We start from the raw sequence: 72,089 nt of genomic DNA, 5'->3' as shown, positions 1-72,089 counted from the left end.
AGACAAAGTAGGTCTGGGAACCAAGACCTGGCCTCTTATTGTGTCTCTAAAGACTGGTTCTCTCCAGATGAGCTGGAGACTTGATTGGTAGCACCAGAAAGTCATTGTTTAGGAGTGGTCAGAAACTTGGGTGCTGCATAGGAAAAGAAAATCTGTGTGCAAATTTCAGGTGAATACCTTTGCTTTTGAAATTTACTAAAATAAATTATTTTAAAAATAGTTTAGGGTAACAGTGAGCTTCTTCAGTTGGTAAAGACCCTGGTGCCAAGCCCGATGACTTGAGTTTTAACCTAGAGACATACAGGGTGGAAGGAGAGAGCCAACTCCAAAAAGTTGTTCTCTGACCTCTGTGAGTACACCAAGACATATAGCATGTGTGTATGCAGGGGTGAGCACACGCGCGTGCGCGCGCACACACACACACACACACACACACACACTAAATAAAAATATAATTTAATTTTTTAATGAAAAACTGTGAAACTGACCAGCAGGATTTGAGGAGCCCTTATCAGCTAGTTCAGAGAATCTGGGAGTTATTACAGTATCCATGAATTCATGAGTATTATAAATATATTGAACTCTAAAGGTGGCACGTGCTCTTAACCCCAGAATACAGGAGGCAGAAGCAGGTAAATCTCTGAGCTTGAGGCCAGCATGGGCCACAGCCATACAGAGAAATCCTGTCTCAAATATATATACATATATACGTATATATATGTACACACACATATGTGTGTGTTATATGTATATGATGTATATGTATACATAGACATATAGTATATATAATTATGAAAAGAATATTGTATATTTAAGTAAATGAGAACAATTAACAACAGTATAGCCAAAGGCTGCCATGTAGATAGGAGGGAAGAGTTTATACAAACAAACATGGATAAATAACCATGAGGAAGTTTCAGAAATTAATTACAAGAGTTTTGTAAGTGGGTAAAGAGTAGCACACATAGTTGATTTCCATAATTGCAAATGGCTAATCGATACAGGCATACCATTGGGAACAGTTAGAATATGAGCCATAAAACACATCCTTTACAGAAGTAACCAAGAAGGGCTCTTGCTTGTTCTGTTCACTGTAATATTCCCTGTTCAGAGCAGTGAGTGGGAACATACCAGGCATTTGATGCATATCATTCATCCATGTGTGCATGTGGGTATATATGGTAAATGTATGTGTGTGGGGAGAGAGTAAGCATGAGTCAGAGGTTGATAGCAGGTGAGCAGATTTTGAGGGAGTCTCACACTAAATCTCAGAGCTTAGAATTTTGGCTAGACTAGCTGAGCAGTGAGACCTTCTGGGGTTCCAAGTGTGCAGTGCCATCCATGCCTTGCTTTGTATATGTGAGCTGGGGATCTGATTTCAGATTCTCATAAAAGCACTTTACACACTACGCTATCTCCAGAGACCCCCAGAAGAATTTATATATTCTTAAATAAATGAGAGAACATAAAGAAGATTTTCTTTCTCTGAGTAACTTGAACAGTAAATACTCAAATAATAAGCTCACACCTAATAGATTAGTATAAGACCCATTGCTAGATACAATGTTTGAGAAATAAATCACATATAGTGCTTACCAAATGCAGATTGTTGAAGTCAATTTAGAAAAAAAGAAATTGCTTTATCATTTAGCAGCCCAGCGCTTGAGACTTCATATGCATGTAAATATGTACCATCCATCCATTTATTTTTAAAGATAGATGTGTGTGAATATGGATATGCATACCCTTTAGCAGTTGCAGAAGTAAATTATTATTCATCGAAATTGTGAACTATTATATAGCCATTGGGGAAATACACTGAAACTGTAATCATGGGCTGGTAGCTATCTCACAAAGTGTTGTTAGATGAAGCCATCGAGGTAGAGAGAAGACTGAATAATTCCATTTATTTTGTAAAAAAAAAAAAAAGTTCTATCTTGGTTACCTTTTCTTTTTCTGTGGCAAAACATCATGACCAAAGAAACTTATAAAACATTCAGTTTGGGTCTCATGGTTACAGAGGGTTAGAGTGTGGTCATCATGGTAGGGATCATGACATCAGGCAGGCAGGCATGGTGCTGGCTCAGTAGCTGAGAGCTTACATCTCATCTACAAGCACAAGGCAGAAAGAGAAAGCTAACTGACAAAGGCATGGGCTTTTGAAACCTCAAAGCTCTCCCCCAGTGACATACCTCCTTCAACAAGGCCACACTTCCCAATTCTTTCCAAAGAGTTCTACCTCCTGGGAACCAAGTATTTAAATGCGTGAGTCTGTGGGGGGCCATTTTCCTTCAACCACCCCAATGTGGTCAATTCTCCAGGCTCAGATTTAGATAATATTGAATCTTTGGTGTCACTGTGGCTGCAAGCTTGGGAAGCACTAGGCAGGGGACATCATGATAAGATTCCTGACCCCCAGGAATGTTAGGTAAGTGATTTGTGGTGTATTATGCCTCCAGATGTGTGGTAACATCATTAGGTAGAAGACTGTGGCTTCTGATAAGGAGCTGGTGTTTGCAGTAAGCAAGTTATACAGCCATGAGTGGAGAGGGAAAGAGAAATAAGTAAAAATGTTAAGAAAAGGAGTGTTTAAAACGAAACAAAACAACCCCTCTATACAGCCCTGTTTGTGTTAAATTATGTGAACATGCACCACTAGTTGGAAGATTAATGTTAAGAGGAAATTAGACTGTGTGGTATGAATGCATACATTAACTTAGGTCAAACAAGCCATCAGACTGAAATTCAAGCACAGAACAGTCTTACATATAAATAAAAGAACATAGAGATCACAGTGAGCCCTTGGACCCCATGGTCTTCAGTTCTTTGTAGCACAAAAGCTCTGCTTTGACAAGTAGATGCCAAGTTTGTGTATGATGACATCTGGAGGACTGGTCCCACATGTGACAGATTTGGTGACATCTCAGTTGAGGTGCCACACAACACTGTGGCTCCATTATAAGAAATTGTCTGTGATAATATCTGCTCCATTAAATAGCATTCTTCTGTGGGATGCTCGGCTTGGCCCTCAAACTCACCACCCTTATGCTTTCCCTGTTATTTTCCTGTCATTAAAGACACTTGCTATGCAGGACAGATGCCATTCAAATAGGCTGTCATTTGCTTTATTCTGCAAAGTCTAACGGTGATTGAACTGAGAATTTTTTGATTAGTTTGAATTCCTTGGATTTGGAAAAGCTAATGATTCATTTTGATTCATTGTTATTTCTTATTTATCACCCTTGAAAGCACTTCCTGAATAGGCTGTTCACTTAATTCTTACTTTACACAAGAATTAGCATTTTCTTATTCTTTTACAAAGGATCTTGAAATGACATTTTGTATCAAAGCAATTCTAGGAAAATCACAGGAAAAAAAACCGGGCTCAATAAAATGAACTATTTTTTTTATTAAATTTATTTATTCTTCTTACAATCCAATACCAGCCCTTCCTCTCCTCCCAGTACCTCATCATGCAAGTCTTTCCCCTAATCCCCCTCCCCCCCAACCCGGCTTTGTGTGTCAACTCCCTCTCCCTGGCACACCAAGTGCTTCTGGACTAGTCACATCCTCTCCTACTGAGGCCAGACAGGCTTTCCACTTGGGGGCACAGGATCCACAGGCAACAGACTCAAGGATCCCCCCAGTTATTTGGGGGACCCACGTGAAGACCAAGCTGCTCATCTGCTACATACAAGCAGGGGAGGGGGAGAGGTGCAGTCCATCCTGGATTTTTGGTTGTTGATTCAGTCTCTGGGAGCCTGCAAGGGTCCAGGTGAGTTGACTCTGTTGGTCTTCTACTACTCAGCCATGTAAAAGAAGAATTTTCATAGGCAAATGGATGGAACTAGAAATCATTGTTCTGAGTGAGGTAACCCATACCCCAAATGAAGAATTTTTTTAATAATGTAATTTTTTCTAACTTTGGCATTCACAGATCACTGAGTTTGCAATCATGGCTTCTCATTGCAAAAGGAAAAGACATTTTTACGTTATTTTTTAACAAGGAGGGAAAATAATTATATGTGTTTGCAATGGCTTTGAAATGATATTTGTGCATCAGAAAGTAGACTTATATCATACCCACTGGCATCATTTTATCTTTACAATAATATGTTTGTGAAATAATATAATCAAAGTCTGTATGTCATGGGACCAAAATATATATCAATTTAAGATGTTTCTGGTTGTAGATCTATGGGGATCACTCAATTATTCACTTAACAATAATAGATAGATAATGGTTAATTAGTTGACATTTCTGTGACAGTAAACACAAGCAGTCCAGAGGTAGAGAAAGACTTTTAAGAGTTGTAAGGAATGTAAGGCTGTAAGTGCATAAGAAATGTCATATATCCTATTATGAAGTCTCTGTTGTTCTAAGTCTCTATGCCATGTCAGAGATATTTAGGAAAATCAGGTTTCTTGATGCTCTGGTCAAGATTAGTACTGCTGTGATCAAACCCCATGACCAAAAGCAAGGTGGGAAAGAGAGGGTGTATTTGTTTTATGCTTTGATGTCTCAGTCCATCATTGAAGGAAGTCAGGACAGGAACTCAAGGCAAGAACCCCTAGATGATGATGCAGAGGCCATGGAGGAGTGCTGCTTACTGGTTTGTTTCACATAGTATGGTGGTTTGAATAGGTTTGACCCCCAGAGACTTGTGTTTGAATGTTTGGCCCATAGGGAGGGGCACTATTAGGAAATGGTCTTGTTGGACTAGATATGGCTTTGTTAGTGGAAGTGTGTCACTTTAGGGTCAGGCTTTGAAATCTATGCTCAAGCTCCATCTAGCGTGGAATCCAGTCTCTTCTAGGCTGCTTTTAGATCAAGATGTAGAACTCTCAGCTCCTTCAGCACTATATCTGCCCATGGGCTACCATGCTTCTGCCATGACAATAATGAGTTAAAACCTCTAAAATTGTAAGCCAGTCTCATTTAAATATTTGCCTTTATAAGAGCTTTTGTAGTCATGGTGTCTCTTCATAGCAATGAAACCCAAACTAAGACACTTGGTTTGCTCAGTCTTCTTTCTCACAGAACCCAGGACCATTTAGCCCAGGTATGGTGCCCCCCACAATGAGCTAGGCCATACCCTATCAATCACCAATTAAGAAAATGCCCTATAGATGGATCTTATGGAAGTATTTTCTCTCTTAAGATTCCCTTCTTTCAGATGACTCTAGCATGTGTCTAGCTGACATAAAACTAGCCTGCACCCTCGAATAAATGAGGCTTAAACCAGCTCTGAATCCAGAGCGGCAATGATATTGGTTAAAGTACATCGGAGCTATTCCAAGATGGAAGAAAAACTCACACAAAGCATAGAGTGGAGAAAGGTCCCCAGTGGTCAGGGCGTAGTGATTACTGGGCAGCAGTAATACTGTGACTAGGGAAAGAGTGTTGGGGTGGAACTCTGATGTCCACAGGAGCAGTGTCAATGTTTCTGAGCCAGGGGAATACCTTGGGATAGTCACCTGGATAGTATCACCTGGATAGTAGGCCACTTAAACCCCATTAAAGGAGACCCCTATGGGAGAATCCAGACATGTGTATAAAGCTTCCCCAGATATATGTCTGGGCTCTCTAGAAAATCAGAACCAATAGAATGTACATGAGATATAATCCACAAGAGATATTTGCTAGATTATCTTATATGATCATAGGTTGAAAAGTCCCACAGTGTTGAGTCTGTATTCTGGAGGTTAGAGAAAACCAACAGCTATTCAGTCTGAGATGTTAGAACCTGGCAGCATGAGTACCACGGGGACCAATGACACTGTCCATCTGAGCTAGAAATCATCCTGAAAAAAATTTGTTGAGGGAGTGAGTCTACCTTTCAAAAGCTGAAGTATAATGTCCTTGAATAACCAAATGATTGATGGTAGCATAAAAGAAGATGGAAGGTGAAGAATAAGACAAAAAGGAAGAGTAGGAAGAGGAAGAGAGGAATGGAGGAGGAGGAGAAGAGGAAGGGGAGGAGGGGAAGAAAGGAAGGAGGAAGAGATTGGGGTAGAAGGGGAAGAAAGGGAGGAGGAATAGATGGCAGACAGAAAGACAAACAATACACAGCCCAAAAATTCACCCTTGGTCTTACTCTTCTTTCTGCCTATTAGTCCATCCAGGACCCTGGCTATAAAAGCGTGTCTTGCCCATAGTCAAAGCAGGTGCCTCCTCAGGCCACAAACTCACTTGCTGTCTTGAGAAACCCCTTCAAAGACACACCTAGCAGTGTGCTTTATTAAGTTTATCAAGTGCTTAGGTGTTTCTCAATATAATCAAGTTGACAAATTAAGATCAGTCACAGGTTCTGAGGTCCAGCTAGTGTTCAGAGACACAGGTTAGGCCAGGTGACCTCAAGCTATGCTAGGATCCTGATCATTTTCCCTGAACTGATGTGTCCTGGGGAGACCAAACTCTGGCTTGGAGGTTGGTAATGACTTGTAAGCCCCTGTGTGTGAGATATGCTGTAGAGATAAGTCCTTAATCTCTACAGAAATGCTCACATTCTTCTCTTCTTCATGTTTTTTAATCACAACCTTTGAACTTGTGTGATGTCTTAAATTTTAATCTAGGTAACTTTTCCTCTGTCTGTCTTGTTTGGCATATTGTGTGTCTATGCACCAGAGTGTTCATGTAACTTTGTTTTTAATTCTAGGATGTTCTAGTTCATCATGCTCCAACCTTTTCTTATCTAAATGTATATTTCCCTTTCCAAAAGTCAAATAATATGAGCCTTTTAATTCTATCCCCTGTGAATCCACACTGAGCCTTTTAATTCTATCCCCTGTGAAACCACGTGTGTGTGTGTGTGTGTGTTTCTATTTAGCATTTTTCCTTCTGTTTCTCCTGTGTTGAAGCATTGTGGCAGTTCTTCATCTTAAGCATCTAGCTCACTAGCTCATAGTCCCTGTTTCATAATCTTCCATTTAAGCCATTCATTCCTGTTTAAATGAGGTTGTTTCATCCTAATATCTCCCATGGTCCACTTTCTGAAATGGTTTGGTGTTACATTACACTTGTTACCTCCCCTTCTAGCTCTGTGGGAATAATACTTTATTCTGAGTACCTGTTTTCTATATTAAATTTCTTGATTTCAGGATGTTACATTTTTCATCTGTAGTGGAATTTTTCTTTATGCTCTGTACCTTGGCTCCACACATGTGTTAAGTGGAAATAATGCCCTAGGAAGGAAATAAAAGAGGCCTAGGTCTTGCCTTGTGTCCCCAAATCACTTAGGTTGTGCACCGGAGGTCTATGTTTAATACCTACAATGCTGCATTCTGCATTTGCACACCCTGTCCCTCCACCCACCTCTCCTCTCCTCTTTTCTTCCTCAGCTGACTAAGGGAAAGACCTCAGCTGTCTGGATCCAAATAGCTAAGCAGACCTTCTTGTAGATGATTAAACCAAAGCTCAGTTGCTGTCTGATCTGTTGTGTCCTACTGCTCTCTGACATTGCTATTTCTTTTCCTGCCCAGAATCTTGGATCTCAAGGCCATGGTGCAGAATAGGTACAAAGCTCTTTCCTAACCCATCACCTGGAGCGACAAGGCCACAGTTCCCCACTGACTATCAATGTTCCTGTCCTACCAAGAACCCAGTGTCAGTCTGTGGCTTTCTCTTTGTTTACTTAGCAGGATTTTGAGACCCATCCGGGTTCTTCTCTCTGGGGTAAATTTTCCACTGTTGGACGAGGGTTGAGATTAGCTGTCGGTACTGCTCCTGGCTTTATTAAACCAACTCCAGTCACTAAAAATCTAATCTTAAAAAGCCATCTGTCAACATTCAAAGAAAAGTCATTTATGTATAATCTCCTTAAACAATTAATTTTAACCTCAAGGAAAAAAACTAAGCTTGGTTCATCTCTGCATTGCTTGTAAATACCCTCTCCTAGACTGTTTTACTCTTAAAAGAAGATGAAGTCTATGAGGTTTTCCAAGGAACACTAGGCACTAACTTTCATAGGAAACAACAGTGAGATAAGCTTTCCGTTATAGTTCTTGTTTTTCTTCATATGATTCATATGTTATGACATGACTTATACAAATGTGAGTTTGCTGAGTATTTAAAATATGCACAGATGCATATGTAAATCTATCCATGTGAACTTAATAGTATATATATGGTCTTTCATAAGTCAATTGCTACTTGCCCATATATATTTTGATTTGACTGAAAGCTCTATCTCAATATTTTGAGATTTTTAAACAAATGAGATAATCACTTGTTTTCATGTAGGAGTCTAAAGCATTAATATCCATTAAGGTTTGATATTTAGCCACATGCTTTATTTTTCTTTCTTTCTTTCTTTCCTTCCTTCCTTCCTTCCTTCCTTCCTTCCTTCCTTCCTTCCTTCCTTCCTTCCTTTCCTTGTCTTCTCCTTATATTGTCATTTTGTCTTTTGCCATACAGTCTTTTTGATTTGCTAGTGACTCTTTAAGTTTAAATTAATTTTTCAATAAGCATTTTCTATCATCCAAAGGTGAACGTGATAAGATGAGGCACCATGTCCTGTCACTTCTCAATCTTCCACTATTTAATGATTTGTTTATTTTGAGGCACTCAAAAGAGATTTCTAGCCTTGAGTGTACCCGGTGATCTGGCTGTCTCAGCCTCAGGCTCTCACACTCCTCTCTCTGACTCCAAAGAGGGAGATTATAGGCAGGGGCTACCATGCTCCCATTCCACTGGGGAATTTATTATGACATGAACTTTTCTTTTCATAAATTTTAATTGAATCTTTGTGAATTTTACATCATGCACCCCAACTCCACTCATTTTCCAGTTTTTCCATATTTGTACCTCTATCCTTGTAATCTATCCTCAAAGGAAAATATGAAACAAAAAATAAAAATTAAAAGTTAACCAACCAACCAAACAAAATCTCACAGTGGAAACTGGATTGAATCATGGTATATTACACAGCATACCCCTTTCAGCACACAGCTTTAATTGGAAATGGTCATTTCAATGAATCATTACTTTGGTTCAAGGCCCCAGGCCTCTGTTACACCATAAACACTGGACCCTCATGAGGACTTCCGTCAGATATCCTGAAGCTTTGGTTCTGCAGGACTGGCCTCTTCCCTGGCTGTAGCAGATCATAGGTTGGGTAGATATTGAGGTGGAGCCAGCACAGGGCTCTGGATCTGGGCCTGGGTGGGAACTAAGGTGGCCAGCCTGCCAGGTCTTCTGCCCTGTGCAGATGAAGGGTGGGTCCAATTCTCCTGCATGTCCCACCTGGTGGGGAGCCTCACAGAGCTCAGGCGTCACCATGACCTCAGGTGGTAGTGGCAGTACATAAGGCTGTTTGTCACCACCCTCTGATTTCCAGTTCCTTCACGCTTCACAGAGCACAAGCTTCTCTTTTTCTCCCATGTCTCCACCACATTTTTGCTCATTTTAGCAGCACCTACTTCCTGGTGTCAGCTTTGGACTGTAGCCTCTGGCTCATGATACGGACTTTTATACTAAGACTTCTTACTTGCTGCCTTTTGTTTAGAAGAAACCATTTGACAACATTCCACTAAGATCCAGAATTATAACAGTCGTGGGATTTTGCCCATTCTCAGTTCATGAAAATGCTGATCACCAATTGTTTGATGCATAAATTTTCTGTTCTTATTAAACTGAGAAAACAGCATAAATTTTCAGGGTATGTTAAAACAGAATTAAGGATTACTTATTTCAAGCATACACACACTGCTCGACAGACTCATCACTTAATAAAAATAATCATATTTGTTTCCACTCCGCATGCGAGAACGTGAATTTTAAGTTGGAAAAAAATAGTTTATAAAACTACTAGTGACATTTCTTATAATTCAACACATCAAAATGCACATTCACTCAAGTTTTATAAGAAATATGAAGTATAATTCCCATGTCTTGCATGCTCAAAATATTTTTGTCATTTTAATGAACAAACTCATTTATACACGCAACTCTTGCAATGCTTTAAAAACACTGCATACTTTTACCTTGGATTTGATTTTATGTTTATTTGGCAGTAGAGTCTGCTTTCTCATTTCCTCTTCCTCTTTCATCTGATTTTCTTTACGTCTCACGTAGCCCATGTTTTCACCTTGGTGTAAATGTATTTCTGCTCATTATGTCTGTGATATGGTTGGTCAACTTTGGTAAAGCTTTGACATATAATAATAATGACTCAATTTTGTTCAGGAAAGCCCAGGTCAGCAGGGGACTTGTGCTGTTCTGTCCTATGCCTGGCTGCTCCCTTCTAGAATTGCTTGTGTTGGGAATTTGCCTGTTGACAGTATTGCAGTTAGCTCCAAGTAAGATGATTCTTCTCTCATGCATGTCCCTCGGGTGTGCTACCACAAGCGTGTTTCCATGATCTCGGGGAGGTGAGAGGAGAGAAAGCACAGAGGCCTTATGAGACCTGGCACAGTGTCACTCACACCGAGTTCTATGGTCCAAAGTCAGTCACAAGAGCATCTCCGATCTCAGGATGTGAAAGTAGACTCTACCACACTAAAGGGGGTCTACAAAGTCACACTGAAAAGCACACAAAGATGAAGAAAAACGTCTTCAGAAAGGCTTTACAATGTACCAGGATACCCACAATTTTGATACTTTCTCAATTTTGTGTTTGAAACAAGCTTATTACCAGTGATTGTTTTTGTAATTATTCCAAAATTGGAAAACTTAACCACAACTCAACAAGAAGGTCTGACTTTCATCACATTTTGTAAATAGATACTGTTTTCTCTACTTTTATCCTTTCAGTTCTTTGTATCTGGTCACTGCTTAGCCTTACTGGTTTTTGTTTTTGTTTGTTTTGGTATATACCTTCATTTTTTCTTTGTTTATTTTTCTATCTGCCCACTATTTATTTTTTATTTATTGAATGACTGATTAATTAATTGATTGATTGATTTGCAAGGTATCCAAACCTACGCGTTTTATAGAAAGAAGAGGCTCATTTAGTTCATAGTTTGGGAGGATGAACGGCCAAGACTGGACAGCCCCATGTTTTCAGCCTCTGTTGAACACTTGATAGAGCATAAGGTCACAGTGTCACAAGCAGGTGAACAATAGATAACACAACAAAGAGGTAGCTAGAGAGGATCTAGGCTAGACATGTCTTCTTTTGACAACTCACTCTGACAAGAGCTAATTCACTTGAGGAGGCAAGCATTAATCTCCTCCTTGCCAATGTCCTAATGACCTAGTTACCTTGCATTGATCTCCATAACCTAAAGGTTTCACTGCTTCTCAGCATTGCCACTCTGGTAGCCAAAGTTCCAGCATATGAGGGAACATATACAATATACACATCCAAACCACAATAGGCAACAATGTCCTTCATACCACTGAAGTAATTATTTAATTTTTAGAGTTGCCTTTGGAATTCTTTCTTAACTATTTTATTTATATCTTTTTATTGCTTCTCACATTAATTCCCCCATTCCACTTTACATATCTTAAGTTTTAATTTATCTACTAATGTGAACACTCAAAGAGTTTATTAGAAATCATTTCTTCTATAAAATACCAGGTTTCTTAGTCTTTTACTTGGGAGCTATATGGGCCACAGTGGGCATAGAAATGCCCTGTATATCTGGGAGCAGAAGGAGATATAGCAACTCCCCAATAAATTAATTCAATATATATTTTTGTAATAAATATATTAAATACATTTCTACACATATATGTGTGTATATATACACAGCAAAGTGTAATATATATTATATATTTATATAATACATATTGTATAAGGCATATTATTTCATATAATGCACATGGTTGTATATAATGTATAATATATAAATATATATTTATATGTATTGCACTTTGATGCATATGCCATGGTATCTCTGTGGAAGTCAGAGGATAATTTGTAACAACCAGGTTCCTTCTTCAACCACTTGGGTTCCACTTAGAGAATTGGATCATCTGGCTTAGTAACAAGTGCCTGTCTCCACTGAGCTGTCTTATTGCTTGTATTAGTGGTTCTCTTAGTACTGACAATAAATGGAAGAAATAAAGTATTTGTGATGCCTACTGTAAATTTTTTAATCTAAAACCTAGGAGAGGGCATCCCAAGCAAGATGGGAAAGCATTCTAGTTTAAGCAAAGTTGTGTGGTTTTCCTATGGACAATGTTTTAGCTACTTTTCTTGTTTCTGTGATAAAAATGCTTGATAAAATCAACTGGAAGGAAGGAAAGAAGGAAGGAAAGAAGGAAGGAAGGAAAGAAGGAAGAGTTTAGTTTGGCTCAGAGTTTGAAGGTATAGTCTACTGTGGCAGCCAGAGCCCTTGACAAGGACTGTCACTCTCTAACCACAGTCCAGAAGCAGAAAGCAAAAATCCTGATGCTTAACTCACTTCTTCCTCTTTATACGGTCTTGGAGCCCAGCACATGGACTGGTGGTTTAAGTGTCTTTATTAATCTGATCTAGAAAGTCCCTCACTACCAGGCTGTAGAGGCTTGCCTCTCTAGAGCATTCTAGATCTTGTGGACAATTAGACATAACTTTTAAGCTACATACTCTGTCTCTTGTCTCTGTAGACTGATGCCAACCCATGATGCAAAATGCATCCAGTATAACTTCAAGAGTCCCTATAGTCTTTCAACATTATGTAAAAGTCCAGAGTCTAGTCTCTTCTGATACTCAAGGCAATCTTTCAATGCAGTGGCATAACTAAATATTTCTATTCTTAAGGAAAACAAAATGGAACCATGGCAAATAACAGTCAGAGCGAAGCAAGTTCTCCAGGGCAAATAGCACCTGGGGCTTGTGATAGCATCACCTGGGCTCCTAAAGGCCCCACCCCACCGCACCCCAGCTCTGGGGCCTGAAGCTCACCTGACCTCTTTCTATGCATTTGGTTTTCTGTAGTTGCTGTCTCCAGGCTCTGATACCAACATCTTGGGGTCTTGATTGTTAGTTAGGCTTTACCTTCCTTGATGCAGTGGCCTGCCAAGTTCACTGTAGGGACTCCAGTCCTTTCAGGCCCTGCCTCTGCAGCTCTCTGGAAAGGGCACCACATCAAGTGCCCCTTTCACGGTCTAACATTTTTTTAACGATTAAAGCTATTTCTCTCCACCTGTCTTGTCTACAATTTTAAAGTTTTCATATATTCCTTTTAAAAAGGGGTGCTAGCCAGCTGGAGCATGGCAAACATGTTTCTGACAGGCCTTGCCCATCTTTCTCACTCCCTCTGCCTTGCTAAAAACCATTAGATTACATTATGAAAGCTAACCATCAGGGTCTATTCTTTTAATTGGCCACTTACTTCTCCTGAGACTGACTATCAAAGTCCAGCTATCAAAGTGTTAGTCTCCTTTGGCTCATCAATTACAATTAAATACCTCATCATAACTTAACGTAGGTCATTGTAAATCTTCATAAAATGATGTATTAACCATGAGAGGTATGAAGAATCTTCTTTCCTATATCACATGAAAAACAAAGGTATCTATGTCTGAAGAATAAAGTTATCTCTATAAAATAAACTTTAAAGAGATAGGGAAGAAAATACTCATCATTTCAACCATGCAAGGGTTTAAGAGAAAGTAGTGTCCAAAAGGAAGGAGGCTCTCAAGAGATTTCCAACCAACTAGGAGCTTTATCATGGTCCTCTAGGCTGAGAGCGAGGAGGATATGCATGTATGGTGTTTATAAAGCCTCTCTGTCTGAAGTAATATTTGCATAGATGTCTGGACAGATTATTAACACCAGCCAGCTATATGACCACACCTGAAAGCCACCTGCTTGTTACAAGATGAAAGGTCTTTCAGACAAGCAAGTTAGTCACCAGCTACTGCAATTCCTCTTTCTCACCGAACAACAATGAGGAAGGGTTAGCATTTGTTTTACCATTAAGCAAACAAAAGAAAATAGGTCAGAGCCCTAAATCATACACTTTATATGAAGGCTCTCCAAACAGTGACTAAGTAAAAGCAAAATTAGTATAGATAATAAGAACCTGATATATGTTTTAAGGCCGATGTGCTTTCAAAAGTTACTGTTACCATAGCCTAGACCATAGATTCAAATGGCAAAATTTTGAGCCAAGAACTGGCTATTGAAAGTCAAAATGTGTCAGCATATAGTAATCACGATCACAGACAGTAATAGCTGCAGGTGAGTTCTTATTGGCAAGTCACTTCTACTACTCACCCATGGCCTCCAAGCTTGAGGAGGCTATGCAAGAAGTATGGTCAATAATAATTATAAAAATGGAAAATGCATATTTAAAATTATAATATGGCCATATACTCCCAGAATAAGACAAGAATTCTCCAAAGAAAAAGAATGATTAAGAACTCAAAAGAAAACAAAAACCTCACCATACTTAAACAAGATATAGGCAGTGCATAAGCTTCAAGAGCAAGTGGGAAAACACTGGGTGCTATTTCCTCTAGCGACTTCAGATCTGAGATTTTTTTTTTTTTTGTTTTAGTAAGGCCTTTGAGTTGTCTTGAGTTGTTTTGGGGTAGGTGGTTGGGAGGTGGGGCTCAGGGTGAGAACTGTAGATATAGCGTAACTCTCTCATATATGGGTACCTGGTTTTTCCAGGACCATTTGGTGATGAAGATACCTTTTCCCCGGTGTGCGTCTGTGATTGGGTGGCTGTAGTTATGCTCTGTAATTTCTGAGCCCTATTCTTTTCTATCCCACTCTATCCAATATTACTCCACCCCATTGTATTCTCAGTACAATACAGTTTTTGTTGCTATGGTTTAATATCACTTGCAATCAGGTATTATAACTCCAACAGTGTTCTTTATGCCTATCATTGATTTGGCTGTTTATGGGTCTTTTGTGCTTTTATGTAAATTTTCAAAAATCTTTTTCCAATAGTATGAAAAATGCTGTTAGAATTTTGGTGGGGATTGTGTGGAAACTCTAGGTTATACACTAGATAATAAAGATAATATAACCTCGCTAATACAGCCATTTGGAAAATAATAAATTCAATAGGGTAATACTCTGGGGAGATTATACCATGCTGCAAAATTATTTATTTTTATTTTGAGATAGGCCTCACTGTGTAGCTCTGTCTGGTCGTGAAATTTGAGGCAATTCTCCTGCTGTAGCTTCCTTCCCAGAAGCTATCATTACAAGTGTGCATCATAATGTTTGGCCATGGTGAGAGAAAAATATCCAAACCAGATCAAAGGGAACTTAGAAACAAGAAAATATGATCAAATAACATGAAGGTTTTTGAAACTGAAAATTATATAGCTATCAGGGCTATTTAAAACAATAAAAATAGAACAAATGTTATTGTAAATGTTCTGAATAGAAAAAGAATGATCTGGCAACCCTGCGCTCCCGCTACCCCGGTGCTGATCTGGCCATCAAAACAATCATCCATCCTGACCAAGTAGGTTTCATCCCAGGGATGCAGGGATGGTTCAATATACGGAAATCCATCAACGTAATCCAGTATATAAACAAACTCAAAGACAAAAACCACATGGTCATCTCCTTAGATGCGGAAAAAGCATTTGACAAGATCCAACACCCATTCATGATAAAAGTCTTGGAAAGATCAGGAATTCAAGGCCCATACCTAAACATGATAAAAGCAATCTACAGCAAACCAGTAGCCAACATCAAAGTAAATGGTCAGAAGCTTGAAGCAATCCCTCTAAAATCAGGGACTAGACAAGGCTGTCCACTTTCTCCATACCTATTCAACATTGTACTTGAAGTCCTAGCCAGAGCAATTCGACAACAAAAGGAGATCAAAGGGATACAAATTGGAAAAGATGAAGTCAAAATATCACTCTTTGCAGATGATATGATAGTATATATAAGTGACCCTAAAAATTCCACCAGAGAACTCCTAAGCCTGATAAACAGCTTCGGTGAAGTAGCTGGATATAAAATTAACTCAAACAAATCAATGGCCTTTCTCTACACAAAGAATAAACAGGCTGAGAAAGAAATTAGGGAAACAACACCCTTCTCAATAGTCACAAATAATATAAAATATCTTGGCGTGACTCTAACTAAGGAAGTGAAAGATCTGTATAATAAAAACTTCAAGTCTCTGAAGAAAGAAATTCTAGAAGATCTCAGAAGATGGAAAGATCTCCCATGCTCATGGATTGGCAGGATCAACATTGTAAAAATGGCTATCTTGCCAAAAGCAATCTACAGATTCAATGCAATCCCCATCAAAATTCCAAATCAATTCTTCAACGAATTAGAAAGTGCAATCTGCAAATTCATCTGGAATAACAAAAAACCTAGGATAGCAAAAACTCTTCTCAAGGATAAAAGAACCTCTGGTGAAATCACCATGCCGGACCTAAAGCTCTACTACAGAGCAATTGTGATAAAAACTGCATGGTACTGGTATAGTGACAGACAAATAGACCAATGGAATAGAATTGAAGACCCAGAAATGAACCCACACACCTATGGTCACTTGATCTTCGACAAGGGAGCTAAAAACATCCAGTGGAAGAAAGACAGCATTTTCAACAAATGGTGCTGGCATAACTGGTTGTTAACATGTAGAAGAATGCGAATCGATCCATTCCTATCTCCTTGTACTAAGGTCAAGTCTAAGTGGATCAAGGAACTTTACATAAAACCAGAGACACTGAAACTTATAGAGGAGAAAGTGGGGAAAAGCCTTGAAGATATGGGCACAGGGGAAAAATTCCTGAATAGAACAGTAATGGCTTGTGCTGTAAGATCGAGAATTGACAAGTGGGACCTCATGAAACTACAAAGCTTCTGCAAGGCTAAAGACACCATCAATAAGACAAAAAAAACCACCAACAGATTGGGAAAGGATCTTCACCTATCCTAAATCAGATAAGGGACTAATATCCAATATATATAAAGAACTCAAGAAGGTGGACTCCAGAAAGTCAAATAACCCCATTAAAAAATGGGGCTCAGAACTGAACAAAGAATTCTCACCTGAGGAATACCGAATGGCAGAGAAGCACCTGAAAAAATGTTCAACATCCTTAATCATCAGGGAAATGCAAATCAAAACAACCCTGAGATTCCACCTCACACCAGTCAGAATGGCTAAGATCAAAAATTCAGGTGACAGCAGATGCTGGCGAGGATGTGGAGAAAGAGGAACACTCCTCCATTGTTGGTGGGATTGCAAGCTTGTACAACCACTCTGGAAATCAGTCTGGCGGTTCCTCAGAAAATTGGACATAGTACTACCGGAGGATCCAGCAATACCTCTCCTGGGCATATATCCAGAAGATGTCCCAACCGGTAAAAAGGACACATGCTCCACTATGTTCATAGCAGCCCTATTTATAATAGCCAGAAGCTGGAAAGAACCCAGATGTCCCTCAACAGAGGAATGGATACAGAAATTATGGTACATTTACACAATGGAGTACTACTCAGCTATTAAAAAGAATGAATTTATGAAATTCCTAGCCAAATGGATGGACCTGGAGGGCATCATCTTGAGTGAAGTAACACAATCACAAAAGAACTCACACAATATGTATTCATTGATAAGTGGATATTAGCCCAAAACTTAGGATACCCAAGATATAAGATACAATTTGATAAACGCATGAAACTCAAGAAGAATGAAGACCAAAGTGTGGACACTGTGCACCTTCTTAGAATTGGGAACAAAACACCCAGGGAAGGAGTTACAGAGACAAAGTTCGTAGCTGTGATGAAAGGATGGACCATTTAGAGACTGCTGTATCCAGGGATCCGTCCCATAATCAGCTTCTAAACGCTGACACCATTGCATACACTAGCAAGATTTTGCTGAAAGGACCCAAATATAGCTGTCTCTTGTGAGACGATGCCGGGGCCTAGCAAACACAGGAGTGGATGTTCACAGTCAGCTATTGGATGTATCACAGGGCTCCCAATGGAGAAGCTAGAGAAAGTACCCAAGGAGCTAAAGGGATCTGCAACCCTATTGTTGGAACAACATGATGTACTAACCAGAACCCTGGAGCTCTTGTCTCTAGCTGCATATGTATCGAAAGATGGCCTAGTCGGCCATCAATGGAAAGAGAGGCCCATTGGACTTGCAAACTTTATATGCCCCAATATAGGGGAATGCCAGGGCCAAAAGAATGGGAATGGGTGGGTAGGGAAGTGGGGGGCGCTATGGGGGACTTTTGGGATAGTATTGGAAATGTAATTGAGGAAAATATGTAATAAAAATATATATAAAAAAAAAAGAAAAAGAATGATCAAATTCCAGACTTTGAATTTTAATTTTTTTCTTTTCATTATTTTTCAATTTGTATTGAGTACATTTTAAAATAAGAGTCATTTTTACTTTCAAAACAAGGCCCATAATTTTTTCAGAAGCCTTAATGTCAATTTCTGTTTTCAACTTGTAATTCAAACATAGAGGATATATCCATATATGTGTTACCGTAGCCTCAATCAGGACTCTGTCTAGGTCTACTTGGGCAAAGCTATCTTTTCCTGGTCAAATGAATAGTATTTACTTATGACTTTGGTGGGGGATATAACACACCATTATTTCTTCCCTTACAAATTAATCTAGCTGGAACTGTCAATCACCTGGCTTAGAGACTGACTCTCAAAAGGACAGATACATTTAAAGCCTTGCTAAAAAGATGAATTTTTCCCTTAGTGAAAAAGCACACGTTTTCCTTCCTAGTATCCCTGCTACCAGAAAGTTCTGTTAGGTCTTTTCACTGTTCAGAATTCCGACTTGGAAAGGACTAACTTTTCCTTTGTCTTCTCTTTCATATTTTGGCCAAAGTATAAGTGTGCCTCCTCTGGCACTTTGGGCGTCTTAATTCTTTCTCTGAAGCTACCTTCTTTTTGCCCTGTGGTTGGTCATCAAACCTCTGAGCCTAAATCAAGAGTGTAAGCCTTCATTTCTTTCTCCTGTCCTCCTCCTCCAGACAGCTACTGAGTTCTACAGCTTGCATGCTTGAGGTTGAGACGAGGGGTTCTTTTACATTCTATAAATTGTTCTCAAGCTTCCTTCTAAATCTGATCTTAGTTTTTTTTTTAATTAAGGGGACTAAGAATCCTGACAGGAAACCCCAGTTCCCTTAATAACAAGGAGATTCTCTAGGTGAGATTCCTCGGAACTTCTGGGAGCACATGTCTGTATGTCAGATCTATTACATACACATGTGTATGCCCACATGTATGGGTATCCACATTAGTGTTTTGCATGGAGGCCATTTCCTGGCACAGAAGGAATTTGGGAGCATCCAAATAAAACTAGTGGATACACTATGTTCTATTTCTTATATTTCATGGTTGCTGACATGGGCTTATATATGCATGCTTGTTCTTTGCATAGGTAGACACTAAAATTATTTATAAGACCATCACAATGTTCAGTGTTTTTAGGTGTTGGATTGTAGGATTTATTTCTATACATTTTAAGCTAATATGAATATTTTGAAATTGAAGTAGTTTAATAAGCAAATCAACTTACATTGCTGGACAAATGGAAATAAATATTGGTGGTTCTTAAGAAATGTTCTGTCTTGTTTTCTTTGCACATGAAAATTTGCTGAGGTGAATTAGGTAATTTACCTGGTTCCCTGGCGTCCGAAAAGAATGCTTTTACATAGGGTGAAGCAATGAATCACACAGCAAACAAGTCCATTAGAACTCTGCTCAGAAACCTTCCACTTTGCTCTAATTTTTGTTCTTAAAAAAAAAATGTAGCAAGAAATGCTTTAGCTGATGTGAATAGGCAAGGCAGTTTTTCCCACTGTGCAATGCCAAAATTTTTATGAAATCTCCTCAGGCCAATCAATTTGTTCTTTTCACTTACACTGTACCCTGGTTTGCAGTATTATTTACTAACTAGATTACAGTCTACTGCTCTTTCCAACAGTCCCCCAGCCCCTTTCCTTTGCTTGCTTGCTTGCTTGCTTGCTTGCTGACATGTGGATTTCTTTTCTTCCAGCAAGCTAGTAGCTCATTCATTCAGATTTCAGGGTGGAGAAGAATAGCTACATAGCAATCTGAAAGCCACAGGCCAGTGTCAAAGGTGTTTCTTAATCTCTTTCACAAATGATTATAACAACGGAGAAGTGAGTCAAGGGCAAGCAATTGCCTTTCCAGGAAGGAATTTATCGTCCACTCGGGTTGAAGAGAAATCCAGCCCAGTGGGAAAGATTATATATATATTTTATCTTAAATCTGAAAGACTAAAAGAAACACAAAAAGAAATGTTTAGCATTGTTCTGTGAATATTTCAGTGTAGCCTCATTAGGGAACTTGCATTTGCCATGAACTAGAGTCCCAAGAAGGCAGAAAAATGTTTATATGGAAAAAGACCTAGCTTGATTTAATTTATAATGTCTTCTCTGGAGTATTATCTTTCATTATGTTTTGTTTTGTTTTTGCTATTGTTTTATTTTAGATGATCTTGTACAGAGTTAGGCAGTCCTGTCTGATGAAACTTTACCTCCCTTGGGAATAGAAGAAATGATGCTGAAATTCCTCATACAAGGGTGGGAATAAATATTTTATTCCAATGATATCACTTTTATGGAGAATAAATATTCTTAAAAAGTGGCATGCATTTAAATATAAATATGCCTACATAGTAACTGCTTTCTAATATTTAAAATTTGGTCTCTTTTGAATGTTGTTTTTTTTTTCCAAAATCAGAATGGAATTTGTTTGTGCTTCACATCTTCATTGACCCACCTTCTTCATCAGTCATTATTGATTCTGCACTGGGTTTAAGCAATCCATCCCAAGGCAGCACAATGGAGCTAGCCCTGATGGTGAGGGTATGGGTAAGCCTTATCTGATGGCACGAGTGTGGGAGAGCTGACTCATCTGCCATAGGCCATAGGGTGGCTGGGCATAGAGGTGATGCCCTCAGCCCCTGCCCCTTGATCAGATAGAAAGCTTAACAAACATTTATGCATGAAGGTTGATCGAAAGGATAAGGAACACCCAAGTGTGGATATGCGTTTATCAAGGGAGAAGCATGTTTGTGGGGCATAGTAACATGTCATTTTGGTGACTCTCAAGCAAGTTATGTCTCAGTTGCTATGAAACATTTCCCTCCTTTTGATAGGTGAGCCTCTGAAGGTGCCTTGAACAGGATTACAATTGATCAGGTACAACTAATGCTCAAGGGTATTGAGGCACATTTTTTACTGTGAATGCAGATCTTGTGAGACTCCTCAAAAAGTGTAGGTTTATAGCTAGAAAGTCTTTACTTATCATTTATTGCTACCTGTTGTTCTCTCTCTTTTTTTTTAATATATTTATTTAGTTAGTTTATGTAAGTATATTGTAGCTGTTTTCAGACACACCACAAGAGGGCATCAGATCCCATTATAGTTGGTTGTGAGCCACCATATGGTGGCTGGGAATTGAACTCAGGACCTCTGAAAGGAAAGTCTGTGTAGTAAACCTCTGTGCCATTTCTCCAGCCCCTGCCACCTGATGTTCTTAAAAGCATCTTTATATAAAAGAAGTCGTGTTTCTGTATGTGAAATCTTTAAGCAGTCATTAATTGTACTGGAATTCTCTTTTAATGTTTTCATTTATTCCTTAAGAATTTCATACATACGTATTTAAAACATATTTAGCTCTTACTCCTCACAAAACTCTTCACAGATTGACTCATGTTTTCTTTTTCTTTTCCCCACTTAGTTCAATTAGTGCTACCCATATAGGCATGGTCATAGCACCAGCCACTAAATCATTAAGAAAACTGATTCTCCTCCTCTCAGCTGCCATCCATAGTCAACGTAGTCACTCCTCAGCTAGGAGTGAGGCTTCATGAACTCACCCCCATCTTTACTGGAATGTTTACTGGTCAGTCATCCACAGCTGTTGTGAGTTCCTGGGTGCTGGTGTCCTGTCATGACCATAAGACGCTGTTTAACCCTGGTTCTCATCTCCCTTTGGCTCTTACATTTTCTGTGGTGTTTCCTGAGCCATGGGGATCAGCATATATCAATAGCTGATGTATGGCTGAGCACTCCATAGACAGTTATTCCCTGCCTTTTGACTAGCTGGGAGTGCTAGGTCCCAAAGAAAATCAGGATAAATAGCCAACTGGAATGCTGATTAGCATATGAAACTGGATGCTGGCCACCAGGATCTCTTAGCACCTTGAGTGTCTGTTACAGAGTCCTGGTTCCTCTCAGCCATTCTCACCTCCCAACCCCCACATTAAACCTCTCTGGACTCTGAGTTCCCCTTCCCTTCTCCAAGCTTCTCTTTTATTTATATAACCAAGCCATTCTGGCCACAAGCTCTCTTGGTTCTCTTCGTCCTCTTGATTTCCTTAGCCTCTTGGTTCTTCTCCCTCTCCTGGTCCCCTCTCTTATACCCCCTTTTCTTCTCTCCTTCTCTTGCCCCCACCCCACTTCTCTCAGCCTGGTCTGTTCTGCTGGCCATGTTCAGTCTGAACTCTTCCAAATGCATCTGTTGGTTCTCTCCCTCTTATCTACAATAAAAGCCTCACCCATCCCTTAAAATGGTCATGTCCTGGTTTTCACTCAGTGAGCCCTGTTATGAGCTGTACATTGTACAAACACGCTTCTCTGATGATAATGGAGAGATGTTCTAATCTGTGAGTATAGGAATACATATTTAGAAGGCAGTTTGAAACTGTTCAGCTAGCAAAGAGGTAGTAGGTTCATCTCAGAACTGTGAGTTCCTCGGCGATTAGTTGGGGGATCAGATTTAAAAAAAACAGGCATGAGTTCCCTTCTGTGGCATGGGGCTTACATCAAATCAGAAAAATAATTGGTTAATTTCATGTCTCTATCGCACCCAGGGTGTCGTGATTTGAATAGATTTGGCTCCCATAGACTCTGTGTTTCAATGCTTGACCCACAGGGAGTGGCACTATTAAGAGGTGTGGCCTTCTACAAGTAGGTGTAGCCTTGTTGGAGGAAGTGTGTCATTGTAGGGGTGGGCCTTGAGATCTCCTATGCCTAAGCTCTGCCCTGTGTGGAATTAGAGCCTTTTCCTTGCTGCGTGTCAAAGACAGCTGATCCCTTCTGCTGCATGTGGATCAAGATGTAGAACTCTCAGCTCTTCTAGCACTGTGTCTGCCTGCACTCTGCCATGTTTTCTGCCATGATGAGATTGGACTGAACCTCTGAACCTGTAAGCAAGCCCCAGTTAAATGTTGTCCTTTGAAAGAGTTGCCTTGGTCATATTGTCCTTTCACAGCAGTGAAGCCCTAACTAAGACACAGGTGTATACCTTAGCTAGATGGCTGTTATTATAATTTGCAAGATAGTGAGCTGGCTAAGACTGTTCATGGCTTTCTCCTGTAGAAGCCTGTGCAGCGCCATCTGGTGCTGTGAAAGCCGGCTAGGTAGGAAGAGGCTTCCAAGTTTGTACCAGCTTGATTTCTCTAAGTCCCATGGCCAGAGTGCGTGCTGTCTTGAACAAAAGAGTTTTATGATCAAGTTCTGATGACCAACCAAGAGCAATGGCAAAACTGTGTATTGTTTGGGTTTGGGGGAGGAGCGCTGTGTATGTAACTCGTGAGTATGTGCTTCAATGTACTCAGAATTTGGAAACATGTCAATAGAGAGTGTGGCATATTCTTTCTCAGACACAATGGGGCATCTCACTAACAAGCCTGTCCTGAGGGATGAATTACTACCTTCCAGAATACACTTGGGCTTGACTTCATGACTTTTTTTTCTATGTAATGGGAACCCAGAAGCCCTGAAAGGCTAAATGTAACATTTCTCTCCTGTGGAACCCAGTGTTTACATCTCACATAAACAACTACTTCTGTGCCTTCAAAACATCCATACAACTGGTTCCTGATATATTTTCCGATTCATCTTTGAAGTTTTTCTTGTCATATAAATAAAGAGTTAGGACAGATGAGGCTGTGTATGCCTTTATTTGCAAAATCAGGGGCACAAAGACAGTAGTATCACTGTGAGTTCAAGACCACTCTGGTCTATATAGAGAGTTCTGGGCCAACCATTTCACTATAGGGAGACTGTTAAAAACGGGGTGGTGATTTTGCTGAAAGGACCCAGATATAGCTGTCTCTTGTGAGACTATACCAGGGCCTAGCAAACACAGAAGTGGATGCTCACAGTCAGCTATTGGATGGATCACAGGACCCCCAATGGAGGAGCTAGAGAAAGCACCCAAGGAACTAAAGGGAACTGCAACCCTATAGGTGGAACAACAATATGAACTAACCAGTACCCCGGAGCTCTTGTCTCTAGCTGCATATGTATCGAAAGATGGCCTAGTCAGCCATCACTGGAAAGAGAGGCCCATTGGACACACAAACTTTATATGCCCCAGTACAGGGGAACGCCAGGGCCAAAAAGGGGGAGTGGGTGGGTAGGGGAGTGGGGGGTGGGTATGGGGGACTTTTGGGATAGCATTGGAAATGTAAATGGGGAAAATACCTAATAAAAAAAATTTTTTAAAAAATGGAGTGGCATCTGTAGCTTATGTTTTGATTCTAAATTTGTGTAAAGGATTTGTCTTCATTTTTTTTAATTTCAACAGAAACAATTTGTATTCAGCTGGGAAACTCTGGACAGGAAAGGTGATGGACTGACAATGCCTTTAGAAGGAAGTTAGGATGTGGGAGCTGCTGATAAGAACGTTCCAACAACCGACACTGGTACTTGCGACTTTGGGAGTGCCGGGGAACAGATCTGCAGATGGAGTCTTCCACTCCTAAGGCTGTTGCCGCTCCCTTTCGTGTCTATGACACAGTAAGCCTGCCACCCAGGCTTGCACACTTGGGAACTGTCTCCACTGCACAGCATACAGTCTGATGCTGGAGAGCTGCTCTCCTCTTCTTCTGCTTTCCATATTGTGTCCCCTAATCCTGACTGAACACAAGCCACGGACGAATGCACTTCACACAGAGTTTCTCTTAGTGTACATGACACCCCCCTCCCCATTTTCTGTCCCTTCTTATAGTTCTTTGTGTGGTGCTAGGGATCCAATCCAGGGCCTGTATTATCAGAGGGAAACAATCTGAGTTGCACCCCAACTTTAGAGACCAGCTTCCCTGAGTAAATCGAACCACTTATTAATTAATTAATTAATTAATTTCATGGAAAGAGTGCTTCGCAGCCAACACCCACCTCCCCTTGTTCATTTGACAGTCAGATGACCCAGAGGGTCATCAGGCAGATGCTGTGGGTGTTTTCTACTTCAGCTGTTTAGGTGGTCTCAGTCTTTCTTTCTCTTGCATTGGTATTCGTCTGAAGGCACCTAAAAGATCGGACTCCAACCAGCAGCCCGCCAAAAGGACTCAGAAAGCACTGGGTTTCTTGAAACTGTAAAAATCTATGTGCAGTGTGACAGGGTCACCAACACTGCTGAGTTATTACCAAGGCAGGAAACCCAAAGGGGTGGTAGTAACACTGTCTTCTAAAGCTATCTTTTGGCGCCTTTGTCCCTGGGAAGCCAGCACACCATCTGGCGGGTAGGCACAGTGCCACTAAACAGATGGGACCAAGTGGAGAAGGATCTGCCACCATGTGCTGCTCTCCACCCTGGTCCACATGGGGTTTTCAGTAGAAAGCAGTCAGCCCTTCGCACCGCACGCTTTAGTTTCTCATGAAAGGAGATGCTATTCTTTTCCATGAGGAAAACAGACAGAGACTTCCTCTTTGGAAGCGGGCCCTCTTCCTGGAGCAGACGCTGCCAGATTTTATACAGGCTATTCCCACAGTTTTCATAAACCGACTTTTTATTAATTCTTTTCCAAAACTGCTTACAACAGCCTAATTTTTAGAATCTTAATTCAGTACTCATAAAGAAGCTTTTGAGTATGATTTAAAAACAAAATAGTTTGAGAAAAATCTCTTTTTATTTGGATTGAGGATGAAAAACCTGGCAGTTATTTGTGGCTTGGAAAAGTGTTAGTGGGGCACTTTAATTCAGGAATAATGGTACATATTATGATCCAAAGAAGTCAGTTTCACAATTCTTGCCCTCAAGAAACTAGCCAGCATGTCTGGGAAGTAGAACACACACCTAAATGACAATAGTCTTCTCCCATTACAAGATATTGGAATCAACATTTCATCTCCTATGATAATAATTATAATAAAGCAATTTGAAAATACAGGAATATAGAAGGAAAATGATAAACAGTTTTATGAGCTGACCTGGAAGGTCACACTTTTTGGATAAACTAGGCTGCCAGCTAGGTCTTAGGATACACCTGTCTCCATCCACCAACGCCTAGGTTGTAGAAAGGAGAAGCCATGCCCAGATTGTATGTGGATACTGGGGATTTGAATGAAGGTCCTCATTTTGTTCATCAGTGCTGTGCCCACTAAACTGTCCCTCATCCCCAGAAATTAAATTTTTTCTTCTTAAAAATATGTGTATATGTATGTATATTGTACATGAGTAAACCATAGAGACCAGAAGAAGGCATAGATTCCCTGGCGCTCGAGTTACAAGCATTGTGAGCCTCCCAAGATGGGTGCGGATGACCAAAGGCAAATTCACTGGAACAGCAGCAGACCCCCTGAACTGCTAAGACATCTCTCCATTTCTTTATTATTGCTTTCAACATACGTTAATGCAAATAAAGCTATCATAAACATATTTGTAAATGGAGTTGTCTCTGCTTTTACAATTTTTTTTTTCAACACCACGCATTGCTTTTATTTTACTGGGCATCCACATTTCATCATTCAGTGGTCCTAAGGAGGGTGGGGGTCGTGGCAAGGAGCCAGGAGGCAGGGCCCATCCATCTAAAAACACAGTGGCACAGAACTCCTCCAGGTCCCTGTCGAGAGTCTGAGGAAGCAGCAACACTGAAGCCTGTCAGGCTCCACATCTCATCTGATGGGTGGCCAGGATAACACAAAAGCTCTGTTCAAATTTCTTCAATGTATAAATTCAAAACGATGGGAAAAGGAACCATCTAAGAACCAGTGTGTTTAGGCTCCTCGCGCATCGACTTTCTCTAGGCACAAAGGACCCTGAGCTCCGGCATGTCTGAGTGGCCCTGTGACTGCTCTGTTCACCTGGAATCCTGAGCTCAAAGCTCATTGGCTGAGATCAGAAGAGCTGAGGGCCAGGACTCCCTTCCTCAGGCTTGTGGCAAGTGAGCAAGTGTGGTCCTGAGCTAAGTGAGGGAGGTCAGGTTCTCCCATCCTCATCTGATGGTTTCTGGGCACAGCAAGTATTCGTAGTGATGGACAGCAAGGAAGTTGAGGAGGAAGCGGGGAAGCAGCTCTGCTTGATAAAGGTGAAGAGGCAGGAAGTCCTGAATACCTCACCTGAGGCCAATTTCAGAGAGGGGTAGGGGGAGTTACAATCTAAGCTTTGACCAAGGGTTCCTTTGGAAGAGTGGGGAAGAAGATAGCAGAGGCACAGCCAAAGCCCCCCTCCCCGACTCCCCATGGCTAGCAGTAGTCCTGTGGTGCTACCTGAAGCCTTCCCATCTAAGTGCCCCGCGCAGCTGTGATAGGAGAGCGAGGCAGCCAAACCCAGGCCGTGTGTCAGCAGCAGGTGATTCACAGTTGGTTTTTGGTGCTCACAGCTCCTAAAGGAAACCAATTTGAACATACCTCCTTGATCGCAGAAGTTCAACTAAGCAGACAGCGGCTACGTTTGGCGGCAGATGTTTCACTGCACAGAGGAAGACGTTACAGAGCACAATTTAGGTATTTCAAAAGACCAGTGTTTCAGTGTCTCAGGATGAAGTCTGAGTGGGGCTACCTCTTCAGTACGTTGAAGTCTACAGATATGTGGAGAAATTTTTTCTTTCACTGCTGTGGAAAATCCAGAGTTGGTTATGATCGGGCAGAGGAGTTATTTGGGCTAATTGGCCTTACTGTTTCCTGGTGGCTGCCATAGATTCTCTTTTGACATTATCAAGCTCCTGCCGGACAATTTTGATGCTGTGGGAATCCTTGCACTTTGCCAGCACTGCAGTGGCTCTGGATCCACTACTCCATTTGAACTCTTCGCACTGCTCACGACTCTTGTTATAAATTTCACAGATGGAGTGCTTCTCGGTACGTAGGCTCACATTCTGTTTTAAGGCTGTGTATTAGGTTTTATAAATTGTTCTCGGAGGCCTAATCATCATCTCTAACGATCTTGTGTCATGTCTCCGGCCTCCTCTAGACCCCAGCAAACTGTGCCATTGCCTAACCCTTTCTGGCCTTCTGCCTGCTCTTCCAAAAGTCAGAAATTTCCAGGGCCTTTTGCTCCCAAGCCTGTTGTTGCTGCCATCTTGCATCTGTGTCGCTGACCTGTAATTTTCTTAGAAAACATTCATAGAGGCATAGTTTCAGTATTAAAATGAGTTTTTTAAAAAAGTCTTTTTTGTTGTTGTTAATTATTGATCTAGGGCATAGAGAGATGTTTCAGTGGTCAAGGGTACTAGCTATTCTTCCAGATCTGGGTCCCAATTCCAGCATCCACATGATGGCTCACAACTATCTGTAATTCTAGTTCCAGGGGATCCAGCATCCTAATCTGGCCTCTGCAGACACCAGGCACTTACATACTATACCGATATACACATACAGGCAATATATCTATATTAACACATTTATTTTTTTAAAAAAAGAAGCTTGGTACATGATAAAATATCTTGTTACATAATTATTAAGTATATAATTTATTTCCCATAATTTGTGAGACATTTTCATTCTCAAATATCCCTTAACATTCACAACCTCCATGATAGAAGAGACATTTTAAACTAATTTAATTGGAAAGATCACCAGGAGAGTCGGTAGTGATTAAAATTCAAGGATCATGTCTTGCCTTGGACTTTTCTTCAGATTTTCTTACATTCACTACTTTTTCCATGACTCGTTTAGATTAGATATATTTGAAGGAGACAATACTTACTTTTCCATCTATTTTTAAAAATTCAGTAGTGTGGTTTACTTGTAGATAAATAATTTACTTCCAATTGGCTCTGGTGCCGTCTTTCATCTCTATGTGAACTCATTATCTTCTATCTCCTAAGCTAGCCTTCTTTACAACTTCCTATAGACCGAGCCTATGGCTAGTGTTATGTAATCTTGTTGGAAGAAAAGAAAATTACAATTGGCTGTAGTGATTTGCATAGCTAATTTCCAATGGTTGTAGTAATTTATATCCTGGTTAGCAAGCTTCCTGGACAAGGGAGTTATAAGTCTACTCTCATAAACTATGTTATCTTCAACTTGGTGGCTTTGAAGCATAAATCCACTAAAAGGTTGGGAAATGGACAACAATGAGAGCTCTTGTGTATTCCAGCTCAAGTCTGAGTTTTATTTTTTGTATCTCAGGGTTTTCAATAAATAAATAAGTTGGATTTATTTATTCAAATAATGAAAAATTTGGATTTGATTCACTGGTATCCTTTTTTGTGAGGTTTCTCTGTGTGTTGTGTGATGACTCATTTTCTCTCAGTTATAAGATCTTGAAGTAAGAGTCAAATCTCACTCAATATAGTTTCCGAACTGCAGACTCACTACAAATACTCCTGGAGCAGGTTAGGTCCTTACATTTGATAACATTTTTCTCCTGAGGACAGAAAGAGAGGAGAAATGTTCCACCCATGAATGCTTCATGTTCCAAAGCCAACTCTTCTTTTATTGTTGTTTTTGCATGTAGTTCTAAGTCATCACCAGACTACAAAGATATTCAAACAGTTTTTATACAGAAGTATTACAGATGAGCTGTTTACAATAACTTATCTTTTTTTCTTGCTAGATGAGATTTACACTGTTCTTAGTATTTTGTTAATGCTTAGAATGCCGGCTCTCAGATTTACCCTGCTTTTGCTTGGAGCCATTTGGGGTGTATATATTATTTATTCCAGAGATTAACGTGTTGAAAAATACAATTGGTGATTTAAAAATTTTTTTTCAGTAGCACCAAAACCCCATCATGCTACACAATAATTATGGCAGAAAATATAATTTGATGTTTTGTTTTAATTACAAGAACCATATTAACTGAAAATCAGTTAAGTGATCATTAATAGACTATAAAATCTTGGGGGAATGGAATAAAATATAAGGCATTGCTTATTTCTCCAGTGGGGTGAGTTTATACTGGTTATTACTCTCCCATGGCAGCAACAACTACCAGTTTCCATTTTTAATCACCCTGACAGAATAGCTCCCCGAGGCTCCGTTCCTGAAATGTATCAAAAATATACTTTTGCCAGTGGGAAAGAAGATGTTTGTTCACATGCTTGTATTTGCATGAGCAATCTTAGAATGCATTGTAAGTGACTGAGAATATTGAGTTTATAGCCTCTTAGAATGTGAAGTCAGATACCTTCCAAGAAGAGGGAAGAGACTGAAACATGGGTTAATAAGGACATGCACATGTGTGTGGACCAGCAGCATCAACTTCCTTCCCAGCTGTGTGCTGTCACTGATGATGACTCATTTCAAAGGAAACTGAGAGAGGGTCCTGCCTGAGTAGTAGTGCATCCTCTATTACAAGATGGTGAAACTTCCCTTTTCAAGGACCTGTTCACGTTTGTGTAAGGATTGGCTTCATCCCCTTATAAAGGGTTTTGTCATTCTTTTCTTTTTTTTTTTTTAAAGATTTATTTATTGATTATATGTAAGTACACTGTAGCTGTCTTCAGACACTCCAGAAGAGGGCGCCAGATCTCGTTACGGATGGTTGTGAGCCACCATGTGGTTGCTGGGATTTGAACTCTGGACCTTCGGAAGAGCGGTTGGGTGCTCTTACCCACTGAGCCATCTCTCCAGCCCTTGTCATTCTTTTAAAATAAACTTTGGTGAAAGCTTTGAACAGTTTCCTTGAGTGTTAGTCTTCACATCCCAGGGAAGCTCTTGTCCAAGGTTGTGCTGTAGTGAGTTCCAGGATTTACAAGGTTCGTGATGGAAAAAAGGTATGCCAACAAAGAGACATATATACATCCTAAGTACTAAATTAGAAATAATTAAAATTTAATTATATAGTTGAGAGTAACTAAATATAACATATTTGTTCCAAAGAAAATTCAACAGCCAAACAAAGGAATGATCTGCAACGTAAATAAATCACTTCATAAAAAGTGAATTCACATAATGTGAATTCACTTGTATAAATTTGGAAAATAGTAACAGTGAATGAGTGATAGAATTACAAATAAAAAGTATGAAAGATTAAAAATTCAGGTTATTTCTGGATCATAATACTACCATGATAGTCAATTTTTAAAATTCTTTGTGTGTTGGAGGGGGGGGGGCATGCCATAGGTTTATACAGGTGTGTGTGTGTACAATTTTGTGTGTGCATCTGTGTGTATGTGTGTGTGTATGTGTTTGTGTGTGCACGTGCTCAAGATAAAGTGTGTTCTACTACTGCGCTATATGCATGCCAAAACACCTTAAGATTCTTGATTAAAATCAACAGCAACAAAATAATATATTCTTGAATAATTTAAAATAATGTATAATATAATGGTGTGTGAATAATGAAAAGTACTCCTGTGAACTAGATTTAGAAGTCAAGTATAATTTGTTGTGGAAAACAACAAAGAACTCTGGCCTCTTCTGATATCAATTTCTGATGTATAGATATAGATATACTTTTTTTGAGACAGGATTTCACTATATAGCTCTACCTGGTCCTGGAACTCATTATGTAAATCAGGCTGTCCTTGAACTCACACAGATTTGCCTGCTTCTGCCTGCCAAGTGCTAGGATGAAGGCATGTGCCACCACCCCCAGCAATATTCTGATATTTAATTTAAAAATAATTCATAGCCTTTACTGTATGACAGGAGGACTGTTGGGTTCAGGTCAGGTCTTGAATCTAATAGGAACTTATATGGAGCAAATGCAGAGTTAACATTTTTGCTGTTAATTGAAACAGAAACCCCTAGTGTTATTCATTTTAATGAGGTGCCACAGGATGTTCAGATGCATGAATACGTGATCCAGTGTCCAACACGGGGTTAGACATATTCAAACTCTCAAACATTATCATTTCCTTATGGTTCATTCAGTACTTCCTGGACTCCTCATTTTGATTCTGCAAATATGGATTTATTGGACATGTGTGTGTAGAACGTTGGAAGAGGGGTATATCTGAAGCTTTTAGATATGCTCTGACCTCTCCACAGTTGAATCTATAACTAACTTTTCATGGTTCAATTGTAAGTGAATTTTTACCTGTGTGTAGAAAGAAATGGCTGCTCACCATGTGACTTTTGATTATAATGCTTCTGGGAAAGCAGACACCCTAGACTTATAATTGATCAATATATTAATGGATTATTTTCTGAAGTCAATTTTGTGAAAACTACTCTGCTAAAGAATCGATCTTTAAATTGGAAAACACATTAAACAAGGCAAATATCCAAGTCTGTTAGTATGTTTCAGAAAGTGTTAGTGTTTTCCTCAGATGATTAAATGCAACAGTATTATAATAATACTGTTCAATTCATTGAAAATTACCCAGCACTGAGTACTTTAATCTGCTTTGAATTATGGCCTATTCTTTTCTACTTCATTTCAGTGATGCATAAAATGGTATAAATTTGGGGATACTATGCAATATTTGGATGCATAAACATATTGTATAAAATCAAATCTAATTAAACATTTACCTTTTAAATAATTATTCTTTAGCATAGCAAATACATCATATATATATATATACATATATATATATATTTAAATAAGTAGTGAACAAAACATTTATTCAGTACAGTCAATAGCAATAGTATTTTAAACATTTTTGAAAATGAAGTGGTAGGTAAATCTGGCAAGTTGGTTACTTACTACTTTGATGCCTTTGACTGACTTTTTTGATTGATTAGCCTGCTTGATTTTGGCAGGATCAGACCAAGTCCATGAGTCCATGATGCTTTATAGCAGGATAGAGTGCTAGAAAGTCCGTGTGGGGAAGGGAAAAGTTTCAGACAAAGGGCGTTGGGACTTTTAACTTACAGAGTCTACAGGGCTGGACGGGACCCACACTAACCAGAGCCTTTAGCTAGGGGTCAGCTTGCTTAATGAGTGCAAGGAAATAGGCAGCCACACAAACTCAAGGGGAAGAACCATGTCCTTCCTTTGGTGGTCACATCTTGCTGACTCAGCATGATGGGACAGAGTAGGGAAAGTTTAGGTTGTAAAACATCTGCATTCTATACGCCAGAGAACTGATTTGTTGATTCAGTGTTCTTCATCGAGCTATACTTCAAAACCTTCAGATCTTGAGCTATTGCAAGTAATGGTTGACTTGAGATGTCTTGCATATAGCATCTTATATACATGATCTTTGCATATCTATATGAAAGTTGTTCATGTATTCGCATCATATGAGTCTCTACATGAGTATTGTTCATGTATTTGCACATAGCTAGTTGAACATGCCTTTAGCCAGACCTCTGGCTATCATTTTTTCAGATCAATTATCTCACATTAGAAAGGATGAAGGGGGAGAAACTAGTGAGCTTAAAGTGGATGAAATGTGAGCACAAGATGCCCATGCCTGTAATCCCAACACTTGAGGGGCAAGAGGGACATGAGTTGGACGACTTAAGGAGATCTTGTCTCAAAAAAAGATAGAAAATTCAATAGTTAGAAACATAGGCACAAATCAACGTAGTGCAAAATAAGCAGTAAAATTGGAGTGATTCTCGGCTTCAGAGATCATTCATGTGCCCGTGGGACTATAAACACCTGTATGTATGTCTACACATAGTTGTGATGATACAAATGAACTTAAATATGGAGAGGCCAGTGATGCCAGTTGGTGGTTTACAGATGTGTGAGCTGAAGGGAGTAATATAGGTAATGATATTCTTTTAACAATTGTGATTTTAGTAATAAAAACATTTTAGGTTTTATTATGGCTTTTTTTCCCCAAATGAATGCATTTCAAACAAAACTTTATTGCTGTTGCTTTTCTTCGCCTCCCTTTCTCTGCCACTTCTTCCTTCTCATACCAGCCTGCTTAGACGTTGGGTTCTTCCTTTTGATATCATCCACAGAAATTGTTATTCTCCCCTTGTTGTCTCCAACGTTAGAAGATGGGATCTGGCCAGGCAGTGTGGTGGTGCACACCTTTAATCCCAGCGCTCCTAGGCACAGGAAGGAGGATCTCTGTGACTTCCCGGTCAGCCTGATAAACACAGATCCAGATTAGAAGTGGGTCTTCCCACGTCACATTATTTAATTAAGGGGAAAAAAGTCCTAATAAGTGTGCCCAGCCATTCAGTTTTAATTAATTTCAGTTGTAGTCAAATTGATAACAAGAATAGTCATCAAATTATACAATACTGAATATTCAGCAGTGAAACATATATACAAGTAGCATTGTACAGACAGGTGGTATTTATGGATAAATATGAATATATATACATATAAAAACAATTAATGGTAAAAGAGGTCATGAATTTTAACACCAGCAAAGAAGGACATAGAAGTGCTTAGAGGAAGAAAGGGGATGGGAGAAATGATGTCATATCTTAAAAATCTCAACAATAAAAGATAAATGTTTTAAGAAGTCTTAGAAAACAAAGCACTTTTAATGATTTAATATGTAAAGAATGTGAAATCTCCTCTCATAATTTTATTCAGGTTACATATCCAAATAATATTTAAGGTATGATTAAATGTGTTTCTGGAATATTTAATAAACCATTTAAAAGTTTAAACAACTGGTCCTTTCTGTTTCTTCTTTGGAGAGCTGTCTGTCTGTGTCATTGGGTCATTGTTGAGGCAGCTTTGCCCTTTGGTGGTAAGTATTTTAATTCTTTACATGTTCTCAGGATCAGCCACTATATTAGGTATGGCTGGCAAAGGCTTTCTCCCATTCTGTAGGCTAGCTTTTCTCTACGACATTTCCTTTTCTGGAAGAATTTTTTTTTTAATCAATTACAGTCCCAATAGTTGACTCTTATTCAGAATGTCATTGCCTTCACCTGCAATTTGAAAAGTCTTTTACTTTTCCCACTAGCAGTCTGAGCACTTCATGTTTTAAATCTTTCACTTTGAATTGTTATTAGTGCAGGGTGAAAGATGTGGTCCTCATTCACTTCTTTTGATGGGTATGCAGTTTTGTCAGCACCGTTTGTTATCTTATCCAGTGTGGGCCTTTGACACCACCGTCAAATATTGGATGCCATAGGAGTGTGAGTCTACTTCTGCATCTGATATTCTGTTCTTTTGGACTGTGCATCTATCTTTATACCAATGACGTGCTATGTTTTACAGTGTGGCTCTATAGGACAATTTCAATTTAATCATTTTGACTGTATTTCTGTATCTTTCTGCATACAAAAATGCCCGTTTATATTACAATGTATGTTTTAGTTTACAAATTTTAAATATACTTTCATGTTGCTGAACAAAGAATATAAGAACTAATAAACTATTTAAACATATACAGCTAGACAATTTTACACCAAGATTAATTGTATATCTCAACTGAGAGAATAAATGTAGTGAGGCAGAAGGAGAAGTAACATAAGTTGCCAAAGTCTGTTTTTAGTATTGGTGTGCCAAAATACCATCATCACGCGATGGGAAACAATATGTAAAAAACATTTATTTGAAATACAAAAGGCATTCATAGACATAGATCAGTAGTAAGGAAAAATATGAACAGAGAAATATACAACCAAACCAAAGTTTATCCAAGTTTTTATAAATAATTAAAAATATTCCCCAGATAGAAGATACTGGGTTTTGTTAATATTTAATGGATTAAAGGGTAGAACAGTGAAATCATATTTTAAGCCACAGTTTGCCAAAGATGGAAAATAATGCTGAATTTGGAAGTAGATCTTGAAAAATGAGTGCCTTCCTAAACACTGACAGGTATAGAAGACGTATACACGTGATGAAATTGTTTTAGAACAGCTTTATAAATACAGAAACATGCAAAGGCAGTTCAGAGTTTCCACGTGTGTATTCCCAGTTACTCCTTTTGCCAGAAACTTAAATTAGCTGGTACACTTCATACAATTATAACATTGCTACAAAGAGGCTAAGAGTATATTTTAATCAGAGTGCCTGAATTTTGCCTACTGCTCATTAGATCTGGTCCAGGACCCCACCCAGGATATTACATCACAATTAGTTGTAACAAACCTGTATGTTTTTCTTCATTCAGACAACTACCAGGGCTTTCCCATTCTGATAGCTTCATATGCTACCAAGATTATTGTTCCAATGTTTTGAAGACTGTTTCTTCAATGGCATTTGGCTGACAATTTCTTTTTTCATGATTAGACTATATTAGAAGGAATAGCAGAGAAATTTCCTTTGCTGCGACACATTACCTACATCAGTAGACATAAAGAGACCCTTGTCGTTTTAATGCTGATCTGGAAGATCTCTTTATTCCTCTCTCTTTACTCCATGCTGTAAGGTCCATACACTTCCACACAGCGTCCTTTGAAAAATAGTCACCCCATGGAGCCTGCATGTAGAGATTTAGAAACTATGCTGGATAGAAAAGTATCCCCAAGAGCTGTTTGAATTTCTCTTGTAATCTTTGTAGTTAAGTGCTTGGTTGTTGTTGTTGTTGTGTGGTTTGCTTTTGTTTTTGTTTTCTTTTATTGTTGTTGTTTTTATGGTTGGTTTTAACATCAGCTTTCCATATGTTGGATCATCTGACTAGGAAGCCTCCCTTGAACACCTGTCCTGACTGCCTTGCTTTTTTTCTTTTGTTTTCTTTTAAGTTTTGCCTTCTCTCAGTGTTGTGGTATGAAGATGATAGGCAAATAAAGGGGAAAACTGGTCAGCACTTTGCCATTTTCTATGGGACTTCAGTTTAAAATATAGTTTCAATCAAATACTGACTTTGACTAAAAATATGTAACATCAGTTATGTTACATCTGTTACTGTTCTATTGCTGTGAAGAGATACCATTATCAGGGAAGCTTACAGAAGAAAGCGTTAATTGGGGGCTTGCTTACAGTTTTAGATCATCATGGCTGGAAGCATGGCAGTATGGCTCTGGAGCAATAGCTGAGAGCTTACATCCTAGTCGGGAGGCAGGTGTCAGAAAAAAAAAAAAAATACAAGACCAGGCCTAGAGTGGAATTTTTGAAACCTCAAAGTCCATCCTCAGTGACATACCTCCTCCAACAAGGCTCTAACCCCTAATTCTTCCTAAACAGTCTACCAACTAGCAAACAAACATTCAAATATATGAGTCTATGGGGAACATCCACTCTCATTCAAAACACCACAGGTGATAAATACTGAAGAGGAAGCATTTTTGTGTTAACTAAAAAAAATATAGACAGAGATGATTTCAAACAGGATTTTTTTTTTAACGTCCAAAATTAAGTATAACTGTGCTCAGAATTCAGATTTTGGCTATAATAAAAATTATCATTAAATTTGAAACTATTATAAACACAAACTTAAAATATTCAGTGTCTGACTGACAAGTTCCTCTTGCCCAAAGATCCTTCTGGCGTCTTTGGCAATGTCCTAAAGGAATCCCTTCATCTCGACTGGTCAGAAAACCTTTGAAGATTTTTAGATGATGGTTCATATGCAGAAGAGCTTAGACACTCCTCATCCAATATTTGTGCAAAAGAGTCCAATATAAAGTGCTTTCCAGGACAATAGGTTTTGGAACTTTCTCTAGAGAAACATGCAAAGATAGAAGCAATTAAACAAAGTCTAAATCTTGTCAGTGATGTATTTGGCAAACAGCTTTGCTCATGTATTTTTGATGATGCACTGGTGTACAAGGCTTCATTGATTTTGGCTTTGCAGATAAACGCAACAGATTTGGGTTTCAGTGTTGTGTGGTGTCTCTGCCCTTCAAGCCAATTGTGATAGGAACTGGATGGAGATGAGAGAGTAAGATTAGGAGCTTCTTAAAAACAAACAAATGTGCATTGTCTCAGTGCATAGTAAGCATGAAAACAAGCAAACAACTCCAAACTGTCCTTTGCAACAAGCAGTCCTCACAGTTCTGGAAGCATGAGAGAGAGAATAAAGGCTCAAGGCCGGATGAAGCATGAGGCATGCTGCTCTATAGCACTCACCCAAAGTGGAGCTTTGTAAAAAGCAGGCAGCATTGAAAACGTGACAATAATCAAATCCAGACAGAGCTTATTCATTTTTTTTCTCTTTTCAATTTGCTTTTGCCACTGACTTTCAGAGACATGCATGTTGATAAGTTTCCATAACAAGCCTGGTGGAATGGAATTGGTACCTGGAGGGGCTTCATCCTCTCAAAATCCCAGCATTAAAGTTTCTCAGAATGTGACAGGACTTGCAAACAGACTCTTTTACAGTTAATTAATTAGAAAGAGGATGCTAGGTAGGGATCCACATGCAAGCAGACTGCTGTCCTTATAAGTAGAGCATGCAGAGGAAGAGTTGCCAGGGGCATAAACACACACCCCAAATGACTAATCAGAGACACAAGAATAGCAGCCATGTAATCTTAAAGAGAAGTCTCCACTGAAACCACCCTTGCTGGCATCTCCAGCTTGGATTTTCAACCCTTGAGGAAAATGCAGTTTTCTTGGTTAAACCTGCTAGTCTCTTTCACCTTGTTGGAGCCACCTACGCAATGGAAGATATAGAGCTTTCAGGGGACTTAGGAGGATCACTAGGTCAGGGCCCAAAGGTAGGCTGAACTTCCTTGTAAGTGCCTAAGGGGAAACATATGTATTAGAAGAGGATTTTAATGAGCCTGATTAGATACCCATGGACATCTTAAAGGAAGAAGGAAAGATTCACTGTGTGGAGCCAAGCACACACTTGTAGAGCACTGTATAGGGAGAATGCATATCTATGTCAGTACTGCCTACAGAGACAAAGCTAAGCTGACCATGTTCACGGAAGTGCCAGGGCCATTAGTGTAGACGACAAAGGGCACAGAAATCAGCACACAAAAGCAAATTATCACGATACTTTCCAGTTACAACATGAAACCTGCCCATAATGCTAAGGTCTGAAGTTTGATACTCTCAGAAAACATCTGCCAAATCAGTGCTGTGCTTTCTCATCTGGGCAGACCCTAAGCCGCTTAGAATTCTGCTAACACTCTCAAGTTCAAAGCTTAAACCAGATCAAATTTTCCATTGTAATAAATGACCTCAATCATCACATAATCCTGGAAGATTTTAAGTACTTTATCAATCCTTTTTCTAAAGCTCCTCTCCCCTACTACGAGAACCTTAATCATCTATAAACTGAAGCTAAGCTGGGAGCAAATGTCTTAGAAATGAGACTGTGGGTAGAAAGCCTGAAGTGGAAGCCATCTGTGGTTAACCCATGAAGCAACACTGTGAAGCGGTATGCTCTCAGCTGCTGAAGAAGCTGTGTGGGAAACTCATGGACCTGTTTGACTCTCAGTTCCTTTGAGGAGAAGATATGCCCTCCAAAGGTTTGTAAATGGTGATCAGCTTCTAACTTGTTTAGGTTCAGCTCAAGGAAAGAATGATGAAGTCAGAGATATCACAGCAAAGTTCTTTCAGAGTGATGTGGTATTTGACTTTAGTGAAGGGCCCCTGTCTATCAAGAGGAATGGGCATTATCTAACTGTTGACAACCCTCCAATGCAGATTAAGCACAGAGCAGAATCAGGAAGCCCCCTTGAGATCAGATACCTGGAATCAGGAAGACTTCCACTGTGAGAGAAATGATTCAAGATACTTGGCGTGCTTGGGCAATGCTTACCAAACTCTTCCAGAAAGTCTAAAATCTGATTTTATTGAATACTTAGCCCTTTCCAAAGCTGTGGATAAGCACTTTATGTGTATTACCCATTTCTCACTGAATGAGGAAATTAGCTCAGGAAATTAAGTCATTTGACCAAAATGTGCAACTTGGAAACTTCCAGCGAGAGGAACTGCACCCTGGATTGTGCTAAAGCTCTGTCTCCAAACCTTGCCACCATGCCTTTATCTTCCTAATAGGCTGATTTTTTTTTTTACATGTTCCTTTCCAACGCTTTAACACATTCTAATTTAAGTATACATTAAATTATACATTCTAATGTATAAATATTATGACTTGGCTCCTAAACAGAAGCTACAAACATGGATTCAAGTATCCTCATTTTATTTTAGTTGTCTTCTTATTTCAGCCATTTACTTGGAGGACAAATAGATAATGAAAAGCTTTGGTTAACTGATAGCTGCAGTGTGTTTTCACCAGTCATTGGTAACTTTGTGTGATAAACGGTCCAATTCCCAGCCAGGATGAGGCTAGAGTAAAGCCAGAACAAACTCTCACCAGCAAAGTATTGATTTGCAAGGGGTAGGGATACCAAAGAAGGAGTGAAGGTTTTATACAGGAAGAGGTGGAGTTAATGAAAAGTGAGGTGTGGAGCCATCTGCCCTAATGCGTGGCCGTGGATAAATCCTGCACAGAAATGCTCAACCTGGCCTCAGATTTCTCTCTATAAAACACAATGGAGTTGGAGCACTTGCAAGTTATATAAGCTCTCAGGAAACCTGGCTGACCAGAGGGAATTAGTTCCTAGTAGCTGCATGCGGACACAGTGTCTTTGAATGTGTGGGTTGGAGGCGCCTTTTGACACTGTGGGGAACTGGAAGTCCCAAAAGCTGAGGGCAGGGCAAAGGCAGCTTCCTTTACCAAAGAAAAGTTTTGTTCATATGCTAAATTCAGAAAGTCCTGTTTGACTGCCAGACTGTAACTATGAAAATACCAAATGAAGTTTTGAGGGCAAACAAAAAGAAGAAGAAAAAAAGAAAGAACCCTTCACTGGCAAGGAAAGTGGATGAAATATTAGGTACTTAAATTCTGGGGGAAACTAAGCTTTGTCAAGAGGTTAGTTTCCATGGATGTGTCACAGAGCCTTCTTGCTCCAAATCATGACTTCTTGCCATGAGGTGGAGAGCCATGGGAAGCCATCGGGAAAAAGGGCCGACTTAGTCTTCTTCGCCGACTTAGTCTTCTTCACAAGATTGCAACTTCCCCTAGAGTGGAAGCACTCTCATTGAGGTGTGTGTGTGTGTGTGTGTGTCTGTGTGTGTTGTCTGTGTGTGCATGTGTGTGTGTTTCCATGTGTCTGTATGTGTGTGTGTCTGTGTTTGTGTATGTGTGTCTATGTGTGTGTGTATGTGTGTCTGTGTGTGTTGTCTGTGTGTGCATGTGTGTGTGTTTCCATGTGTCTGTATGTGTGTGTGTCTGTCTTTGTGTATGTGTGTCTATGTGTGCATGTGTGTGTGTCTATGTATAGCTTTATGTTTGGATCTGTGTATGCGTGTGTCTATAAAGTGTGTGTTTATATATGTCTGTGTGTGCATGTGTATGTGATGGAATTATATGTGTGTCAGCTGTCAGAAGATCACAGTGGTTAAGGGGATTAAGTGGTTTGGTGTGGAAAAAAATCAGATAGTCATGGAAAGATGACTGCATGCACACATTGAGAACAATGAACCTGTAATAGATGTGAGCAGATAGCTCAGAAGAATGGTAAGAAACAAGTAGCAGGAGAAAAATGAGTCAAGAAGACAGATGCACATAAAGGGAAATTGACTGCTTCACTCATCTGCCTGTCCAGTGCCTTCTACCCTCTCAACTCCAGGCATTCTGGCCTCTCCTCTGCTCTGAATCAACTATGCACGTCATCATGCTCCATCTCAGGGCCTTTGCCCCGTCCTACTGCTTGGATCATTCTACCTTGCACCCTTAGAGATTCTCTCGGGCCTCCTGTGAATCTCTGTTCAGATGGCTGCTTCTCCAAGGCCTGTTCCTCATATGTGACATACTATGTAACTTTCAAAGCTCTATCCCTCCAGACATGACTGAGTCCTCCATGAGGACAAGAATGCTTGCCTGGTGTTTTCCTAACATTGCCTGACATGGCAGGCCCATGGGAAAGGCTTCCTAAATGAATGAACTTATCTGTAAATATCTGTCTTTGGTTGTGAACTTTAACTGCTGCTTCTTCATGGGAGGGGACCCAGGTCTGAATAAGAGTCAGTACTCAGCACACAGGCAGCACTTTTTAGCTCTTGGAGCAGACAGTCCTGGATTAATCATATGTGGTCTGGCAAAACAATTAGTCTTATAGGACTGGTTTCTTCTGTTGAAGTTTGGTCGGTGTTATGTATCATAATGCTAAATTCTGTATCTGGAGGGTAGGTTTAGGTCTACTCATGGTTATGAGCTTTTGTTATGCAAAACTTGTTCCTTGATTTAAAACTATTGGTAGCAGCCAAATTTCTGGAGGGATTAGAGGTAGGTGGGTTTTGAGTTACCTGGTTGGGGAAGGAGAAGACAGAGTCATTGAGAGAGACCAAGAGCAGAAGAAGGAAGAACAGGAGGAGGAGGAAGAGGGAAAGAGGAGAGGAAGAGGAGAGATGGATGGATGGTGAGTATGTGGTCTGGAGAAACAGCAAGTATCTGGGGCCCACTTCTGGGGAGGAAACAGGCCAGTGTTTGAAGAATAGATTAGGGGTTACGCCCCAGGTAATTGTCAAAGCCAAATAAAATAACCATAGTTGGAGTCTCATTTATTTGTAAGCCAGTAGGGGATAAGCTTAAATTTGATTGTACTACATCTTCCATAAAATAAAAGTAATCACCCTTGCCTCATAGGTTACTGATTCCTCTTAACATAAACATTTCCTTATTTATTTGTGTGTGTGTACATGAACACACACATCCCCAAACCTCTGGAGATCAGAGGGCATCTTGTGGGAATCAGCTTTCTCCGACCACTAGGCTTCTGAGCTTGAGCTCAAGTGATCAGGCTCAGTGACAAGTCTTTTTACCCAATGAGCCAGCACACAGGCAGCTAGTAGGTTATTGAGAACATTGTGGTAACTAAAGAACTATTGGTAATGGTGTTCACAGGACTCAGAATTAGAGGCTGTTGTTCACACTAGTTCAGGATTTAGATCTGCTTAAAATGATCCGTTCATGCTATTATGTCTGTTCTTGTCATGTAGTCTCTTTTCCTTGTGGTTGAAGGCTGATGTCATGGGTCTTCTTTATTTTCCAAAGTGAGATTATGCCATGACCAGGATAGTACATCCTTCTAGTACCTACTCAAAGACCACTGAAGCAATAAGAATTCTGAAGCAATGAAGACAAAGAATTCCTTGGTAGGGACTGTTCCCCATGAATTTCTTAAGCATTGGAAAACCTTAACTATCATGTCAACTAACGTATGTCTTGTCATCCACTCACTGGTTTATAGGTGAGAGAGAACCCCTTTCTTCTACACTCTGTTTCAGGAGCCAATGTCTGACTGAGTCAAACCATTGGAAAGAAGATTGACAGCAACTCTTATTTGCTTTCTAACTGAACATGCATGCAGAGGCTGGTGATGGCTGAATCAAGGGCATTGCTAGAATTGGGGTCTTAGTTATGGATACTATTGCTGAGAAACACAATGGCCAAAGCAACTTTAGACAGATGGGCTTATTTGGCTTAAACTCCCACATCACTGTTCGTCACTGAAGGAACTCATGACAGGAACTCAGACAGGGTAGAAATCTGGAAGCAAGAGCTGATGCACAAACCATGGAGGAGTGCTGCTTACTGGCTTGCTTCTTGTGCCTTGCTTTCTTATAGAACCCAGGATGGCTGGTCCATAGTCTGGACCTTCATATATCAATCACTAATTAAGAAAATGCCTTCAGGCTTTTGTACAGCCCCGTCTTACACAGACATTTTCTCAGTTGAAGCTTCATTCTCTCTGATGACTTTAGAATGTATTAGGTTGAGGTAAAGTCAGCCAGCAAATCCACCATCCAATCAGAGGATGATGAACAGAACTGAGCAGACAGAGAAAAGAAGTAGCCTCTTTTTAAGGGTGGTGATTTTAGGATGCTGGCTGAGAAATGTGTGGTAGAGATATGTGGGTCTGTGTTCTGGCCCACCGCTGGTGTGTGGAAGCACCGTTGGGGAGGTAGACGGCATTTACCATGCACTGCAGCCTCTGTTGGATGCTGGGCTTTAGGGAAGCACGGAGACACCACTCAGGGTGTGGACAAAGGGAGCCTAGGATGTAGGAATCCGAAGCTAGGGTTCCCAAGCTCCAGGGCATCCAGTTGCCCCACTGGCATGCCGCAGAGGAGTCAGGAACAAAGTGTCAGTGGCCGCAGTGAGGCCAGGACCAGAGGTTCCCAAACTCCTGGACATGCAAGCACTGATGTGTCTCCTAGAGAGCAGAACAAGTATGACTGACAGCAAGCCCCTGGTCCTGGGGAATGGGAGCTTAGGCTTAGCTCATCAGTAGCAAAAGTCCTTAGCTTAGGGATGGTTGTCTGGGAGCACAGAGAGGCCCTCTGCAGGATACCTAGGGAGTGACATTGAAGTAGAAGGCTTTCACCATGCTCCCAGATGGTGGTTCTCGATGAAGAGACAGTCCCTATTTATCCATTCCGTTTATCGTCTGTTAATCATGAAAAATGGGAGCAGACCCACTCCTCAGGGTGGACCAGAAATTACATACCTTTTTCAGGGAGGAATGGTCGGGAAGGGAAGGTTGTTGCTTCAACCCCCAGGGCTTCTAGATATCTTATTAGCATGGAGAACTGTTTTTGGCTAAGTGACCACAGGTCATGTTTCCTATGTGAGAAGTGTGGCATGTGTGTTCCAGGCCAGGGACCTAATAGGGAGCAGGAAGCCACCTATTGTCTTAAGTGGGTGCCTGGGTGCCGAGACTCTGAACCCATTCAACTGTACCAAGTTTCCTGGCATGGTTCACTGTCCCACAGAGACAGTCTGTTCTGTGAGGTCTATCAGAAGGCTTCCCTGTTCTGTCACCTGGGGTAAGTATTGTGCTGGTCCAGAAGAGAGTGTTGGGAACACTGTGAGAAAGGCAAGTGCCTGTTCCTTTTTCAAAGGGAGTTTTATCCCTTGTAGGAAAGGCAGAGAATAGGACGTTCTTATGATGTTACTCTCAATTCCTTGCAGACAAAAGCAACGACTTGTGCCTATGTGGCATATTTGGGGCTGGTATTTCTGCTCCCTTTCAGATTCTTACCTTAGGCCAGCAGAGACTAAGTCTTTCTCTCTACCTCATAGAAAGAGGGTGCTGTATGCACAGGGGCAGCTTCCTGCTGGAATGGAAGTCATTCCGGAGGACTGCCAAGTCTTTGAGCTGGGGAGAAGTTGTTTTGGTTTCCAGATCTTGCTTGGCTACTTTAAACAAATACCTGGCTTACTACCAATAATGTTTTTAGGCAAATCGGTGACAAAGTCAGGAGGAATTCCAAAACTATGTATGGTGATAAAACTCTGCTTTTAGAAACATAATGGCTACCTAACAGGATCTAAATTGCTCGGGTCACCTGGGGCATTGTGTGCCACTGTATTGATGTTGCCCTTGGACAGAGCAAGCCCTGGCAGCTACCATTCTAATATGAAATGCATGCCAAGAAATCTCTTGATCTTGAGAAAACATTTCCCAATATTCAGGAACTTTCCCATTGTTCCTCGTAGCTTTCCCTAAAGGCCACACCAGGTCTTCCTAGACCCCTTGACGCCCACATAACCTTCTTGCTCTAGGTGATAGCAGGTCACAAGTAAGACACAGTCATGGCTCGCTGGGATTTAAAAATTATTCTAAGGACTTTTCTCCAACTTTGGAAGTGACCTAGAAACTGTGTATCAAGAGGAATCTTATGTGTAGCTGTAGCACTGGTCCAATGACATCGTCACTAAGGCCTTCTGAGTGGTGAGCTACTGCCATAATAGACACTCCAGTTTATGTGAAGTCAGAGTAAGTTTGGGGCTAGGGCGATCCCCCTTTCCAAGCTCATCAGCTACTGCTGCTTGAGTCTGACTCTCCTTAAAGACGTATGTTCTATGACCCAATGTCATTGGGCTTGCCAGCTTCCCTTTCCCCCCAGCATCCTCATCCGAAATGACCTCTATGAGATGTCCCACCAAAAAAAGGGCAGGGTTTCTCAGGCCAAGCAACTTGAATGATTCTGTGTAATCTAATCCCCTTTGTAAAATTGCCCCCAAACAGTGGCACATTAAATGGCTTGTCTAGAAATTATAAATTACTTGAACATAGTTCCTTTAAAAAAAAAAAGTCCAGAAACCTGCAAAACTAGGTGGAATCCTAAGATGCTCACCTTGCATGCCGTTTCAGTTAGAACCAACAAAACTATGTGTTGTTTATCTGGTAATCCCAGATTGATGGAGCGTTGTTTCTCCAAAGGAACGTACAGCAAATAGTTTAGATGCAAGGCATACAACTGCTGTCGAATCTACTTGAACCAGTTCATTGTGGTGTGGAGTTAGTCTTCAAAAGGTGTGAATCAGTGGGTATGACTTCAATCCAGTCAAACTTTATTAACAAACCAGACCATAGGCACGGGTTGGACCCTGGACTATAGTTTGCCAAACTTTGTCTCTAATTAGTTATCTAATTGCTTGTAAGGACATATAAAACTTTTAAAAAGGGGATCACTGTGGCTTTTTTTTTCTTGTGCTTAGCTCACATAGGAAGTCATAAGATATCTGTCCAGGAGAATCATAACTCAGATGATAAAGACCCTCAATAAAGACCTGTATCATATCTGCCAACGAAAACAACTCAGCAGGTGAACACACTGCTGCTTCATTTTTATTTAATTATTCTCAAATGGCCAAGCAAGACTTTTCTAGTAAAGAGGGAGGTGGTTAAGTGGCAAGCCTCCAAACCTCCTTGTGGAGATTAAGAGTGTGAGGTGCTTTGAAGGAAACACACAGAAAGGACGAGAAAATATCAAACCTGAGGTTATTTTAAGCCAAACCCTGTTGCAAAATCAACAGTGCCCAGTATGCTCAAGCAGATACTAAGAAGCATACACAAACAACCTACAAGAAAGGAGGCCACAAAAATGCGGATGCTGAATCTCTGGCAGGTGGGGTTGCTGTGTTTAAGGAAGTAATTATCCACAGATGGGGACATTATTCTTTATGTCAAGTAGCTGCCAATGTTTCTGTTTATCAATACTTCATTTGTATATGGTGATTTAAAATACTATATTTCAAGAATTCTGTTGAACTGGAAAAAAAATCAGAAGAAAGTGTATAGAAATTGTGTACAAAGTCTCTAGTCTAGCTACATTACAGACATTGGCTGAGCATCTTGTCCAGGAGACCTGCTGATTCATGACTGCATGAAAACAGGCTGCCACTGAGTTAGGCTGGAGACTGAGAGTGGTATTGGGTACAAACTTGAAGTGGACATTGGTGTCCTCTTCAATTGGAGACTCATGGAGCTTTCTGCACATTGGTCAATTTTTACCACAAAGCATCCAGGAGGTCCAGAATTGAGAAGAAGATCCACCTTTCATTGTACCTTCATCAAGGTGGAAAGTCAAGGAAGCCTGGTGCAGTTGGACACGGAGAGGCTTGTAAGGTTGTGGCAGCCCCAAGAGATGGTAGGCGAGCTGTTGCTTTTAAACGTGTTGGTAGATTAGTAGTGTTCACTCAAATAAGCTGCAGGCAGCTATGGGAGGAGAACTAACTCTTTTCCCCTGTCTTAGGTTCATGGATTAGGTCCCTATCCATGAGACAGATTAACAAGAGAAAAGCATACCCAGTCTTTTCATCTAAGTTTTACATGAAGTGAGATCCTCCAGGAATGAAGACCTAAGGAAACAGAGGACCTCTACATGGTTTTTAAACTCAGGTGCCATGCATATTAGACACTCTTACAGAATGAGACTGCAGAACCAGGGTGGTCTCGTGGTAGTGAATGGTGGGGCGGCCTTGCCAAGGCTTCTTGAATAAAGTTCTCTGAGTCCTTTGAGAGATATGAATGCTACTTTACCCAAAAGGATAGGAACCTTCTCACGTGTAAGCTTATGACCTATTTCAGAGAAGAAGAGCTTGAGAAGCTCAGAGAAAGAGTTCCCTGCTCTATAGCCTTCTCCAGAGCTGCCCAGTAATGGGATGTTGAGAGTCAATCTTTCTGCCTCTGTTGTTCTACAGCCCTGGGGCCACACTTACCAGTAAATATATTGTATCTCACAGACAACAAACATCCACACTTGTCCCTGTCACCTTATGAACTTATGAGATCAGCCTTGAAGACAGCGCCCCCAAGTGCTGGGTTGCAAACCTGGGGTATGCAGCTGACAGGCCTACTAAACATACCAAAGTGGACCTGGCCTCCAAGTTCTCTGAGGAACCCTCAATCCCTTCCAGTTAGAAGCAAGGTATGGCTTGCATAACCAGCTATCTACCCTGAACTTTCCAGCTAAGCGACCGGGCTTCCCCTTCCCCAGAGGCTGCTTCCTGTGTAATCCAGATATTTTGCTTCTCTCCCCACCCCTTGAATTTTTCTATTTTCTTGTCTGTCCTCCCCCAATCTATATGGGGACTTCATTGGCCTCCTCCAGACCTGCCATCAATAAACCTGCATGTATACTCGCCATTCAACTTGAATTGGCTTATTTCATTGGTGGAGAAAACCTATTACCAAGGTTTTGCTAAAGTCTTAGTAATAGTAGCCAGAAGTGTGTGACCATCAACTCAAGGGATATGTGATGAAGGGATTCTCATTTTCCTATAGGTACTGAAGTCTGGGAACATTTTGGTTATACTTGGCAGTGTTAGTATGTAAACTTTCCCCAAGGAATTTAAAAGTACTCGTTGCTTTAATTTATTTTCAAAACCTATTTTTAATGGTGGTTCTTAAATACTTTAACTTCCCTTTTAGCCCACCACCCACCAGAGGTAGTGGAAAAGAAAGGATACATTGGAAGTGAACCTGTTTAGAAATGGTTCTTTAGAGTAAATCTCATCTACAGTTTCAAGAAATCAGCAGTTTAGTTCATAGGTCAGCCATGTCAGCTTGATCTATGAAGAAACACTTCATGGACATACCAGCAGTCCAGTTCAGTAGGGTTAGGATAGCAGCAGTGGTGGCATGACTTAGCAGGAACAGCTAGGACTCAGAAGAATCAACATGAGGAAGCAGGGGGGACCAAGGCAAACAGGAACACTAGGAGAAGTTCTTGGCTATGCTTCCCTCAATGAAGAGAAGATCAGTGAAAACATGAGACCAAGAAGTGTTTAGCTATGCAAGCAAGCCAAGCCCCAAGCTCCAAGCTCCTCTCACAGTCCCTTGAGTGTACTTTATACTCCCTCCAAACATTGTGGGTCCTCCAAGGGTTTTGCCTCAGCACTTGAGTCTGACTTAGCAAAACTCCATGAGTCTTTATCAGGTGACATCACTCTGCCAATTGGCCAGAGTTTGAGGGAGCAGCAAGAAGCTACAACACACCACCAGAAGGTTTTTGGTGTCTTTCTCTCTATGGACTCCCTACAAATGGAGCTCCACTATGCAATGTAAGGCAGACCAATACAACTGTGTCATCAGTGAAGACTCCTTCATCACATGTCCTTTCACTGTTTGCTTTAGCAGAACATTCTTACACCTGTGTCTGCTTCATAGAAATGGTCCTTCATGTGTCATGTGTCGTCTGCTTCAGGAAAACACTCTGTCACGTGTTTGCCCCAGCAAAACACCACACAACGCAACTGACTTTCCCAGGAGCCTTTGAGTTTCCACTTTAATATTTTCTTAGTTGAAATAAGAACTTATTTTTTTGCCAGGTAGTAATGACAAACACCTTTAGTCTCAGCACTTAGGTGGCAGAGGCAGGCATATCTCAGTGAGTTCAAAGCCAGCCTGGCCTACTGAGTGAATTGCAACCAGGGCTACACAGAAAGAAAACCCTGTTTCGAAAAATCAAAAGGAAGGAAACACAAATGAATAAACAAACAAACAACCTTAATTTTTCCTCAGATGACCATTCCCGTTGTGGCTGAACAAGCACCTCTAGAAGGCTTTAATAAACCATCCCCCTCTGACCCTGCTTTTCTTGTTTATACTGTATGACACATTAGAAGACAACACATGTGAAGTCAGTGATAAAGGTCACACAGTCTGCATACAGCACGGATAGCACATGTAATTAACTACCATATAGAAGATATATTATATTTCTAACCAATGCCAAAATGTTAAATTTTCCAACTTTCAATTGAGAATATTCACTACAATTAGCTTATACAGATAGATATTATATATCTTGCTTTTAGGGATTGAGAGTATAATGAGGTTAACTTTGCTTATGCCTTTTGTGTGTGTGTGTCGTTTTGTTTTCTTTTTTGAGACAGGGTCTTACGTAGTCCAGGCTAGACTCATACTCCTGAGGATGTCCTTAAATTCCTGATCCTTCTGCTTTCATGATCCAAGTTCTGGATACCACCTCATCCAGCTTAAAAGAAGGAATCTGTCAAATGTCTCTGAAAGTTTGCCTTTTCAAAGCGAACAATCACCCAGGCAGTGAATATCCTTTCCCCTTCCATTCTCTGCATGCCCAGGTATGTCTCCCTACCCACTCAGTCCCCCATCTTATTGCCTTGGCTCTTTCACACAACCTTAATGGCCACTTTGAGGCGCTGAGAGATCAAGACTTTGTTGGTCTTTCTCCTAGATGGAAAATTTTCCCAGCTAAAGGGCTCTTTCCACATTAACATCTACAGCTCAAGCTATTACCACATGCTACCCCTGCCTTCACTGTGGTTGACTGGTATTTATCATGAGACCGATCTTGAAAGATTCAACCCTGATCTATCTTCCTTACAGCTAGGCTTAGCTTTCACCTTTGAAGCTCAGGTTTCAAAGGTGGAGGCCCTGGGTGTGCCTATCACACTACGGAAGCTCTCCTGCTGGCAGATCCCTGGGCTTGCCTGAGTCCTCAATCCTGACAGCCAGGCAAATACCACACATTCCAAGGCCTGTCATCACTATCTGGCCTGGGATTGTGCAATTGCTGCCCAAGGCCAGCTTTAGTTACACAAGCCTCAGCAAGCAGGCCTTCTCTGCTTTGGGTGTCATTATCATTTCTTCAGCAACACACCCAGATTTCCTTGTCCCTTTGACCTATTCATTGAGTACATTCTGACAAAAATCACCCCTAAGAGTCTACCCTTCCTGGGACATCATGTCACCTGCTGTGTCTCCAGTCCCGGGAGGATCTCATTTTGCTGTGGCACTTGCTGCATTCTTATTGATGCACTTTCATGGGGGTCTTTTCTTGAGTTTGTGGTTTAAGCTCAGGTCAGCTAATTTGACAAGTTCTTCATTCACAGCATTAGGAAAGTCTCTAACCCTGTGCTTCTGGGTGAGGCAAAAACCGGTCACTGTGTTTCATAGCACTCGGCTAGCAGAAACCATTCCAGATGTTCCTGCTGTAAAATCATCTGACTTCTCAGAATTAAGTGCTACCTTACTGTTTCGTGATGTAAATGGAATGGAGTCATTTCACCCTAAGCTGGGCAATAATTACTGACTTACAATCTTTGCTAGTGGTCCTGACAGACAAGTTTCACTTCCAGTCACACTGGCACGTTGCTTCATGTTGTCTCTCATACCCCTTCCCCGCCCCTTTCCCCTCTGGCTTATTTCTACCTGCTTCTCTCTCTCTCTCTCTCTCTCTCTCTCTCTCTCTCTCTCTCTCTCTCTCTCTCTCTCTCTCTCTCTCAAAATTAAAATTTGAATGATAATATCATTTTTAAACCAAAGGGTTTTAAAAACAACGTTTCCAAATATTTCCTTTTTTGTTTTGGCTGTGTCTTACTCTGCACTCCAGGCTGGACTCTACCTCAGGGCAATCCTTCTGCCTCAGCGCCCTAAGTGCTAGGATTGCAGGAGTAAGCCACCTTCGGGCTCATCCATTTCTTGAATGCATTTCTTTTTATATCAGGCTTTATGAAAAAATTCAAAAATGGCTGAATTGGAGGGACCCCTTCTTGCAGGGTGAAACTTAGTTTCCACACTTGTTTTCCAACAGCATGTCCCCATGATTGTGTGCCTGCACTCTTTATGCTGTCCCCTGAAGTCAGCTTTTCTGTATTCCAGGAAACCTGTTTAAGTCACAGTCATTATCATATATCTTTGTGATTTAAAAATGACCACTGTAGTACTCAGTATTCCATGCCTGCTTAATGAACTTATATGAGATCCAGGGCTCACTCCAGAGTACCAAAAGAAAGAAAATCACAGGCCTAAGGGGAATTTTAATTTCTACAATTATTCTGCAATGGTATTTATTTTCAGCATCTACCAGAACATAAATATGGCCTAATCATTTCATTATAGGCATATACTCAGCAAAAATGTGCAGACATAGTCACCAAAAGAAATCTAGATTATTCCTGACAATTAATTCAAAATGCTTTTAACTGGAACCTTTCCATGTGTCCATTAGTAGAGTAGATAAATATTATGATTTGGGGGGGGGGTAGGCAAATAATAGAGATTTACAAGACACTTCTCAATGGACATTGAGCCTCCATTGTCAGCCAGAATAAACCATATAAGTATAAAGTAGGGCCAAATGAGATAGACGTCCTGGATGTGGCGGCACAGCCTTTTAATCCTAGTGCTAAGAGGCAGAGGCAGGAGGGTTCTAAGCTAGATGAAAGCCTGGGCTACAGACTGAGCCCTAAGCTAGCCTCTGCTACATGGTGAATCTTGTTATAAGGAATCCAAGTGAGTTGTGCTCTAGATTGTGCAGGGTCCTGAATCCTAATCCCCAGCTGAGAGAGAGAGAGAGAGAGAGAGATGTAAACACATAGTGTGTCCAGTGTCCATTTACATGAACTACAGATAAAGACACCATTGCCTGTGAGAAGCACCCTCACAGGGAAGGAAGCAACAGCAGAGGAAGGTTTGCTCAACTGTGGAAATTCACTGAGCACTATATGGATATTATATAGAGAAACTTTCAATCATCATTCCTGTGTGGAATCCAGTTTGTCCTAGAGATAGACCAGACAGCTCTCCCTGCAGACACAGAAGCGGCTTGAGCCTCTTTCCTTCCTTTGTGAACCTCGGGGGCTGACTCTTGTTTGCCCTTGCCTGGCCTCTGCCCATCAGAACTCAGTGTCTGGCTTCCTCACCATCAGTTCCAGTCCCTTTAGTGCTTTGTGCATTGTGCTTCTGCTAGCTTGTTAAAAGTGAGCTCTTGTCCTGGCTTCTGCCCTTTCTTATTCTTGACTATAGTAACATGGCCCCTGACTTTTGTTTAGTTGTATTTTCCTTCCTTCCTTCCTTCCTTCCTTCCTTCCTTCCTTCCTTCCTTCCTTCCTTCCTTCCTTCCTCCCTCCCTCCCTCCCTCCCTTCTTTCCTTTTTCTTTCTTTCTTTCTTTCTTTCTTTCTTTCTTTCTTTCTTTCTTTCTTTCTTTCTTTCTTTCTTTCGTCAAAAGTCCCATGTCATGTGCAGCCTTTTTCCTGGTAACCAAGAATAGAATATTCATGGGGACCTCAGCATTGAGTGGAGCCATGAGATGCTTGGAGTGGTCTCCACCCCCTGCAGCTGGAGACTCTGGGGTTATGAATCACACATCCCACTTCCTCATCTAGTGAGAACAAGATGTGCTCCTTCTGCTTATCTGCTTCTGGAGTCAGTGAGTTTGGATAACACAGAAGAAACACTGCACAGATCTGTCTCCCTGGCCAGGAACCAGTCCCAATGGGAAGTGCCTTCTTCCCGGGTGGGGGTGGGGGGCAGGGGGAGGCATCAGGCAGAGTGTGCTTTTCAGGCCTCTTCGGTCTCATCCAGCACTTTTAACTTCTGATCACACCAGAATCAGCCCTGTTTGGCTGAGTTACCATAATATGTGGCCATGAGTCCAAGATTAACATCATTGTATCTCAGGAAAGAAGTGCATTCCCACAGTGTGATCCATGAGTTTCCCCCCATAACAGTAGCAAGGGATTATGCAACTCACTGATTAGAGTAGGAATGCATAAACCCACAAGACATGCACATGCAAATACAAAAGTAAAGAAGAAGGGAATGTTCTTAGCCACAATGGTACGCTGATTAATGACCATTATTGTGTCACATGTGAAAACATAAAAGTCTATGTTTTTACATGAATCATAAAAGTGGATGCAGCCAAAACTTATCAGTGGTGCTGAAACTAATGAGTGTAGATGGATGGGGGACAGTGCTTGTGTTTTCTCTGAATGTCTCCCTGCATATGACCAACTGTGAGACGCAAAGGTAATCTTATCATACAAAAACTGGCTGACACCAATTCAACCACATGGTGAATGTGATTAATGACCCTCTAACACTGAGGGGTAGACACGTCCCGTGGGCCTCCGGGGAGGGTGTTCTGAAAATAACACACCCCTGGTCTTGATGTACACGCACAAGGGGACCTCCTCGTGAACGGCGTCAGGTGAACTGAGACAGACTGCCCTCCAAAAAGTCAGTGTTGTGATAGAGAAGGATAGACTGAGGAATCCTTCCAGGGAAAGATGCTGAATAATTGACAACCTAGGATCTTTCATTGGATTGGGAACACAGGAAAAGAAAAACATCTACGAAGGACACCATTGAGATATGGGAAGGGTTTGAATGCAGATGGAATAGCCATCGTATGAACCGCTTCTCTGTATTTGATCGTTATGTACTTGTTCTTTGGGAATACTCCCTGAAATGTTTTCTCAAGAGATCTTCATGATATGTTCAGCTTACTGTGAAATGGTTTGGTAGAAGGATGGATACAAAGAATATATAGGAGAAAAACTCCTGTGAAAATACAGGAGTTTCAGAAGCAACCCATTCAAAACCAGTTAAAAATAAGTCCCCCATGTGCTAAAAGTTCCTAGAGGGTGCAAAGGCATAAGATTTGGAAAGCCTTAAGTTTCTGCCCACATATTAGCAGTCATCTGTCCCATGATGAGTCCTGTCCCTGGAGGCTGAGCTTAGGGCAGCTTTTGCAGTCTCTCCCCACAGTCAATACATTCTACAAGATCTTCAGTAGCCGCTTTCTGATGCCCTAGTCCTTACAAGATGCTCTTTTGAAACTTCCAAGGTCTTTTTCTTTGATAAATTATAGCTAGGTCCCTCCTGCCCTGACCCTGCTTTACTGGCATGCCTTGTGAGGGCTCAAACACTTTCTACCTCCATCCTCTCCCATAGCCACAGGGCCTTAGGGCCTGGATATTTTTCCATCTCTTTCTGTTTTCCTCTGGGCTGGGAATTAGTGTCCCCAGCAAAGCAGCATCAAGCCCAGCCCAGCCCACTGTTGTTAAATTTTTTATAACCCTATTATTTCTGATGACCCGGCCAGCCCCCCAATAATGGAGACAGAGTCCTATATATTTATTTAATCAGCTTTAGTACAATTATTGGACGATTACCCCTAAACTATTTTTCTATGCTAGATTGGCTTTTTCCCAGCTGCGCTTCCAGAGTTACTTGCCAATAGTTGACCTGTCTGTGTGATTTGATCCATCTGGCCATTTCATGGTTCTCCATTTCCTCCCTACCTTCCTTCTGCCTCGTGGTTTCTACCTGCAACCTCTCTGCCCAGGAACTAAAGCCCTGCACCTCTAGTCTCCCCAGTAATTGGCTGTCAGCCACTTATGTTTAACCAGTCAGAGAATAAAAATGAGCAAAGCTTACACAGTAAATGACAATCTGCTCATCTGGACTGCAACAAAATCTTGGGGGCCAGGGTTTATCGTCTGAATGAACAGCAGCACCAGACCAACCCCCAATCTCACACTTCCTTACCCTTCGTTCAGATTTCTTCAGCTTTCCTTTTGTTGTTACTTAGCCATATTTTCAACTTCTGCTCTGACAACTTGGTATTAGGAGCTCCTTAACCTGGTGCATATACATATGTATACACCATACATACATACATACATACTTACATACATACATGAACACACATATACACATATATGCATGTGTTCTTTTTCTTCCCTTTTATTCTATCTATCTATCTATCTATCCATCATATATCATCTATCCTTTTTCAACATATATCATCTCTATTTTTATATATCTATATCTATATTTGTTATAATTTCTTCCCTGATATCAGAGCATGTTTGGCCCAGCAGTGACTATGAAACTTAGAGGTGATTTCCAAGCATCTTATAAAAAGGAGGCAGTGACATTTGGGAGAAGGGGTTTCAGGCAACCTCTTGGAATTCTGGTAGCAACATGATGAGGAAGTAAGTAACCCTGCCCGGATACAGGATTCCAGCCCCAGCTGTCCTCGAAAGGCAGGAATGGGATGTATATGATATCCAGTTTACAGAAGCAGTGGGGATTCTGTTGGTCCTCTAACAGAGTTGTCCAGGTTCTCACAGGCCATTCCCCTTGCTCCTGTCTTATATCTGTGTATAAGTCTTGACTCCGCTGATTCTGTGAACTCACTTCCTTCCAGAAACATCAGTTTGACCCATGCCACCAAAATTGATTTGTATCGTTTCTTTAGTAGGTCCTGCTGATATGAATTTTTAAACAAAGAGCCTGATGTTCACGAAGCAGTTTAGATGGAGACAATGAAGTCTCGAGTGTTTGTGTCCCAGTCAGATTTTTACTTCCAGGTCATATGCCTCAAAACTATTGTGTATTACAAAGTTATTCTTTGAAGATTTTTGGTTTTGTTTTATTAGTATTGTGGACTTTGTGGGCTATTTATCCATAACAGAGTTGGCATAGTTCTGAGCATAAGAGGGTAAGGAGGCTCTGTAGCTAAAATGGAGCTGCCACATTCTGTGATACCAGTAAACTGAACTGACTGCTGCTTGCACATATGTTATTCTGATTTCTTTACACTCCTTAAAAAAAAATTCATTCCCTGTACTCCCCCAGGTGACCTTGGAGCTATTGTGTAGCTGTAAATCCTTCTGAGAGGAGATAAAGATGTTTCCTGGTGGAGATTTTTCTGTTTGGCAGTCCACCTTGATATTTTAACATTGACCTTTGTGAAGATGAGTTTTTTTTTTCCCAGACTGCAGAAATGAGTCATTAGAATGAATTAAAAAGGGGGGGGGGCTTTTTTGTCTGATCAAGGACCCAGGGATGTGTGTGCTTGTCTCTTTACATGAGAGCTTGTGTAGGTGTTTCTGGGCCAAACATTTTTGACATTCTCGTGTCCTGAAGAATTAGAAATGCTACTTGTGAAAGCACAGCACAGCACATTGGAGCTGCGATGAATGAGCTATTGAGGTCTCAGGGCCACCATCTGTGCTCGTGTCTCTTCAAATGTGGGCACCCTGAAAAGCTGTGTCCCTGGAGAAAGCCCAGCATCCCACTCTCAGCTAACTGGGAGGACTGTGAGGTGCTTTTCCTCTGTCCCTCCATGTCACGGCATTTGGAGAGGCTGATGTGTTGTTAAAGAGAGCTCTATCCATGTGCAGAATCCCTAGGAATAATAACATACCACTTGACAGAAAAAAAAAATGCAAATCCTAGCTGTCAAAGCCAGGTTCCAAATTAAAGTGGACAGGCCCGCCTTCGTTTGTACGTAAATAGGTCAAAGTAAATATCTAGAGGCAGAAATAGTGCCTGCTGGCCACTGGTGAGAATCTCTCTCTCTCTCTCTCTCTCTCTCTCTCTCTCTCTCTCTCTCTCTCTCTCTCTCTCTCGCTCTCTCTTTCCTGTCTATCTCTCTCTCGCTCTCTCTTTCCTGTCTATCTCTCTCTCCCTCTCAATTTTAGCTAGTTTGTCTTCTTTATTCCTTTCAGATGTGGTAAAGGTAAGAGCTTACCTGATGGGAAAACAAAAGTTACTCTAAAGACTGTTCTAAGTCTCCCACGGATGCTTCTGCTCCTCCATCACTCAGAGTGCTTTTCATTTGCAGTGTAGACCTCCTAAAATAGACAGACTTCAAGAAATCATATGCGATAGCCAAATATCCAAGTTTTGCGATGATAAGATAATACATGCCCCAATGTATCAAAATTTTATTATAATTAATATTTACTTTTTACTTTAGCCTTCAAATACCAATTTTCTTGGTTAAAACAATGTTGCAGAGCATCAGTGCATAATATTTATTTAGCTTATTCAAAAATCCATACATAGTCCCAGAATGTATTTAACAGAAGCAACTCTTGCAATTGCGTGTTCGCGAAACAACACAACCACTCTTCATGAAGACAGCAAGTCACTCTCTCTCTCCTGACAGTAAGATACTTGGAAGAATTTATTTGTAAAATTAAAAAATCTGGCTTTGCTGTTAAGATGTAATAAACTTTCTCCAGGTTTTAGTTGGAACCACTGAGAACACAGGATTAATGCTGAAAGCCCAGGGTCTGCCTCCTACCCTGGGTTGGAGTCCCTCAGCAAGGCCTGCTCATGGCCTTGAACTGCCTTGTCAATTAGAGCACTGTGCTCCCCAGGCACAGGGAGGCCTCATTGTCTGTGTCTTTTGGAGCATGGCACAGTGTTTAGCATGGCTCTTAGCACACAGCAGGCATGCCATGGTGCCAATGACCAGCATTTACACACTTCCTGCACCACTGACAAAACGCAGCCCTGTCATGTAGCCTTATCCTAGTCTTCGGGCTCAGTTGTGCTATTTTTGTGTCACGGTCCACCCAGACTATCACTCTCTAACTACCCATCAACAGATATTTGCCAGATTATCTTTCTATACTTATAAGGGTTTTGTCCTTCAGACAAAGCACTTAAGACTCAGCTCTTATGTTTCTAAAATGACAGAATCATATAGAATGATCTCTGAGAATTCTCCTAGACTGGAGTTCTAAGGGGTACCCAGTGGTATTCCACCACCAAAGAGCTATCTCTACCTCTATGTCTCACGGGCACATTTTAGTTAGCAAGTCCTAAATTTAAGCTCCAAGATCTTATTTTTGTCTTATTTCCTTGGGTGGAGTTAAAAGCTTACTCCTCCTTCCATATCCTTTCCACTGTATATTTATATTGAATCAGCTGTATGGTCATCTAGCCTGTCTGTCTGCTTTGTCTTTCCATCAGTAACTTCCTGTTGATTGATACTGGCGAAGGCATTATGGCTTATTTAAATAGATTGTTTTTTTATATCCAGATTTACTCTATGCATTGTTACCAACCATGCCTTTGAATGATTACAAAATCCTGCCAGTCTCATGTCTATTTCCTATTCTTCGGAACGTGATTCCAAAGTACACACAGAGGCATTTGCTTCTACTCTTCAGTATGTTTCTGTTTAGTCAAATAGTACTCTGTGCTGTCTCAAATTTAAATGTCTTCTTTCCAGTCACTTCTGCCATTTCTTCCTCTGAATTTTTATTCTTATAACTTTCTCAATTTTTTTTGCTGTCCTTTCTTTTTCATATGGGCTTTTTTTGGATATTTCATCCAGACTGGATATAGCTTCCAGTGTTTTATGTAAGTGTAAGTTTATATTCACATGGAAATTTGCCTACTAATCTTTCCAATAAGCTTTAAAATACTTTGATTCCTATTATTATGTCTTACTCATATTGTTATTCTTTGAGGAATCTTTCATAATATCATGCACACAGACATTCAGGAAGAATTTGTTCAAGGCAGTAACATTTTAAGGGGTTTTTATCAATGATCATGTGGTTACAAATTATAGAAATCCATATCAAACATAAGAAGCAAAGAACTTTCTGGATCACAATGTAGCATAGAGTTGAAAAGCAAGCCTACTTCTCTCTTTTCAGTGGGATAAATGCAGCTGTATCTTTGTTCCTTTGATTTGCAGACCCTTAGCTTCTCTGTGATCATCTGAATGTCATGTGGACCTTATACATCTCCCAACCTGAGTAAAAATCTCCTGTTCAAACCCCAAGCAGAAAACACCTGAAGTCTGAGTACCAAGCCACCTTCTCAGAGAAATCTGACTTAACACCTCAGTCCATGTGACTACATCTGGCTCCCAAAATATTGAGTGGGGTGCAGAGGTTCATGCACATCTAGTCTCTCATTACAGATATCTGAAGCAAACTTCCTGAGAAGAAAGGAAAATAAGATAGAGGGTAAATGTTAGATGTCATAGAAAGGGGCAGAGGCTCACAGACATCTTTAAACAAACCTCTATCATAATGACTAAGGTTTAAAAGAACTTTGTTTTTCCTCACTCCTTAAAAAAGGGAAATAATCTGAGGATGCTGTGTAGCCTTAAAGAACTTGTTTTGCCAATACTGTCTTCATGTATGATCAATAATAACCATGGGAATGAAGGACTTTCCAGAAAATGTATGTAGTCAACACTACCTATTACATACTCCTTGGAAGAACTTCAAGAGAACAAAATGTGATGAAAATTATTAAGAAGGTTATGGAAGCTCTCATATGGGAATCCAGCTGTCTAGAGGTGTAGGCAACAGTACAGAAAGTTCAGATGTAGGCTGGGCTACATAAGAAAGTCCTGTCTCGAATACAAATCTGTTTTGTCAAATAACAACTAAAAATAGGAAGAAGAAAGAGAGAAAGAGGAGAGGAGAAGGCAAAGGTAAAGGAAAAGAGTAGGAGGGGGAAAGGAAGGAAGGAAGAAAGAAAGAAAGAAAGAGAGAGAGAGAGAGAAAGAAAGAAAGAAAAAGAAAGAGAGAAAGAAAGAGAAAGAAAGAAAGAAAGAGAAAGAAAGAAAGAAAGAGAGAGAGAGAGAGAAAGAAAGAAAGAAAGAAAGAAAGAAAGAAAGAAAGAAAGAAAGAAAGAAAGAAAGAAAGAAAGAGAAAGAAAGAAAGAAAGGAAGGAAGGAAGGAAGGAAGGAAGGAAGGAAGGAAGGAAGGAAGGAAGGAAGGAAGGAAAACAAAGAGAAGGGGTGTTGGGGAGGGATAGAGAAGGCAGGCTGGAGCTATAGTTCAGTTGGCAGATTTCTTGCTGAGCATGCTGGAGATGCTAGATTTGACACTCAGTGCCATATTAACTCAGCATGGAAGCATGTGCCCATAATCTCAGAAGTCAAGCAATAGCGGTAGGAAGAGCCAAAGTTCAAGATAATCCTTAACTACATCTAGAGGCTGAGCCCAGCTTAGGCTACATGAAACTGTGTCTCGGAACGAAAAGATTTCAGCAGTGCTGTGGACCAGTGACTAGAGTGTGCCTCTCTCCTTTCTCCTACTGATTCACTTAGTGTACTTAGTTTATCCTCTTGCCCCTTAGCTACCTAGCATGAATATTGTGAGCTTTTAGATGGGATGTTACGATTGAACTGAAATGGAGTTTGGAATCTGGGGGAGGGAGGCCATATGTGTTAGCATAGGAAGAAAGGGGGAAAATATATAATCAGAGTGCAGAATGGGTAAGTATTGAAGGCATATCATTACCACTCTAGTGCTTTCTCCGAAGTATTTCCTGACATGCATATAGGAATGTAATTGCTACCATGTTCAGTGGTCACAATGACTATATGACTTGATTTAGGCAATGAGATGAGACAGGGATTAGCATAAGTCACTGCATACAGAAGCATCAAATTCTGTGTCATGGATTTTCTACTCATATGAGAGTATATGGGTGGTGGCCTCTTCACTGTGGGTCCTAAAATGGAGACAGGTTGCCATCACTAAGTCACTAAATAGGACATGTAATGTGAGCACAAATAAACATTAGTTACTTCGGGCCACCAAAGTTACACTATGCAGCACGAGACTTGGCAGTTAATGCAATCTGGCGTATGATGCACTTTGTAAAGTCGTTTGTAAAGGTACAGTCTCTTCTGGACTTACCCCATCAACGAGGATTAAAGCTTCGCCACATCTAAAGAGATGGGATAAGTGAGTCACAAGATGATTTTCAAACTTCTTTTTCTCTCCATTCTTTCCTTTATATTCGATCCTCCTATCTCGCTCCTTATTCAACACTGGCATAAATTCCTCCAACTCATTTATAAAAGTATTATTCGTTGGTATATGAGAATTGAATTGCTTGGGGGGAGAAGGGAGGGGTGGGAGCGATGGGTGCTTTCTCCTTCACTTCTGCACAGGTTTAGTGCTAGAGATGAACCTTTGAAGGTGTTTGTTCAGAATAAACTACGGATGTGATTTGATCTCAGCAGTAGGAAGAAACATACCTAGAGACTCACAACTTGTTTACACGCTCAGCCGGAGGCTTTAAGTACAAGGAGTTTCGGAATAAGACAGATGTGGGTGTGACTCTTGCTCTCCTTTGGGCTACTTCCTCAGCATCTCAAGGCTAGTTCTCCAGTAAAGCAAGCACACTAAGCCCTGCCTCGTAGGACCACTTGAAAGAGTAGAGGAAAGGAGTTCGATTGAGTGAAGGCGTTATTATGTATAAGGGGAAATATTTTTGAAGTGGTTTGTTCCTCTGTCCCTCTATTTAATAAGGTGAACTCTAGCTTGCCTTTAGCTGCTTGGCTAGAAAGACCTGGGTCTCCTGCCCTGTATGGGGGTCAAGCTGCAGCTGAGTCTGTAAAGGTCTTTGTGTTTGGTGTTGCAGGAAATCCTCTTGGATTTACGGAAACTTCCTCCTCACGCTGGACTGAGCAGCTGGTGGGATTCATTTTTCTTCTTTTTGACATTCCAAGACCTAAATGTTTCCGCTTAGCTCAGCAAAACCCTGCAAAGCATATCAAAAGCCAGAAAACTGTGCTTTGGGGTTTGTAGTGCAATTGATGGGAAAAGCAGTGTAAAGAGCTAGTACAATAGAATCAGGACCCTGCTCCACGGAGGGCTTTTCCTATGCAGGTGATGGACAGTGGGTCAGAATGAGGGACCTGAGACCAACCATTTCAAGAACACTTCTGCATCTCATCGATGGGGTACGAGGAGTGGATGTGACCCTGATGTCACAGTTTCCCACCAGCAGAGAGAGGACCCTGGAAAGCAACCCTCTAACCAAGGCAGCTGTACTTCTCAGTGCCTTGAGAATGTGCTTGACTTGTAGGCAGAGTTTTAAATCCGGTATGAACCTGACCTGTGAGCCTCTTTAGTCAATCAATTAGCAGGAAGATTTACTTCCCAGGCAGCAAGCAACAGCATTTGGGCGTGACCAGGCAGCCATGGCACTGGCATTTTCCAGTTTGCTCCTTTTAGAAAGTATAACCTGGTAGCTGTGGGAAATGAACAGGCTTCTGAGAAGGAAAGCCCAGAGATTATGATTGCTAGAGGAAGCCCTTGTTTCATCTTCAGACGTTTCTCTCTTCAAGATTTAGCAAAGTGCTTAGAAAATCGAGGGTGCTATGAGCTAAGTGCTCTTCTATGTTCTCATACCCAAGTCTATCATTGGTAAATAAAATGGATCTATGTCGCCATGCCCACTTGTACATCAGCCCCTAAGTGAGAATCTAGCATAAAAGCATGTATCAAGTTGATTTTGGGGTCGGGCGTTCCAGAGGTTATGAATAGTGAGTGATCTACCCCTATAACTAGTGAACTTTCCCTGGTACTTTTGAGACACAGTAATCTGTTTGCACCTCTTGCTGCTGAAGCAGGTCAGTCGTGTTAGACATGACATGAGCTGGCAGAGGGAAGTTGGGACGTTGTGATGGTTGGTTTTTTTTCTAACGACTTGATCCGATGTAGATTCACCATGGTGACACACCCCTGGGCATGTCTGTGAGGGTATTTCAAGAAAGGTAGAATTGAATTGGAAATATGCATCCCAAAAAGGGGGGCCAGACTGCTGAAAATGAGACTATGGGCTAAGCACCAAATTTCTCTTCCACCCCCACCCCCTTTCTAACTGTGGATAATGACTACCTCAAATTCCAGCTACCATGCTGTGGTGGTTTAATGAGATCGGCAGCAAGGCGCATATATTTGAATGCTTGGTCCTCATTGGTGGAATTGTTTGGGCGGAGTAGGAGGCATGGCCTTGAGGAGGAAGGTGGGCTTTGAGGTTTCAAAAGTCCGTGCTGACTCTAGTTAGTGCTCTCTGCCTGCTACACATGATAAGGATATAAGCTCTCAGCTACTACTCCAATGCCATACCTGCTCATCTGCTGCCGTGCTCCTCACCATGATCATGATCACAGAATTCTGTCACAGCACTCGAAAAGTAGCTAAGACAATGGCATCCCCACCAAGAGGGATGGTATCTTCAGTCACTCAAAATGAATCTTTCCTGCTTCATGGGGCTTGTGTTAGATATTTTATAATTAAAGTAACTCGGGCAGAGGTTCCGACGGGGTTCTCACCTTCATGTAGGTCAGAGGCTATAAGCTAGGAAGTCGAAGACTGTTCCTGTTCTCTAAGATCTTACGAGCATACATAGTCACAGGTGATCCCTCATACTGCATGACTTAGACTTTCAAACTCCAAAGGAGAGGTGACTTGGCCTGAGTGTTCCAAGCTATGCTTAAGAGCTTCAACCCAAAGAAAGAGCTTCCCAAAGGAAGTGGATGTCGCTAGGTTCAGAATTACAAGCAGTTTTTATCTCTGTGCAGAAAGCCTATTAATAAGTTTGGAAGAGGTCCAACACAATTTCATTCAACACTATATTTACTTACTTCAACAAGCCTTTGTACTTTGTTTGGAAAAACAGGGAAAATATTCATACCTCGCTACTGAGTTTATCTGCTAGACAGCGTTTTAAAAACTATCCATTCCTCTTGGCAATGTAAATGAATGAGCAAAATTAGTTAATAGGGTTCCGCCTGGCAGATTTTTAGAGGTATGCCATAGCAATTCACTTTTAGTTTACTTTGCTCTCCTTTGGTCTTTACTGGTTTACACCTGAACATGATTTTTATAATATACTTATGCTTTTGTAGGTTTCTACTGTCCTTTCTTACAGTATAATTTGCTTTTATAGTTTCCTGTGGATCCAGTTTCCAGTGGCTATGGTCTAGTTGCATTACTATGGTGCCCAGCGTAGGAAATCCTAGTAACTTTACCTTGTATACTAGTCAGGGTCCTCTAGAGAAACGGAACCAATGCCGTGAATATAAAGATATGCACATACATGCATGTATACATACAAACATATAACTCACACGCATGTGTGTATGTGTGTGTGTGTGTGAGTTAACTAAGCTTTAAATTAATAACCACAGCACAACCACACCTAAGAGACTGAGAACCTTGTAGTTAACTTTCTTGAGGCGGGGGGCCTCAGGAGTCGAAGTAGGCCTGCAACAGGAAAGCGCAATAACCACTAGTTATTCAGTCCAAAAGGCTGGGCAACTCACTCTTCCTGATCTAGCACTGAAAGGATGAGCGGCTCCCGGAGAGCCTCTGGTCCCTAGTTCACTAGGAAAGCTTGAAACACTGGTTCTGCTATCCACAAGGAGGTGACAGAAGCAGCGGCAGCAGCAGCAGCAGCAGCAGCAGCAGCAGCAGCAGCAGCAGGAGGAGGTCAAATTAATTCAGTGCAAGATGGAAGGCCAAGCTGGCAAAGGGAAAGATAATTTTCCTTTCACCACTCCATTCTCTGGGGTGTTACCAGAAGGTGTGCCCACAATTGGAGTAGGTCTCCCACATCAACCAAGGCAATCAAGACCTCTTCAGATGCTGCCACCCACTCAGGTGAATCTAATTTGTGGCAAAGTGGCGTTAAAATCAACCATAACACTTGGAATGCAGGTCGTTTGGGCTGCATCTAGGCAGCTGCAGACATAGTATAAAAAGGAGGGGTGTTGTCCAGGCTCTTCTATTTCACTGAACTTCTCAATAGAGAGAGACGATTATGTTCATTTTAAAACTCTAGAACTCTTAAATTAAAACTGCCTCCCAGATAAATCCTGGAACATGATTTTTAAAAGTAAAACATTAACATTGGAGGGGAGTGTTTACACTATACTGACATAGTAGCTAATGATCTACTTGTTGACTGTATACAGGACAGCCTTCTTTGTCTAACAGCACAGAGTAGAATCAGATGCTAAAGGCAGTCAGCAACTTATCCTTGGTGATATCCAAGGGAAGAAACAAGAACTTGCTTAAGAAACATGGGGCATTTTCCTATGTCATAGTCGCTTTTCTGCTGCTGTGATAAAACACTGTGGCCTAAGGCAACCTGAAGAAAGAAACCATTTATTTACTTTTAGGTTACAGTCCAATTGCCAAGGGAACCCAAGGCAGGAACTGAGGCAGAGTTCATGGAGGAACACTGCTTACCAGCTTGCATCTCATGGCTAACTCTGCTTGCTTTCTTATATAACCCAGGACCACCTACACAGGGAGGCCCCACCTGTGTCTGGATCCTTCCCATATCAGTCACTGACCAAACTATGCCTTACAGATCTGCCACTGGCTGACTTGATGGAGAGATTTCATCAGCTAAATTTCCCTCCTCCCTGTAACTCTAGATGGTGTCAAGTTGACACAGACCAACCAGCACATCCTAGCATTTCAAACATACCCAAGATTTTGAAGAAGGGACTTTACAATAGCATTGTTATAATTGTTAGTTATTATGGAGCAAAATTGAGATTCGCTCCATATGATGTCTTAATAAAAACACCTTCAAATAAATATCAGCTGGTAACAAAAGTTTTCAGACTCCCTGGCAGAAATCCTGTGCAATGCCTCAGCCCTTCTATCAGTACACTTTTTGCAGATGAATGGTAGAATTCCCTTTTGCAGGTCCAGGAAATTAACAGTGACTGATCCTTTGGAAATATTCAGTAAGTCTTTCCTAACAAACATACTGCAGATATCAATACTACTTTCTATTACAAGGGTAAATATCAACTACCTAAATTAATATATATATTTTTAATTAACTTTTAAAGTATGGCTGGGGGACAATGAGATTCAATCCAGTGTGACATGCATTCTGCACTGTGGCATTTTCCCAGACAGGACTGATGCTCCTACGAGCGACTGAAGGTAACCAACGTCCTCAGAACCTCAAAGCCCTCTGCCAGACTTTCAAAGTGAAGTAGATCCTTCTCTCCTTGCTGTGAGGTAATACTTAACGAGAAGAAACATTAAGAAAGGAAAGTTTGCGTTTACGGTTCAAGAGATTAAAATCCGAAACAGGGCAGGAGAAAGCATAGCAACGGTATCACAGGAAGTGTAGCTATCGGAAGCGGAAGCGGAAGCTGGAGTCTTGTATCCTCCAAGCTGTATCCAGAGAAAGGAAGCGATTGAGGGCAGGAAGTGGGCAGTGCCATAAGATCACGAACCACCCCCTCCCCGTGACCAACTCCCATCTCCAAAAGGGATTTTCAGCCTTCCAAGGCAGTGCTGTCAGCTAAGTGTTCAAATAGTACGAGCCTCCAGGGGACATTGTATGTTCCAATCATGATAGATATCCCCCACCAGTCTGGGGGACTCTCTGCCCTAATTACACGTTACAGTCCTCCATCTCGAAGAGATCATTGTTTAAAAACATAACTAGGATCTCTCTTCCTTTTGGTCACCCTTAGTCAACACCATCACTATATGTTAAAAACCTGGTACTCCCTGTGTGGAAGGGCTGAGCCTCTTCACTCCTCAAGTTCATTTTCTGTCAGAATTCCACCCGCTTCCTTTATTCATTATTAACGATCACTTGCAGTCTCAGCCATGCTGCGAGTTTTCATGTCTTTTTCTTTGCATATGTTGCTTGCCCAGAAGTCCCCCCCCGCCAGCACCTCAGGGATGAACTATTTAAATTGCCTCCTCTCCAAAGCTTGTTTGGATGGCATCTTCCCACCCCCAGCTATTAGTAGTAGCTTCTACTATGTAGTCCCCAAGGTACTGTCAAAATGACTTGCATGGAAGCAAACCCTGTGTGTTCCAAGCGTTTATTACTAATGAGACCCTGTTTTGCTGGGAATTTCTTGAAGGCATTATTACAAAGAATTATTGTTATGTTTTGTCTTCATAGTGAGCCCAGAGGTGAGCGTTTAAAAATTGCTCAAAACTGTTGATTTGATAAAAATTTACAACTGTCGGCTTTAAATCTGTACATACAGGCAGCATTCTTTCATGTTGTAAAATATTGGATGAATGGATTATCATGCTTAGAATCCCAACAGTGGAAGGTGGAATTCAGCCTGGGTTACATAGCAAGATGAAGGGCAGCCTGGGTTTAAATAAATAAATAAATACATACATACATACATACATACATGTAAAACTTTTTAAAATGCAGTCATGTAGACAGAGACTGTCTTGAAATTTAGCTCCCTTTTCTACACACTTTCTAGTTCTTCCCAGATCACTGTTCCCTTCTCTCCTATAAAAATTGTAAAACTGAGCCGGGCGTGGTGGCGCGCACCTTTAATACCAGCCCTTGGGAGGCAGAGGCAGGTGGATTTCTGAGTTCAAGGCCAGCCTGGTCTACTGAGTTCCAGGAAAGCCAGAGTTACACAGAGAAACCCTGTCTCAGAAAAACCAAAAAAAAAAAAAAAAAGTAAAACTGTATTTTTTTGCTATATACATATATATGTAGTTTTACAATTTACATATATAGTTTATGTACATGTACACATACACACACACACATATATATATATGTATATACATGTATTTATGTATGTATGTGTGTGTATATATATATATATATATATGGAGAGAGAGATACATTGGGTTGTACTGAGAATAAATAATACTTAACAAATATATCAAATTTACTATAATAGTCAATAAGTGCTATTTTCTTTCTTTTTCCAAAGTTGTGAATAAATAATGAGTTTTGTTTTTCTTTGAGTAATCCATAGTCAAACAGAAATTTAAGTTAAATGGAAGCTGTCAGCCCAAGCTCTCTGCGCATGATGGGTAACTGTTATTGCTGTGTGTATTCCGATAAACCCAGAGGTGAAAGGTCTGTGCTTGTCCCGACAAGGAGCTGGGCCTGTCAGGGCTCACAGCTGACAGTGCTTTATGGCCCATGGGAGCATCCGTATCCACCGGCCAGCAAACTTCCTGTGTTTTCCTTACCCTGGCCCAGGTCCCAGAGCTCACAAGACAGGACCACAGTTAAACCTGTAATACTTCAACTGTGTCAGTAGAAGAGAAACTTTGCACACAGCTGTGGGTAATGAGTACACTGGGACATTTCCTCCCCCAAAATCCTTCCAAGCTCACTCTCACCCATGAGGACAGGAGTGGCGGTCAGAAGGAAGCAATACTAATCTTAACTGTGTGAGAACACCAGGTAATTTGGGAGCTGGACTTTTTCCATACAGAGGCATTCAAGACTATTTTGCTTATGAGTTAGGGTAGCCCAGGTCTTGGACTATTTCTTTTTTAAACAGAAACAGTTTACGTTTCTGAAGCCCATACATTTCCAAGGGATTGCTGACCATGTCAAATATTTAATGCAGTTGGAAACTTGGGTGAGAACATCTTACAAGCAGGACCCACGCAGAATGGAAGTGTTTAACTGGAGAAGAATTTGGTGAGACTGTTTGGAATTCTTGAGCTTTTATCAGGGAGGACCCGAGGAGTTACTTGAAAAATGAAGATTTTTGAGTGGCCTAGATGAACTCTAAACTGTGAACAAACTCACTGAGCTAGTGCTTGGTTATGGGAAGTGAATGCAACCGGAACAAGATTAGCAAAGACATTCTGACATGTCATTTGACCCTTACCATATTTGACCACGGCATTTGGACCTCATGGCCATGGTGGACTGAGTGAGACGGCTCACTTGTCTCCTGCATTAGTTCAGAAGTGAATCCCTTGGGAACTGGATCTGCTAAAATGTCCTGGGGAATGGCAGAGAAGGCTTCAGATGTCATAAACTTCAATATTCTCTGATCCACGGTTCTCATAATGTGGTAGGCTGGGATTTCATTTCAAATACCTATGTATAAGTGAGACCTTTCACTCAAACTCAGCAGACTTAACTAGAAATCATGAAGAGTTGTCAAAATGATTTGTTCCTTAAGATAAGATGGAAGTACCTTCTTGAATATTTCTATCTTCACAATTCCATGCCATGCATTTATGTGTGTGTATGTGTGTGTGTGTGTGTGTGTGTGTGTGTGTGTGTATAAGCCAGACAGTTCATTTCAGTGCTTCCCTCAGGAACTGTCCACCATGATTTTAGAAATAGGATCTTCACCTGGGTGGGGCTCATGGGATCCTGAGTAGGCTGGGCCAGCTCCACCAAGCTCCAGGGGACTTGCCTCCATCCACCACCTCCATGCTGGCACTACTAAGATGCTGTACCATAACATGCTTTTGAATGTGACTTCTCAAGATCAAATTCAGGTCTCCATGCTTACACAGCACACACTTTACCAACGGAGCTACTTCCCCATCCCCTGGTCTAACTCAACTCATTAGCTGCCAATCTTAAAGACTTTACTTACAAGTATGAAGGAAGATGAATATAGCCCAGGCATGTTGGTCTCCTCTTTTAATCTCATTCCATTGGTGTCTCTAAGTTTACATGGAAGCCAACTTGACAGGTGTTAGACACATGGATTTCTCTACCCATCAGCACCTTAGCCATTTTAAATGAGAAAGTAAAAGCTTCTTCTCCTGCTTCTATGCTCCCTAGCTGCTGTTGGTCACAGTTTTGCTTTTCCTTGAAGAAATTTATTGCATGAATTGTTTACTATTACATTTATTTGTTTGCTTACTGAAAGCATACATGTGTGTGTCCGTGTCCGGGTTCATCTGTCTGCAGTACACCTGTGGAAGTTAAAGAACAATTGGAGGAATTGCTTCCTCCCTGCCGTGTGACACAGTCTGGGACAACTGTTGTCAGGCATGGTGACAAGCTTTTGTTACATACTGAGCCCACTCACCCACCCTGTCCCATACATTCTATTTCATAACTAGTAATACACTTTTCCCTTTAAATTGATTGTGAAATGGATGAGCTTTCTTCATAGTATGATTGCCTTTGCAAGAGCTAACGAGTCTTATTATTCTTGTAGAAAAGAATACGTGAACTTGAACAGAAGTGTTATACATTTTGTGCTCCCTACCCCCAACACCAAATAAAATTTAAAAAGAGAGAAGGCCCAGAATTGTTTTTGATTCTGGAGTGACCAGGACAAGGTTGTCTTTCTTTCTGAATATTCCCAGCTGTTGATCTTTGCTGTCCTCTCTTCTTGTGTCTTCCCCTGGATTAAGGGTCTTGAAGCCTAGAAACTGCATTCCTCACATTCTCTCAGTGGCTGGTTCCTGTTAAACTTTGCCTGCAGGAATTCTGTGTGATTGCATGGTCATGGAGGGAAGACAGATCTCTGTTTCTGGCTCCAGTAGAGGCAGTCGCCAACAGTTTCAAGTGATGGCGCGTAATTGTGTCCTTCAAAGGCCTTCAGTAATGTCCGTAGATCTGAGAATGTCACGAAACAGGAGTTTGTATGTAAGGTGACCGACCCTGTGTTCCAGTGGTGTTGACAGCAGCCTCAATAGGGAATACATATATCAGAACAAGTTCCTTGTGCTCACAGATAAGCTCTGTGGAAATCAAAAATGTTAAACATTAGCCGGGCGTGGTGGCGCCCGCCTTTAATCCCAGCACTCGGGAGGCAGAGGCAGGCGGATTTCTGAGTTCGAGGCCAGCCTGGTCTACAAAGTAAGTGCCAGGACAGCCAGGGCTACACAGAGAAACCCTGTCTCGAAAAACCAAAAAAAAAAAAAAATGTTAAACATTCAGGGTGGTCTCTTCAATGGGAGAGATATATAACCTGTTTTCTGCGCAGGAATCCTGGAATTTATGGAGTTAACAGCCTGGTGGCCTGTCCTATCTGTAGGAGCAGGCCACACCAGACTTGCTCAGACTTATGTTTATCCCAGATTCTTCCTTCCTAGACCTTTGTCTTGAACATTGCTTCTAAGTCAATAGAAGCCATTCTATGGGAGGTGTCACATGTACTTTACAAATGGAGCCTACATGACCTCTGTGCTGTCTGTAGGGAGAAGCCACATCTGACTTCCTCAGAATTTTATGTATCACATGATCCTCCCTAGGGCTCTGATCTTGAGCATCCTCTCTCAGACAATGGAACCAATCTTTAGGGAAGAGGTCATATGTACTCTGAAGAGCTTCAGTGTAAACAAGTCTCAAGCTTTGTTGGACACTGAGTTAATTATCATCATGGAACTGAGTTAATTATCATTAGATTCCCCCCCCCCCAAATTATGCTGTGCTTAAATATGCCCAAAATAAGACTAGAAATTTGAACCAACAGCGGCTATTTAGTCACGTTGAACAAGATTTCTCTCTTGCCTCTTGTAGATCATTACTCTGCCAGCCTTGGTGCTTGCAGAGATCTGTTCCCCACGATCACCACCACCTCCAAGAATTCTGTTTACTGTCTGTGGTAGTCAGGAATCTTTATACCAATAGAACCAGCCACTTAGCATTAAAATCACAGCATCTGAATCATAGCTGAGGCAGAGAAACAGGTATGTATAGTTCTTGAGGGCAGGTACTTCAGCAGTTGGAATATTCCCATGGTAGCTATCTGTCACTAGAGAGGCCAACCCAGTAGTAGCCCCTCCATGAGACTGAGCACTTCAGCAGCCCAAATATGGCAGCAAGGACCTCAAAGATTCTTGGAGAATCACTGGTCCTTAGTCCATA

General features: G+C 41.0%; 2 pseudogenes; one reads left to right on the top strand and one right to left on the bottom strand.

The window, feature by feature from the left end:
* The first annotated feature begins 20,719 nt into the window (after positions 1-20,719).
* On the top strand, positions 20,720-62,272 carry LOC147005924 (uncharacterized; annotated as a pseudogene).
* LOC110305900 (ubiquitin-conjugating enzyme E2 variant 1 pseudogene) lies at positions 27,771-28,187 on the bottom strand (annotated as a pseudogene).
* Positions 62,273-72,089: the final 9,817 nt, after the last annotated feature.

Source organism: Mus caroli, unplaced genomic scaffold, assembly GCF_978045245.1.
Source record: "Mus caroli unplaced genomic scaffold, Mus_caroli_1 scaffold_2, whole genome shotgun sequence".
In the NCBI taxonomy this organism is placed as follows: Eukaryota; Metazoa; Chordata; class Mammalia; order Rodentia; family Muridae; genus Mus; species Mus caroli.
Note: the sequence above shows the minus strand (reverse complement) of the source record. Positions and strands in the feature narration are given on the sequence as shown.